This window comes from Sturnira hondurensis, unplaced genomic scaffold, assembly GCF_014824575.4.
Source record: "Sturnira hondurensis isolate 20B ecotype Veracruz unplaced genomic scaffold, ASM1482457v3 Scaffold0007865, whole genome shotgun sequence".
Lineage (NCBI taxonomy): Eukaryota > Metazoa > Chordata > Mammalia > Chiroptera > Phyllostomidae > Sturnira > Sturnira hondurensis.
In genome coordinates this window covers 12183223-12253328 of record NW_028080496.1, presented here as the reverse complement: position 1 = coordinate 12253328, position 70106 = coordinate 12183223, and the positions used below count along the sequence as shown (strand labels likewise).

The 70106-nt window shown below is 54.8% G+C and overlaps 1 protein-coding gene across 1 annotated transcript; it reads left to right on the top strand.

Moving 5' to 3' along the window:
* Positions 1-17409: 17409 nt before the first annotated feature.
* On the top strand, positions 17410-46636 carry OTUD7A (OTU deubiquitinase 7A). Its single transcript, XM_037053793.1, has 12 exons — positions 17410-17496; positions 19026-19180; positions 24860-25042; positions 28009-28227; positions 33438-33539; positions 35676-35803; positions 36431-36543; positions 38359-38486; positions 39118-39267; positions 43631-43745; positions 43844-43928; positions 44882-46636. The coding sequence occupies exons 2-12, from the start codon at positions 19030-19032 to the stop codon at positions 46322-46324; spliced, it is 2817 nt and encodes a 938-aa protein (XP_036909688.1). The 5' UTR covers positions 17410-17496; positions 19026-19029; the 3' UTR covers positions 46325-46636.
* Positions 46637-70106: the final 23470 nt, after the last annotated feature.

The window sequence follows — 70106 nt, the reverse complement described above, 5'->3', positions numbered from 1 at the left end:
GTAGGGAATTGAACCGCGATCATCTGGTTTGCAGGCCCGCACTCAATCCACTGAGCTACGCCAGCCAGGGCTCTTTTCTTTTCTTTTCTTTTTTTTTTTTTTTAAAGGTTCCCTGCAGGAGTGACATGTCACTCATTCTTCGAGGGAACCAAGTGCCGTATTTTCCGTGTTAGGCTGGGAGGTAGAGTGCAACTGAGAGACAGGACTTGGAACTGTCTCCTTTTAGATGTCAGCCCACCCGCGGGCCTGCTAATCCCCTTGTGTTTATGTCATTTCACCCTCCCTCCACCGGTGCCCGCAGGTGGGCCAGCCAGATAGCGCATAAGGGAAGCGGAGCTCAGGCCAGTCACCCAAGGGCCACAGGTTTGCAGCCCACAGGGTGGGGAGTCAGGATGTGGCTGCGGTGGGCAGAGCCGTGACAGATGGGCCAGTGGTTGCGGGGGGGCCACCGGGCTCCAGTTTGCATAGATTTATAGTAACAGTAGCACAACACATACGTACACAGATACCCAAAGGAAAACACAGCAAGGGTGGGACCAAAAGCAAGTATCCTAGGAGAAAGAGTGCCCGGAAAAACACTGACAGGTGAGGAATGCAAAGAGAGACCAGAGGCAGGCATGGGGTGAACCTACCAGTACCAACACCACACTGCCCCACGATACAGCACAGAGAAGTGTGGCACAGTTGGTGGGGAGCCCTTACAGCACCCCCTTGTCTGCAGCGCGTCTGTGGGATGCGCTGTGGGTGTTCACAACTGGGACTCTTTTAGGTAACTAGACACAGGTGCTGACAGCGGCCTCAATGGAGAGGGGATGAGTGAGCGAGACCGAGAGCTCAGGGCAAGGCCTTCGGGAAATGATGGTGCCACTTCCAGATGGCACAGTTGGGGGAGAGCTGGCAGGGCTGAGAGGGCGCTGTGGACCCACCGCACCCAGGCGTAGCACCAGCCTGGGAGGACCATGGCGCCAGGCCAGTCTGGCCAGGCGGGCACAGCTGGTGGCGCGGGCTGATGACGGCCGAGAAGGAAGTTCGGGTTTTATTTCAGTGCAGTGAGAAAACCATGGGTGGGTTTCCAGCAGGGAATGCCATGCGATAATTCGCCTTCTTTAAAGATCTTTCTGGCTCTGTGCAGGGATCGATTTGCCGATGTGAGTAAAAGCGTTCACACCACGTGAAGGGACAAGTAGCATCCCAGCAAATGCCCAGCCGCATGCCAGTAAGTCTGTCTTCAAAACGTGTGTGGACGGGAGCTGGATCGGGAAAGTCCTTCGTGAGCCTGTTTGTTAGCTTGACCTAAAGCGCGTTCACAGTTGGTAGACTGATACTGCTCGTCCTTCTCACTGGAGTAGGTCACACACCTGCAGAAAAACTCCCGTCGACGTCCACACCGCCTTCTAAGTTTTAAAAATGCAAACGTTGCTATGAAATACTTCCCATGCACCCGTGGAGACACAATGTGGTGGGCATCAGGCATACGTATGACGGGTGCCAAGATCCTGCCAAGCAATTTTCTCAAGTCGTGGAGCCGGTTATATGCTTGCCAGCCTCGCAGGAGGGCCGCGCTCGCCGCCCATCCCCGCCGACGCCCGGCGCTTTCTGTTTCAGTGAGCGCAGGCGTTCCGAGTGGTACAAGTAGGTCGGGCTTTGCTGCGGTTTCTCTGGTAACTAATGGGGTTCAGAAACTTTTTTTTTATCCTTGGCCTTTCGGGTGTTCTCCTGTGAAGTATATGTTCAGATAGCTTTCCGTTTTTCTATTGGATTACCTATTTTCCTTTTCATCCCCACCCAAGGACATGCATATTGATTTTAGAGAGAGAGGAAAGGGAGGGAGAGAAATGTCGATGTGAGAGAGAAGCATCGATCAGTTGCCTCTCATATGTGCCCTGACCGGGGACTGAGCCCACAACCCAGGCATGTACCCCGACCAGGAATCAAACCCGAACCCTTCGGTTTATGGGACGATGCTCTGACCCACTCGGCCACATGGGCCAGGCCTGGATCAGCCAATTCTTATTCATGGCTTCTGCATATATTCTGGTATGGGGCACAAAGAACGACTTCCTCCCACTCTTCGAAGCGCTTCTGGTTGGGATAATAATCAAATTAATGTGACAGGGGTCCATGAAGCACTCAAATCTAATGTGTACGCATGTGCAGGATGTCATCAGACTGTGAGACCCAGGCACAGAGCAGTCAGTTAGAGCTTTCGTGCCACTTCGAGCAAAGGAGAAGGGCCTTCAAAAGGCAGAAGGACAATTCACGAGGACGGAGAGAAGCAAATGTCTGGTAGATGAGTGCTTGCTGGGCTGCCCTTGACCATGGGACACAGAGAGGGCTTTGCGCAAGCAGGCTCGTTAGTTCCCCCCGCCCTGTCCACCATTCCAAGTTCATGTTCAACCATCCTTTTCTGTGATGGCCCGTCCCTTCCCAGAGCAGGTCCTTCATCTAAATGGCCTTTAGGCGGTGGCAGGGAAAGGTCTGCATTTTCTCCTGAGTCTTTCATTTCTTCCAAATAATTAATATCTCAACGAGGATTGTTTGGGGGCGCTGCAGACTCTGGTCTGCCTGCCTCACTGGGTGGTAGTCCTGTTCTAATTGGATGGATTTCGACAGTCTTTTCTCTCTCTGTCCTTTGCCTTTTCACTGCCTGAGAGATGCTCTCCCAGTGAAAAGACGTCCTTGATGTTTACTTCCCCCTTGTTTCCGGTTGGCAGTTGGGGCGTCCTGTTTTACAAGTCTCTGCCCTGCAGGCGTTCGGGGTGGTGTCCCTCTGCGTGGCTTCCCTGAGGCTTTCTTATTTTGCCTTTCACACTCGGAAATGCCATGGGCCGGGAGTCGGGGCTCACGTATACGCAGTGAGGGAGGGACGAGACGCATTGGTCCGGTGGCCACCCTTGGAGCTGGTGCGCCTGCTGTGCAAACACATCTTCTCTCAAAGGCTCTGCCGTGGCGCTTAGTCTAACACCGCACCACAGGGTGTCCACATCAAAATTCAGGCGCAGGTGCTGCCACCCAAAGCGGGCGCCAGGCCACCGCACACAGTGATGAAGGCAATGAGCCGGGGGTCACTCCGCTGGTGTTTGGACGCCTCTGGTCCTGGTGGAAGGGGAGAGAGCAGGAGTGGGAGGCGCAGGATTCTGTGACTTCGTTTTTGAAAAGGCCACTCCATTGCCGCTGTCAGCGCCTCTTTCTAATGGGCGAGGGCGGGCTCCGCCTGTCACCTGGAGACACTGAGGAGCGAGGTGCCCTGTCTGGTCTGGGAGTTCATTTGGGCATCTAGGGGGTGGGGAAATGGGCCAGGCCCCACCCTTTGGGGCTGTCAGAATGGGACGCCTGAGTCATGTTGGGCCCTGTCATTGGGCCACCGGAGGGGCAGAAGGACCCCAGCAGCAGGAAGCCAGAGTCATGCACGAGGCTCCTAATGAGGCTGAAATTGCCAAAAATGACCACGCGGACAGGCGTTCAGCCCTGAGGGTCCCGGAAACTACGAGTGATTGGGATCTCCCAGGAATCAGAGGACTGCCCTCCATGGCTTGTGGCCCTCAGCATCAGCCAGGCCTGGGCACAAGGCCGCGTGTGGAGCGCCCTCGGGCCCAGCGGCCCTCCTCCTGCCTCCACTCCTCGACAGAGGCCCGGCCTCGCCCCTTCGCGGTGGATGGTGAGTCGCCCACCCACTGGGCTCTGCGGGGTGAGGGCAGCGCATGCGGATGATGGCCGGAGCGCTGGGCTGTGGGTCCACACCAGGGACAGAGTGTGCTCCTTTGATGGTACGTACGGTCGCTCTTGTAAGTCAGGCTCTCATCTGGCGGGAGCCACTCCGCTTCTGAGTCTGCCCAGCTGAAGACATCTTAAAGAAGTCGGAGGGAGACAAATGTAGTCGCCCTTTTAATTGCTGGAGTCCGCACCTGGGCAGAGAGCACAGGCCCCAGCCCTGCTCTGGGCAGAGATGCTTGATTAGGGGGACCCCGTCACACCCGCGTGGGGGGCTGTCTCCCACAGACCCTGAAACGCCTCCTAGACAGGGCCCTTCCTTGAGCCCTGGAGGTATACCTGTGCCTCTTTGCTGCCTCCTGGTGGGAACTCCAGCAACCTTTGCCGAGGAAATGGAAAAACGCAATGACCTTGGGCTGAAGGAGGGAAGAGAGGTCCCCTTCCCGGCCACCCCCACCTTACCCAGCAGAGGGCCTCGAATGCAGAGAATGCAGACGATGTGTCTCAACCTGAGACGACCAGCGAAGCACATTCCTTATCCCTCATTTCCTCTGTCTCCAAGGCGGGTTGTTCTGTGTTCTTGGAACCTCAGTGAAAACCCTGGACAGGGCTCTCCAGCATAACTGCAGGGGGGCTGGGCAGCCTCGGCAGGAAGAGCGTCCTGCTGTAAGAGGCATGAGGACTCTTGCACATTCCCGAGTTTGTACTTTTCCACCTTTCGAGGCTTCTTAGGCATCTTAGATAGCATCATGCAATGGAGGATTTATTCCTGCGAGTTGGGTGCTTCAAGGTGACTTATACAGGTGAGGTCTGCAGGGTGATGGCGAGCGGTGATAAGAAGTAAGAAGTAAGGAAGGAGAGAGAGAGGGAGGAGAGGGAAGGAAACCCATTCGGAGCCGGGGATACGGTTTAAAGTGCAGGGAAGAAAGTCAGCTGCCGGATCACAGTGGCGCGTCCCAGCAGGAGGTTCTGCGTGGCCTTCAGGAGCTGCTCCTGGGAGACAGGCTGAGGGCTGAGGTGGGATGGGTAGACAGAGTCAGAACAACACCCTGGTAAGCCCCCAAAGTGCTTACTGAGAGCCTGTAGCCCAGTACATGTCCCCTCTTGGCCCAGGGCCTGTGGGACAGTCAGCCTTCGTTATCCCTCACACCTTCTCAGGATAGATGGTCCCCATTACTGTCAGGGGGGCCCTGGCCAGGCAGCTCGGTTGAGTAGAACGTCATCCCAATATATCAAGGTTGCAGGTTCAATCCCCAGTCAGAGTACATACAAGAATCAACCAATGAATGCATGAATAAGTGGAACAAATCTATTTCCCTCTCTCTCGCTGTCCCCCCAAATTAGTCAGTTAATTACTAAGAAAGTGTAGAGACTCAGAAAACTCAGCTGCCCGTGACTGGCTGGGAAAATCAAGCTTTTGGAGGCGTCGATCTCATCACCTCTCATTCTCACTCTCCATCAGCTCTGCTCAGACGCTGCCGGCCTGTGTGCGATCCTGTCTGAGCCACCCGCAGGTTGGAATGGACGGGTGCCCGATGTCCCCGGACCCCAACCTGGACTCAGCACAGCCCCACTTGGGGATACAAATAGTATCCCTTTGTTGCAAAGGTTGCCCTTCCCCTATTGAGCTACTTCATCAGCTTGGTCACCGTAAGTTGGCCAGCACTCCCTTTGGCAGCCCAGGTGCTAAAATAGGAGTGACGCAGAGGAAATGCCCATGCAAGGGCAGTGTGCGGACCTGTGAGGTGCGCGCGCTTCCTGACGCTGTGGAATTGTACACTGGAAACGGTTAATGCGGCAAACTTCGTTGTGTGTATTTTACCACAGCTTCTCAAGCTTGCTAATGCAATTTTACAACCACCACTGAACTGCGCCCTTTAAACAGATTAATTGTATGGCATATGAATTATATTCCAATAAAGCTGCTAAAAAATGCAGCCAAAAGCAAAAGCAAAGTCACTTGGCAATATTGTGAAGGTCTAGCTCTGGATTCTCTTTTCTGTGACTTTGATGTATCCGCCATGTAATAAGCTATAGTTATATAGAGTCTTAAATTCAGGATGATTAATCCACTTTACTTTTTTAAAAAATATTTTATTATTTATTTTTAGAGAGGGGAAGGGAGGGAGAAAGGGAGAGAGAGAAACATCAGTGTGTGGTTGCCTCTCCCGTGCCCCTGCCTGGGGACCTGGACGGCAGCCTAGGCATGTGCCCTGACTGGGAATCGAACCGGCGACCCTTTGGTTCGCAGGCTGGCTCTCAATCTACTGAGCCACATCAACCAGGGTAATAACTTTTAATATACTTTTAACTATTACTTATATGCTGGTATTAAGGTAATACTGGCCTCATAAACTTAATTGGGAAGTTACCTCCTTCAGTTTTCTGGAAGAGCTTTTGTAGAATTGATATTCATTCTTCCTTAAACACGTGGCTGCATTCTTCACAGTTCTTCATAGACAAGGTGAGCCTGGAGATGTCTCTTTGGGGAGAGCAGAGATTACAGATTAAGTGTCTTTAATAGTCGTGGGGATATATCAGTGATCGGCTTCACACCGTGTGAGTTCCGGCAGCGCGCGCTCCTCCAGGATGTGGTCCCTTTCATCCCAGTGACCCAGTTTGCAAGTAAGAGCCGTTTGTCATATTTCCTTGTCGTGTTCCTGGTGTCCGAGGAGCTGTAACCGCCTCCTCTTTCGATCTTGTTCTAGGGAATTTGCATCCTCTCTTTTCTTCTCTCTCAGTCCTGCCAGAGGTTTGTCCGTTTCATTGATGTTTTCACAAAACCAGCTTTTTGTTCTATTGATTTTCTCTAGTGCTTCGCTGTGCCCAGTTTCATTGGTTTCTGCTCTTGTCTTCATTGTTTCCTTCCTTTCGCTGCCTGTGGGCTGATTTAGTGCGATTCATACAGTGAGAGCTTGGGTTATTGATTGGAGACTTTACTCCTTTCTAGCGGAAGCGTTCGGTGCCCTAACATCCCTCCTGGCTAGGCGTTACCCACGTCCTGCAGACTTTGATGTGTTGTAGTTTCATTTCCTTCCCTTCAATCTCTGGACGTTTACTTTCCCCTGAGATTTCCGTTTTGACCCGAGGTTTACTGAGAAGGGCGTTGTTCAGTTTGCGGTGATCGCAGATTTTACTGCGGTCTCCCCTCCCCCTCCGCTCTCTCTGTCTCCCCCCTCCCTCTCCTGAGGGTCGGCACCCCAACACTGCTGCCTTCTGCCTCGGTTCTGATGGGCCTCCTCCCACAGTCCCAGAGGACCAGAGGGTAATTCTTTCCTCTAGAGGCCTTTAAGAATTTTTTATTATTGCCCTGGCTGGTGTGGCTCAGTGGATTGAGCGCGGGCCTGCAAACCAGAGGATCACGGTTCAATTCCCAGTCAGGGCACATGCCTGGGTTGCAGGCCAGTTCCCAGCAGGGGACACATGAGAGGCAACCATACATTGATATTTCTCTTCTTCTCTCCTTCCCTTCCCCTCTAAAAATAAATAAATAAAATCTTTAAAAAATATATTTTTAAAAGAATTTTTTATTATTATTATCATTTTTATCTTCACCCAAGGACATGCTTAAAGAGAGGGGTAGGGGAGGAGAAAGAGAGGGAGAGAAACATCAATCAGTTGCCTCTCACATGCGCCCCGACCGGGGACCGAATCTGCAAGCCAGGTATGTACCCTGACCAGGAATCGAACCCCAAACCTTGCGGTTTACAGGGTGACGCTCCAGCCAACTAAACCACACTGGCCAGGGCTTCTCTACATTTTCACTTCCTCGTTCATCCTCCCTGACCTTCCTCCCCACCTGGCCTTCTGGCCCATAAAAAACACAGGACACCAGTGCCTCCCGTCACCTCCCTCCCTAACTTTCTCTCTCCAAGGGTCACTGGAAGCGACGGCTCTCCATTGGTTAGTGGTGAAGTCTTAAGGTCGCTCTGTCCTTGCCAGGTGGTGTAATTCCTGACCTCATTGCTTATCCAGGTCTCTCTCAAAGAGCCTTCACAAGCTCCACCACTGGAACTCAGAACATTGCCTGACTGCTCTTTCTATGCCCCCCGAGCCCGGATTTCAGGGCTACAGTCCTCCCGAAGAGGGTGGTGTGGTCGCCCCCATCCCAGTGCCCTCTGCTCCCCTGTGGCTGGCGCTCGGAACTTCCGACCACTCACAGGGCTGGGCGGGCTGGGTGGGGCCTGTTATTAATAGCTTTCTTCTGTGCAGTTCTATAAGATATGATTTTACCAGTGTGATTCACAGGGGGTGTGCATTTTACTGCTTTGGACATGCCGACACGCCCATCGCCCATTCACACTCCCACTTGCAATGTGTGAGGGGTACGCCTTCTACATCCCTGGAGGTTGAGATTTAAGTTTTACCAATCCTCTCAGATTAAAAAGTGAAAGAGTTTCAGTTTGCTTTGTATTGTTTGATTGATTTTGGGGGGTGGGGAAGTGCCTTTTTCATATTGTCAGCAGCTGTCCCCAATGCCTGTTCCACAAGCATGGGTTTTTCCCACGATCCTCTCTCTGGTTCCTTTCTCTCTAAAGTTATGGAGCGCTCATCGGCACACAGCACTGTATTCCTTTAAGAGCCACATCACAATGATTTGGCTTATGTATGTATATTATGAAATGATCGCCACAGTACGTTTAATTAATAACCCACCATTTCTTATAGGTATAAAAAAAGAAAAGGAGAAAAGTGCTTTTATTTTCTTGTGGTGAGAACGCTTAGGATTCGCCCTCCTCACAGCTGTCACACACGTCCCTCGGCAGTGTGCACTGAGGGCATCGGGCCGGGGTCACGTCCCAGTCCCACTCAGCTCGTAGCCGGGAGGCTGTGCCTGCGGCCGCCCTGCTCCCGGCTGCACCTCTGCTAACCACAAATCTCATCTCTTGTTTCTGTGAATTTGTGTGTCTTGTTCCGTTTGGTTTGATTGGTTCAGATTCCACCCAGAAGAGCGAGTGTTCACAGAGCATTTGTCTTTCTCTGTCTGATTTATCTTATTTGGCATAACGCGCCCAATCCAGCCCCATTGCCCCACGTGGTGGGTTGCCTTACTTTTCACGGCTGCATAATATCCCATTGTGTGTGTGTGTGCACAAACACCCACCCACCACTACATCTTTATCCCTGGGTTTGAGGGTGGGCACTTAGGTTGTTTCCGAGTCCTGCCTGTTGGAGAGAACACTGCTCTGAATTTGGGGGTGCAGATATCGTTCAACAAAGTGTTTGTACTTCCTTCGGATATATTCACGGAAGTGGGGTTGCTGGATCGTAGGGTGGCTCCTGTTCTGATTTTCTGAGGAGCCTCCACACTGTTTTCCACTGTGGCTGTGCCCACTTACGATTATGACTGTTGTTCTTTATCAGCCATGTAAGCTGTTCGTCCATCGGGAAGTTTACTTTGCAGCTGCAGTGTTGGAAATGACCTTTCCTGGTCTCTTTTTTATCTTATGCATGTAGATGGGTATTTTGCCATGGGCATGTGTACTGAAAGTGAGAAGTGTGAAAGGTATGCAATTTTAATATGCGACGATCTAAATAACGGGGAACTATACTAATCTCACTGGTGGGGAAACTAAACTGAAGGACATCCCTCCTCTCGGAGTTAAGTACGTGCGGGCGGGGTTCATTGCATTGCCCTGGGCCTCACCGCGCTTTGCAGAGACCGTCCCATCAGCATCAAGGCAGGACCCTCCACCAGCAAAAAGGCCTCGACTCGCTGACAGCCCAGGTGATGGCTAGCGTGGCTGAGCAATCAGGTGTATTTAATTAAGGTATGCACATTTATAATTCTACTGCCCACTTAGGAGACTACAGTGTAGTGTAAACAGAACTCTTACATACACTGTAAAACAAAAAACAAATGGTATGACTCGCTGTATTGTGCTACTTGCCTTATTTCCATGGTCTGGCACCGAACCCACGATATCACCAAGTGTGCCTGCGAGTATAGTACAAACAGTTTCCTAGGTTTCTGTTTGAGCTGAGCCCAGATTCGCAAACATCAGCAAGAAATGCTTGGAAAAGACCAGTACGACCAAAGGTATAGACAGGAGAGTCCGTAGCCTTGGCACCACAATGAAAAATCAGATGGAAATAGCTGAGACGGAGTGGAGAGTTCACAAACAGGCTGAAGGGTGGATGTATCTTAACTCAATGGGAAAGTGTGGGGTCTTTAATAAGCATCTTGTCCTAATCAACACCATTGAAATAAACATAGAATTGGATGCTGGCAATATGGCTTATAAACAAGTCCATTCCAGGCGGGTTTTAAATCTAAATGGGGGGGGATCAGATTATACAAATGTTAAAGTTTCGAAGACCACCGAAGGAGGCCTTCTTAACCAGGCGGCAACCCCAGAATGATAAGGAACTGGATTAGTAGATTTGGTTACATGGCAATCCCTGAGCGTATTTTCCTTGGGTCTTTTATATAAGCAGATGCATTCTTTGTGTGGCAGTTTTGTAGCTTTATTCAACAATTGGCAGTTGGTTCTGATCCACATCAACTGTTTGCAGATTTTTGAAAACAGTGGCAGGTATGCAGGTGACCAATGCCCAGAACTCATTTGGTGAATCTTCCCCTCATTACATTTTCTGGACAACCTCACCTAGAGAGGGTGTGGGTCATTCCTTATTTTATATAGGAATAAACAAGAATAAACATTCCTTATTTTATAGGAGGCATTAAACAAGACACAGCTGAAATAAAACGACCCAAAAACGTGAAAANATTAGTAGATTGGGTTACCTGGCAATCCCTGAGCGTATTTTCCTTGGGTCTTTTATATAAGCAGATGCATTCTTTGTGTGGCAGTTTTGTAGCTTTATTCAATAATTGGCAGTTGGTTCTGATCCACATCAACTGTTTGCAGATTTTTGAAAACAGTGGCAGGTATGCAGGTGACCAATGCCCAGAACTCATTTGGTGAATCTTCCCCTCATTACATTTTCTGGACAACCTCACCTAGAGAGGGTGTGGGTCATTCCTTATTTTATATAGGAATAAACAAGAATAAACATTCCTTATTTTATAGGAGGCATTAAACAAGACACAGCTGAAATAAAACGACCCAAAAACGTGAAAATATAAAGGCATAGCCCTGGCTGGTGTAGCTCAGTGGACTGAGCACAGGCCTGTGAAGCAAAGGGTCACAGGTTCAATTCCCAATCAGGGCACATGTCTGGGTTGCAGGCCAGTTCCCAGTAGGAGGCGTGCAAGGTGCAACCACACATTGATGTTTCTTGCCCTGTCTCTTTCCCTTCCCCTCTCTCTAAAAATAAAATAAATAAAATATTTAAAAAATAAAACATAAAATAAAAGTGTAGCAAGTCCGTGACAAGCAGTAGGAAAAAGAAAGGGGAGCAACAACACACATGGCCAAGTCAAAGTCAAGGTGGGGAGGTGTGCGGAAGAGCAAGATACCATGCACTGGTGCAAGAGCCTGACCAGCAACGGGAGAGCGGGATCACGCTCATTTTGCAACGCTGCAGGGAGGCCCGTTGTGCTGAGGAAGGCTGCGGTTCATGTTAGGGCAGGAGGTGCCGGCTGGAGGTCTGCAGCCCTCGGCGGCTCTGGACGGTGGGACAGGCTCCACCCCCACAGCTGCAGGGCACCCGGCCGACAGGTGTGTGCCAGAGGTGCAGGCTGGACCTTCAGGTGTGGCCATGCAGGGGAGCACCCTCGTGCCCCCACGGGGTGTGTGCCATCTGCGCAGGGCACATGCGTGTGACTGGACTTCCTCCAGTTAGCTGGGTGGACGGGGCCCTGCCAGCTCTCAAACACCCCGGGGCCCCAGCACCTGCAAGGAAGCCCTGCACAGCCAGCAGGGGAGGGACCTCAGGAGTCAGGATGCTGTTCCTGACACTCCAGGATGCTCCCCCCGCAGGACTGCGGTGCACTGTCCTGGACAGCGGGGTGGCCCCCGGAACCCCCTGGGCTCCCCACAGTGGAGCACTGCCCCACGGGGACAGAGACGTGCCATCGCCTTGGACTCTGCGTTCCCTGCGACCACAGCAGGTCCAGGCCACGTGCTCTGTGTGCCCCGGCAGCGATGAGGAGCGGCCGCCGGACTCTGAGATCCCAAGTGGGCAGCCCTGGTGGGGTGTGTCATGGGTGGTCACAGCCAGGGTTTGGGCCGAGCGCCTCACTGGAGCATCAGGCTTGCGCCCTCCGGCTCTCACGGTCTCTCCCCCAGTCACCTCCCTCAGTGACACTGATGAGACTTTGCCTGCTGATCCCCACACCTGTGTCTGCTCAAAAATTAAAGGAGAGGGTGGAGTCGTGTGTTAGGGAAGGAGATTCGGGGATTTGGGATACACTCTCAAGACCGTCACGAGTCGCTATTGAATAGCTCAAATCATTTTGGAATTTCAAAGGTTAATGTTTAGATGTTAAAATATAAGAAAATGAATTCTTCGAATGAAGATGTTAAGTTGTCACTTGCGAGAAAATGTGAACCGTCTCTTTCATGCTGGTGGCCTTTGGCAGAGTTCTCACACCAGCATCTCACACCTTCCACCGGGTGACCATGGGCCACGTCCCGCAGGGGCACAGCGGCGCGCGCCCAGAAGCCTGACAGCCCCGCGCCTCCGAGAAGTCGCCGCGTCTGAACATAAGCGGATGACAGGACAGGTGATATTGGCGTGTGCTGCAGCCTGCTCGCTGCCGGGTGTCGAGGTCCCCAGTCCGAGGCAGAGGCCACAGCTGCCTGGGGCGGCGTCCCTGGCCCGAAACACAGGAGCAGCTGGGAATTCTGGAAATGGAGGAAGGAAGGAAGGAAGGAAGGAAGGAAGGAAGGAAGGAAGGAAGGAAGGAAGGAAGGAAGGGGGAACGTGATCGGAAGGAGAGAGATAAACCATCATTTACTGAGGCTCTGTTCTTTGTCAATCAATATGACAGAGTTGAGGCAGAGAGACGGATTGGCTGGTGGATAAAAATTAGATTGGCAGAAAGATAGACTGCAGTGTGGGAGAGATAAGGACCTAGAGGCAGAGGGAGTGAGGGAGGAGGAAAACAGATATGGATGGATGGGTGGAGAGATGGATGGACAGACGGACAGGCAAAGGCAGATAAGCAGGTAACCATACTGAGAAGCAAATAGGTTGAGAGACCGATCTACAGACAGATAAGAGTAAGGCAGACAGAAAGACAGACATAGACACAAAACGGAAGAAAGGGAGGCAGAATGGCAGTGAGAAAAGCAGATATTAATATAAATAGTGAGATGGACAAACCTGTCATCAGGTAGATGGGTAGCCAAACAGGGAAAAAAGAAAGGCAGGCAGGTAAATAGGTAAGTAGGTAGGCGAACAGGCAGAGATGCAGAAAGATAGAACTAGAAAGGGGGAAATAAAAAAAAAACTAGACAGCCCTGGCTGGTGTGGCGCAGTGGATTGAACATGGGCCTGCGAACCAAAGGATCGAGGTTCGATTCCCAGTCAGGGCACATGCCTGGGTTGCAGGCCATTTCCCAGCAGGGGATGTACCAGAGGCAACCATATATTGACACTTCTCTCCCTCTCTCCTTCCCTTCCCCCTCTAAAGGTAAATAAATAAAGTCTTTTTAAAAAACAAACTAGATGATAGAGAGTAGGTATGTATTTTTATTCGGCTTTAGTTAAGTTTAACAGAATTCTAAGAAAGACATGGTGCGTTCCCCACGTGTAGGTGAGGAAGCACAGTGAGAGGGGTTAAGTGACTTCCCAAAGCCACACTGGGTCTTGGAGATTGCGAAACGGATTTTTGAGGTTTTTCCGGGGGATTCTTGGATATTATCAAATGCTTAAGTGGCTCACGTTGGTCTGCAGGGGTAGCATTGGTTTGCGTGTGTAGACCTTGTTCCAGTCATTTAATCGTCCCTGTTTGTTCCATCAGTCGTGGGCTTGTCCTGGGCTTCAACGGAAGTGCTCCCGATGTTTTCTGTAGGAGGCGGGTGGTTCCTGTAAGTTGGGGCCATACCTTTAATAAGCAGAGGAGGCATCTTCTGCTCCCGGTGTGTTTCGCGCTGGTCTGATGAGTGAACAGGGGCTTCGAGGCCTCTTTTGAGGCCGTGCGGTTTTTCTCCTGTGACTCATCGACATAGTCTATCAGCACCCGAATCCCATGTGGCTGTTAGAAGAAGACCAGGGGTTCGGTAAGAGGGGTATTCATTTCTCTCCCAGGTGAGGCATTTCGGGAATGGCTATGGTCACTGCAGAAAATCCCAGGGGCTTGTCTACGTCGCGAGGACGGGCACGCGGGTCCTCACCTCCATCGTTCTGAGGGGCCGCAGCCCCAGGCCCCTCCTTTGTCTTTGTGTCCTCCTCTGGGGCTTGGGTCCACTCGCTGACCATTTAAGTTTTATGTTTAGGAATAGAGCTCACCTCTGGTTTTAATTTTTCAGTGACTTCTGGTCTCGTTGTGACATCTGAATTATTCTACCTTCATGTGTCAGTTAGGGACAAGTTCAGCTACAAGTAACCAAATATTTGACTTACTGGGCTTGAACAAAGATGTGTGTATGTGAGACACGTGGTCAGAAATCCAGAGGTGGGTGGCCTAGGGCTGGTGCAAATACCCCGTGATTGTTTCAGGGTCAGACTTCCTGTGCCACCAACTTTGCACTTGGAGTCCTGTCCACTGGCTTCCTACCTCCTAGTCCCAGGTGGCCAGGGTACTTATAGGGATTTATTTCCTTAAGGCAGAAAGAAGGACTCTGGCTGGTGGGGCTCCGTGGTTAAGCACTGGCCTGTGAACCAAAAGGTCCCCGGTTCAATTCCAGTCAGGGCACATGCCTGGGTTGTGGGCCAGGTGCCCAGTACGGGGTGTACGGGGCACGTGAGAGGCAAGCACACATTGATGTTTTTCTCCCTCTCTTTCTCCCTCCCTTCTCCTCTCTCTAAAAGCAAGTAAATAAAATCTTTTTAAAAAAGACAGAAAGAAGGAAGGAAGGCAAAGTGGGAAGGGGCTCTTCCAGTCAAGCCTGTCCCTTCCTATCAGATAAGTAAAAGCGTCCCCATGGACGCGCCCCCCCTGACCTCTGTCTCCAGCACATAGACCAAACTCCAGGTCACGGGGCTGAGACTGCCTGAGACTGGTTTTGACCCACTGTGACTCAGCCCCGGTTCGAGGAACATTGTTGGTCTTCTCTGATATCAAGGCCTGTCCATCGCCAAGGGCCCGTCAGCAGCAGGTGGTCAGCACCAGAGAAAATGAGCACCTGCCCATTTCTTCCTATGCTATTGATCCACATTCACTCTGTTACCAAATGTCCGTGTCTTTGTTTTTCTAAAGTACACGTCAGTTCCACACTCAGAAACCCCTGGGGCTTCCCACCAGCCTGGTGTTACAGTCCACTACTCAGCTGACAGCCCACAGGCCTGCCCTTCACCCTCACCGACGTTCCCAGGCCACGGGGTCCTCCTGCAGCTGCTTCACCGGCCCTGTACGTGCGAGGGTGTTCGCCCAGCGTGGATGTCCCCTCAGCTTCCTAATTCCTCCCCAAAACACATCTTGCCCAGCCTGTGTGGCTCAGTGGGTTGGGGCACATCCCATAGACCAAAATGTCACCAGTTCAATTCCTGGTCAGGGCACATGCCTGGGTTTGGGTTTAGTCGCCAGTTGGGACACATGTGAGAAGCAACTGATTCTGTTTCTGTCCCTGGAATCAAAAATATATACATTTTTTAAAGATTTTTTTTATTTATCTTTAGAGGTGAAGGGAAGGAGAGAAGGAGAGATATCAGTGTATGTTTGCCTCTTGTGCATCCCCTGCCGGGACCTGGCCTGCAACCCAGGCATGTGCCCTGACTGGGAATCGAACCATGATTTTCTGGTTCACAGGCCCGTGCTCAATCCACTGAGCTACGCCAGCCAGGGCCTACATATTTTAACCTAAATCTCATCTTACATTTGGTTGTCTTCATTCTGCCAGGAAGAAGGAACTATTCCTCTCTAGCATTCTAATGATTTTGCGTATAACCAATATGATAGCATACATTCCAAACTGGGTTGAACTCTAGCTATCTATTCCCATGTCCACCCACCAGCATGGAGTCAGAACTTGGATTTAAGGCTTTCATTTTCACTTTGCTTATTCACTCAGCAGATGTAGGTCACATCTGAGATAGTCCAGGTCACGGTGATGTGACGATGGGTAAAACACAAGCCCCTGGCCTCCGGCGCAGGCCTCCCTGGGGGGAGGGGACAGGTGGGTCAGAGGTGGCCGCCCTGGATGACCTACACACAGCACTTGAGGTGTTTCTGTCCTTCATGGTGGACACAGGCGCCAGTGGGAAGAGTCTGACCCATCGGGTTCTTTTGCCTCAGAGAAAAGGCATCTTTGGCCATGGAGGAGCTGAACTAAAGAATAGAAATTCCTAGAACGGGTTTGAACCTGCTCAGTAAGTCCCTCAGGCCTTGTAGGTCCGCCCACTGTGGACAGTGCATTGGTTTGGTTCAGAAGCGTGTGTGCCAGTGTGACAGCCAGATTCAGCCTGGCCAGCGCAAACGTGGATCTTCGAGGCAAGGGCAGTGGGCGAGGCCCCCGGGAGTTCCGTCCAAGGCCCGGGGGACACAGCAGTGAGCAGCGGTGCTGAGCTGGGACGCGGCCACCCTGAGCCGCACGCCACCAGAACTGGGCTGTGGGGGTGCCGGGGCCCAGGGAAGGTGGGGGTAGTGGGCCACGGTGCATGCTGCAGGGGCTGCACAGGCCAGCAGGGGGGGGCTGCAAGGTGGCCAGGGGACAGTGTCCCTGAGGCTGTCACCTCACTCGAACCCGGGCCACCAGGAGGTGATCAGGGTGAGATGACGCCATGAGGGTGCCCCCGCCATCCGACTCATGTCCTCAGGAGGAGAACCGGAGATGAGATCCTGGAGCTCCGTCACCTGAGGACACAGCAGGGAATCGGCCATAACAAGCCAGGAGCAGGCCCTCCCCGGACCCCAGTCCTCTGCCCCTCGCCCGCAGACCTTCAGCCCCCACCACTGTGGGCCAGAAGCTGCCAGTCTGAGGAGCCAGATAAGCCTTGAAAGGAAAAGAAACCCTGGCAGCTTCTGCACCACCCAGAGGAGGCGTGAAGACTCTGTGCGGAGCTGGAAAAGGCAGTCACAAAGGCACAAAGTCGATATGTGATATGCTCCCCTCCTAAGATACTGCCAGAGTTGTCCTCCCAGACCCAGACCCAGAGGGCAGGAGGGTGGGTGCCAGGGGCCAGGGTGGGGGAGGATGGGAGTCCGTGCTGAGTGGGCGCGCAGCTCGCTTTGGGAGAGCGAGGAAGTGCTGGGGACAGATGGTGGGGGCGGCTGCTCAGCGGTCTGCATGCACTCAGCACCACTGCGCTGCACGCTGGAAACGGTTCAAATGGCGCACTGCATGTCGGTTCTGTGTTATCACATGTCGACACGTGTTGACGTGGTGCTTGGTGGTGAGACTCAGCGGTAAGAGGCACAGTTCTATGCTCTGACAGGGACACTCGCTGAACTGTGTTTAACTGTGTCCTAAATCAAGGACAGTTGAGACCGCCCCCGACCTCGCACAGCCCCCTGGGGGAAGGAGCTGGTGGCTGGCTCAGGGGCAGGTGTCTGTAGGCGGCTGTGTGCCGGGGGAGGTGGGCTTCAACCCTGTGTAGTCTCCCACCACGAGAAGCCAAGCCTTCAGCCTCTGTCCCAGGGTGCGGAGAATAATGCGTTTTCATTCTCTGTTGTGCCCCCAGGTGGACAGGACAGAAGAAGAGACTCCCGGCCGACACCCTGGTGCGTGGAGAGAGGGAAGAAGAAAGTCTCCTAGTTGGTACCGTTAACATCAGGTCCAGTAACATTCTTTTTTAAAAGATTTTATTTATTTATTTTTAGAGGGGAAGGGAGGGAGGAAGAGAGGGAGAGAAACATCAATGTGTGGTTACCTCTCATGTGTCCCCCACTGGGGACCTGGCCTACAACCCAGGCATGTGCCCTGACTGGGAATTGAACCAGTGACCCTTTGGTCAGTGCTCAATCCACTGAGCCATACCAGCCTGGGCCAGTAACCTTCTTATTTTCTAGCCACCCGAGCAGCCATGACCCCCAGGTAGAAGCCTGGGGCAGGACAGTGCATGAACGATGAAAAACATGCAGGTCACCGACCTCCCCGCCTGGTCCCCTATCCCCAAAGCCAGCACCCTCCGTGGCACAGATGGGCTACGAGAGGTTAACCAGCATGTCTCAGCTCATCAGGGTGGCAGCTCTGGGTTGGGATGAGACCAGCTTCCTGGCTCTGAAGCAGGAGCGACAGCCCAAGGGTTATCTTGAAAGAAAGGACAGGACCCTCCTGAATAGCATGGATTTAAATTCCCTCCACAGCACGTAAATTAACTACATAGTTATTTCATACCAGTGTAAAACTATCTGTCGTCCGGACTGGGCTCGGCATGCTCTGTAAAGGTCCAGATGGGGAACATCTGGGGATCCCTGGGCCTCATGGCATCTGTTCTAACTGCTCCACTCAGCCACATGCAAAGGCAAGAGGCAATATGTGAGTGAGGGGCCGTGGCTGTGTCTAGTACAACTTCAGTTACTAAAGCTGGTGCCACCTATCTGGGCCCTTACCTCTGCAAACACAGGGACACGTTTGCACTTTCTCAGCCACGACTGGTATCCACCAGTGACCATCCCAGTGCTGGGTCACTGGTGACTCACCCTCCCTGCCCTGTGCTGGCTGCTCCTCCCTGGCCATCGGCTGGACAGCCCGTGACCCGGCAGCAGGGTGCTCGTCGCATCTTTCCAGCTGGGATTGTCCAGCCCGGGAGATTGGGCGTCCTCGTGAATCTCGTCTTGGAGAGATGGCGGACAGTGTGTCCTCGTTGTGGGCAGTGTGGCGTTCCAGACAGCTCCGGGCGGACAGACAGACGGGAGTCTTCCCAGGGAGCTGTGGGCGGGCTCTCGGATGAAGGCAAACTGGGGTGGAGCGGGCGACGTGCTTAATCTGTGGGCCTGTCCCACACCTGTGCAGCTGGGAGAGGGTTAGGAACCCCGTGACCCCGGACAAACTGCTCCAAATGTGCTTGGATGTTGATTTTTTTTTTAAAAACCCGGTCCACCCTTTCAATGGGCCATCATTGGAACCGACAGAATGTCGGTCAGTGCTGGGCTTGGACTTGGTGCTGCAGACAAATGATGCTGACTTTGACTTCTGTCACTTGGTGTCTCACAGGGAGACTCAGGCACTGGTCCCAAACCAGCTCAAAGTGTGTCTCAGCAGGCGGAAGGGGCCCCTCCCACCCCTGCGTCTCCGCTTGCCCCCCCACACCCCACACAAGGCCCCCCCACCGTGACCTTGGCCTCTCTCGCCCTCCCGCAGATGGATGGTTTCTAGCCTGCTCCCCAACCCCACCTCGGCAGAGGGTTGGGCGGCCCTTCTTCATGGTCATATGACTCTTGATATGGACGCGGTCCTGTCCGACTTTGTTCGGTCCACGGGGGCAGAACCTGGTCTGGCCAGAGACCTGCTGGAAGGTAAGTGTCCCCCTCGTCCCCGCACCACCTTCCTTGGGGCCACCCCAGTGACAAAAGATACGATTCCTGTCCCCTGACAACAGGGGCACTTGGGCTCTCTAAAAAGTAAGGGAAGTCATTGGGGATGAAATTATTTCTGTTATTCTTGACTTTATGTTGGGATCACTCAAGCGCTCTACAGGAAAAGGGCAGAAGGCACTAACTCAGCTTTGCTTTGTGTTAACGTGGAGCGATAATGAGTCAAAACTGAGCAGTGATGTCTTTTTGTTAGAGAAAATATATTCAGTAGAGCAGAAGTTAGAACATTCCAGAAACACTTTTTTGAAGACTTTTGTTGCTCATCTCCATCTTAGCTGAGAGGAAAATACTTTAGGCCAAAGTTTTTGGTGGGAGGAAAAAACCCAGCAACCAGTGAGAAAGAAGGTAGTAATTGACAAGTAATTGACAAATTATTCATCCTCAAGCTTTTAGAGATGATGTCATTTGCTACATGAAAATGTGCACATTCATATGTGGATTACTCAGCGATAATCACAATGGACTAAAGATTAAAGTTTAATTTCTGTCCCCGTCTCTTAAATGAGTTTATTTTATGCAGTTTTGAAATATTTTTAATGGTAAAAAGAGGAGCCAAGAAGAGGCAGTTATAACTTCTCAGGACACTCAAATGCATAAAAAGAAAAAAATGTTTAATGATCGCTCTTCACTTCAGAACTATAAACTGTCGTTTGTGGAATGAGTTACTCCTCAGCCAAGCATTCGAAGTCACAACGGTTCCTTAATTCTCTGAGGGAAAATGTGAATCATCGTGCTTGAGTGTGGATCGTGGAGGTGGCTGTTCAACCCCACTGAAAATCAGGAGCCGCCCGGGATTCTGAGAAAACGGCAGCGAGAATAGCACAGTCATTGAATTTCCCTGAACCTCCCAGAATTTCAAACAAACTCAGGGCTTAGAATGTGCTTGGAGAATGCTGGTGAGGCACATGCATCAAAGTCGGGTCCTCACGTCCCGAGTGTCCCACTGTGTGATGCTTCCCCGACAGTGTCCCCAGACCTTCTTAGTCTCAGTGCAGATTTAGCATGAGTGGTGGTTAAGGGTGGGGTCCAGTCTAGACTCTGCTACGCATCTGCTCTGAGATGCAGACCAAATTATTTTACTTCTCCTAATCTCAGTTTTTTTTTCCTGTATCTCAAGCCTTGCCCACCTTCCGGGGTGTTAAAAAACTAAAATTCATCCCCGTAAACTGGAAGATCGAATTGACTTTATCGAGATCCATGAATCAGGCAACATCCCCTCTAGGATCGTGCTTCGGAGGTCAAGGCTAAGAACCTTTGTACAACCCAGGTCACGAAGATTTCATCCCACGTGGTCTCTTGAAAAGCTTTATACTTGAATATTTTACACTTAGATCTCTGGCCGACTTTGAGGTGATTTTGGTGTAACGGGTAAGATTCAGGTCAACGTTTGTGTTTACACATACAGGACAGAGTAAGTTTGCAGTTGTGAGTTCACAAAACACGGAGTTTATTCGTGTGTTATTGATTCATTATTGTATTGTTTTCCATGCGGACAACTGTAAACCTACTTTGCCCTCCCCCCTGGATATATGTCTGTCACCACCATTTGTTGAATGTATTATTGCTCCCTCATTGAAGGGCCTTTGTTCATTGGCCAGAAACCAACCCAGCATATGTCTCTGAGGATCCAGTTCTTGATGCGGGTTCTGTTCCACTGATTAGGATGCCCAGTCCTTTGCCAGTACCACACCATCTTCGTTACTGTAGCTTTGTAGTGAGTCTTAAAATCAGTTCATGTGATTCTTCCAATGCTCTTCTTTTTCAACTGTGTTTCAACGGCTCTGTTTCCTATGCCTTTCCATATAAATTTGAGGATCAGCTTACATGCATCTGTAAAATTTTGTGTTGTTATTTGGATTGAAAGTATGTTAAATTTACAAATAAATCATAGCTGTGATTTGTCTTCTACTCCGTGAAGTCAGCACAGCCATACTTTCCATTTCTTAAGGGATTTTGTGAGTTCTTTCCTAAGCACTTTGAAGTCTTCCGCATATAGATCCTATACACGGAGTGTTCGATTCATAGATCTGGGATTTTTTTGAGCTAATATAAATGCCATCATTTTTTAAATTTCGGTTTCTAATTGTTCATTGCCAGCACAGAGAAATGCAATTGGTGATTTTTCTGTGTTGCCCACATACCCCAACATCTCGCTAAACTCAATAATTTGTTGTGTGAGGGGGTGTGCATGTATTTCTTGGGATTTTCCACACAGACAATCATGTTTTCTGTGGATATGGGAAATTTTTAGTTCTCCTTTTTTAATATGTATAGCTTTTCTTTTTCTTGGCTTATTGCATTGGCTAGGACTTCACTAAAAGGTTGACTAGGACAGTGAAAGTGAACATCTCTGCCTTGCTCCTGACCTGGGGGATGTAGTCAGTCATTCAATGCTGTGTAGGATGTGAGCTGTAGGCTTTTGTAGGTGCCCTTTCTAAGGAAGAGGAAATTTCCTTCTGTTCCTGATTTATTGAGAGATTCACCATAAATACATATGAAGTTTGTCAAATGCGCTTTCTACCTCAATTGACATAATCAAATATTTTTTCTTCTTTAAACTGCTGATATAAAAATTACATTGATTGCTTTCTAATAACAAACCTGCCTTCAGCCATTATTTATTTCATTTTTTTCTCCTTGTTCTGGGATTCAAATGGCATGCCTTCCAGAAGTTGGTATTGTCCTGTAGGTTCCTACATGGTATTCATTTTCTTCTCCATTCTTCCCTCTGTCTGTTGTTCAGATTGGGTAACCTCTGTTGATCTGTTTATAGACGCACTGACTCCTTCCTTGTCCTCTCTGTTCTGTCACTGACCCTGCCCAGTGAGGTAGGGCCAATTCAAGAACCTTTTATTCTGGTTCTTGAATTTTTTCATTTCTAACATTTCCATGTGCTTCTTCTCCGTATCTTCTGTTTATTTGCTGAGAATTTCTCTATTTGTCAAGCATGTTGGGAGAGATTTACAGTAACTGCTTTAAATTGAGTCCTCACCAGATAATGCCGCTGTCATATTCATCCCGGCACTGCTATGAAGATTCCTCCGGTTTTTGTATGCCGAGGGAATTTGTATTGTATCCAAAACACTTTGAATATGATGTTTTGAGACTGGTGGTTGTTTAAATCTTCGGGCAAAGATTGTTATTTTTGTTTTAGACGGCAACTTGCCCCTGCTGGGTTCGGACCCCAAGCTCCACGTTCCCTGAAACCTCTGTGGTCTGTGGTTCCCAGGTCCGGTCTTGGAGAAATGCTTTCCGAGCCTGCCTCCCGTGAGCGCCACCCAGTGGCCAGGCTGGGGCCTGCCTGGTGGTCAGTCCCAGAGATGGCTCCTCCAAGTCTCTGCCAACTGTTCAGGGTCTGAGTCCATCAACAACGTTAAGGGTTGGGTTCCCGAACCCCTGCCTCTACGAAACCCCCTCAGTCGCTCCGAGTCCCTGGGACGCAGCCCTCAGCCCACTGTGGCCGCGTTGACCCCGAGCGCTGCTGCGCATCCGACCTGGCCACGCCCAGTTGGAGCTGAGCTGCCCGGAGCCAAGAGAGAAGAAGCAGCGTGGCTCACCCCCGGGGACCACAGCCCCGCTGCTGGGGGAGCAAAGTTCCCCTGCCTCTCGGTTTTAATTTCCTGCCTCCACAGAACTGCTTGAGGTCTGGGACCCTAGAGGGCTGGAAAAAATGCTTAACAGATGAAAGATAGATGCGGCCACTCGACACTCTCTCTGGACACTGAGCCCGGCAGCTTCTCCTGGAGCGGAGGCCCACCTCTGCACATGCTAGAGAGACGGGAAGGAAAGAGCCATTCTGGCCACCAGTTCTTGTTCCCCACGTGCCTGCTCTTGGTCCCGGGAGCTGCTCCCTGCATCCAGGCCCCGTGGGGCTGCTTTCAGTTGCTTTCAGTGGGAGCTGGGGCAGAGTGTCCTTGCCCCGTGCCGCTGGCTCAGAACCCACCCCCTGCTGTCACCCTGCTTGGCTGTGTCCGGTGGACCCTGTGGGTTGCCACAGTTACTTGGGTCGGGATTTTTCTTTTCTTTTCTTTTTTATTTATTTCTCTTTAGAGGGGAAGGGAAGGAGAGAGGAAGAGAAACATCAATGTATGGTTGCTTCTCGTGCATGCCCTGCTGGGAACTGGGCCCTGCCGGGACCTGGCCTGCAACCCAGGCATGTGCCCTGACTGGGAATCGAACCGAGATCGTCTGGTTCGCAGGGTTTTTTTCTAAAAGCCAGCATTTCAAAGAATGAAATCTTGTTCTCGTGGTCTTTCTAAGGGTAACCAAAACTCCCAATGGTGACAGAAGTGAGGTGAGGGGCACGAAAACCCTCTCTGTGCTGGTTTCTAGACTTTGGGGGAGTGTTTTCAGTGATTTACTGATTTCAAAAGGAAAAGTGGCACACTTTAAATTAAGCGTTTATCTACAATGTGTATGTGTTTACGTACAGTGATGGGAAGGACAGCACAGCAGAGAAGGGCCAAAGGGGAGCCTTGGCTGATGAAGGCTCTGGCGAAAGAGGCAGGACAGGGACAGCAGGGACAGAGTAAGTGGACACAGGTCTGCCCCTGGTGAGCAGGTGTGGAAGCAGAAAGCCCTCCAGCCCTGCAGCCTTGGAGCTGGATGACCTGATGTCTTAACGAGCTTTTCTTATTCCCCGAGATGGTACGGAAATGCCTCTGTGGTGTCTTTGTTCCTGACTATGGAGGAAAAAAATACAGTTAAATTGCAAATGATGCATGGTGTAACGTAACTATCACCATCGCCAGTATCAAGCCTGCCCTAGAAGAAAAGGGACTGACCAAAGGAAGCTGTTCGGGTACTACCTCACACCTTCCAAGCGGAGCTCTGTCATCTGCAGCAAGCCGTTCCGCCTGCCATTAGTCAGCACGGCTATCCCCTGCCATTGGAAGCTCACCGGGACCGGCTACAATTTCTTTTGCTCTTTCAAATTAAACGAGGGGTTGAATTCTTTGTCTTCCAAATGGGCGCAATGCCTGATTGAATCAGGGGCAGGTGGGGTGCCCGGTTGCTCCCATGAGGCGTCAGGAGATCCAGCCTCAGCAGCTTCCGTGGTGCTGCGACCCTCTGTGGCAATGCTGGGCCCGCACCCAGTGCAGGGCCGGAGCCCTGACGTCCGCCTCCAACCAAGGCCACAGCACAGAGTCCCTCCCAAGTGTCTGGTTTTCCTGTATGGAACTCAAAAAAAAAAAAAAAAAAAAAGGAAGACTCTGAGCAAAATTGGGGAATTCTTTTTATTCACTTTGTGACTTCCTGTTTTGCTCGTCCCTGGAGGAAGCTCTACACCTTGATTTCTGGAAGGGGTATGATAATTAGGAATGTCACGTGTCAGAGATGGTATGTGTGTGTGTGTTAACCTGAAGGCTATGGGTTGGATATAATCACACCTTTGGGGTGCACAACTGCTGTGGTTGTGAAATTCTACCCTTAGAGGTTATGCATGGAGTCACTGTAGTATCTCTCTGAAAACAGAGACCTGGTGGTGGAAAGCCCATCGGTTAAATGCTGATGAGAAGCCCTCCTTTGCATGCTTATTTCCTATAGCGAGACCCTGTCTGTGCCTTAACACTGTCCCCTCTTGTCATTCCTTGTCCACAGGCAAAAACTGGGACCTGACAGCCGCTCTGAGTGACTATGAGCAGCTGCGACAGGTGCACACAGCCAACCTGCCACATGTGTTCAACGAGGGCAGGTGCCCCAAGCAGCCAGAGCGAGAGCCAGCCCAGCCCGGGCACAAGGTGGAGCGGCCCTGCCTGCAGAGACAGGACGACATCGCCCAAGGTACCCGAAGAGGGGCCAAGCCCTGGCAGGGGGCCCCTGGGCCAGGACACTGCAGGGGGCTGGGGGTGTGACCGGTGGCCCCCCTGGTGGCCAGCAAGTCCAACTCGTCACTTCTCACGCTAAGCTGACGTGTCCTCAGTAAAGCAGGAGAGTCGGGCCTGGGGGGTGGCAGGCCAGCCTTCCTCCCCGAGCCCTGGGTTCCCCAGGCCCAACGTCTCGAGTTCCTTCCATTCTCCCCCAAGCCATTTGGTCTCCCCATCTGTTCAGCATTGGCATTCACTGTCCCCTGTGCTCAGGGGCTCTGTTCTTCTCTGCATTCCACAAGTGAGATCTGCCCATTGTGACAAAGGACACAACGCAAAGGCATAGAAAGCGAATTATTTCCTTCTCCATACCCCGCCCACCCCGGTCTCACGGGAGCCCCAGCCAGCGATCGCGCCCCGGCCGGCCTCCCTCTGTGTGTCCTGCTCCCTGGGGTCTGAACTCCGACACCCCGGAGGCACACAGCGCCTTGCAAACGGCTCCCTTCACTTACCAAGGAATCATGCGCCTATTCTCCAAATAGTTTATTCCACAGTGTGCCACAATCTTTATTTCTTTTTATTTATTTTTATGGTATTTTTTTCATTCCCATCTGTGTATACAGTGATTTTTAAACCACCCCTGTAGGACTGGTTATTCTGTCTTTTTCTTGGCTTCTGTAGTGGCTGTGTGTTTTTGACCCTGCAAGCATGGCTAGACTAAACTTTCCCGCCATAGTCTGACCTACCAGGCTTTTACCCCCACAGGCCAGCATTCCCAATGAGGGTTTGCTCTGCCCACACAGGGACTTTGCATCTAGTGACTGAAGGAGCACAGCACCTTCCCAAACACAGTTCTGCTCACCGCTTGTGAAGCCGGGTGTTGCCCTTTCTTCTTGCCCTCGCGATGCTTTTATGCTGGTTGTTTTAACGTCCATCTCGTCATCTGCTCACTAGCCACTTGGATTTCTCTTTCTGTTGCATGTGTGGTCACACATGTGGCTCACTTTTCTGCAGATGTGTTTGCATTTTTCTTATCAATTTGTAGCATTCAAGCTTCATTCTATTTTTTAAAGATATAATTTATTTATTCTTAGAAAGGAAAGGAGGGAAAAACAAGGAAAATGAAACATCAATGTGTGGTTGCCTCTCCTGTGCCCCCTACTGGGGACCTGGCCCACCACCCAGGCATGTGCCCTGACTGGGAATCGAACCTGTGACCCTTTGGTTCAAAGGCTGGCACACAATCCACCGAGTTACACCATCCAGAGCTTTTTTTAATTACAGTTGTAATTAAAGGCTATTACAGTTGTCCCAATTTTTCTCTCTTTGCCCCCCTCCCTAGCAACCCTGGACTCCCTCAAGCCATCCCCACACCATGTCCATGTCCATGGGTCATGCACATATGTTCTTAAGCTACTCCCTCCCCTTTCTGTCACCCAGCGCCCCCTCCCCACTCCCCTCTGACAGCTGTCAGTCTGCTCCATGTGTCCATGCCTCTGTTTCTGTTTTGCTGGTTAGTTTCTTTTGTTCATTAGATTCCACATATAAGTGAGATCATATGGGATTTGTCTTTCTCTGGCTGCAAGCTTCATTCTACTGTATACATAACACAATTCAGCCTGTAGTTCATGAGTTCATGGATGTGTGTGTGTGTGTGTGTGTGTGTGTGTCCCACTGTGTCATCAGCCTTAGGACTCTGTTCGCAGACTACTCTTGCTACACAAAATGTTTCCATCCCTATGCATCGGGGCTGGCGGGCGTCTGCTCATGCCTTAGCAGGTCTCCTGGGCTACAGAATCGCTGACATATTTTCCTATATTTGTTTTTCAGTTTTGTCCTTAGGTCTTTTAACTGATCTGAATTTTTTACAAACAGTGGCTCAGGGTTTAGTTTTGCCTCTTCTGGATTGAGAGTGAGTTACTCTAGCACGTTTGTTGAATAAAGATTGCTTTTCCCATCGTGTGAAAATGCCAACTTGGCTATACGTTAAATTCCCAAATAGAGCCCTGGCTGGGTAGCTCAGTTGATCAGAGCACCGCCCCATACACCGAGGCTGCAGGTTCGATCCCCAGTCAGGACACACACGAGAATCCACCAATGAACGTGTGAATAACCGGAGCAGCAAATTCCCAAATGCATCTGGGTCGGCTCCCGGACTCTGTCCACCTGTGCAGCTGCCCGTCTTGTTCCACTGAACTGAAGTAGTTTTACACGATGTTTCTCTCAGCTTAAGCCAACGCCCTTGGGAAATATTCTGTTCCAAAAGTCCTTCACTTTTTTAGATACTTATTTCACTGTCTAAGCCTTAGAATTAGAATTCCGATGGCCGTGGACCAGGTTTTTATTTTACTTTAGGAATTATTGGCATGTTGTAATACTGGGTCCCTACCCCGGAACTCCACGTGCGCCTCTCCATGTGCGCAGATTCTGTTTCAACTTTCAGCCTCAAGAAAAGTGACTCGTGTTGTGCATCTTTATCATTTGTCTAGGCGTTACCCAGATGCTCTTATTAATACTCGTATCATTCATTCTCTTAGTAAGACTATTCAAATCGCTGGGGCCCTGTAAATATATCATCATAGCATCTGGAGGGATTTAAGATTTTATTTACTTATCTTTAGAGAGAAAGGGAAGGAGAGAGGGAGAGAAATATCAATGTATGGTTGCTTCTTGTGTGTCCCCTGCTGGGAACTGGCCTGCAACCCAGGCATGTGCCCTGACTGGGAATTGAACCACGATCCTCTGGTTTGCAGGCCTCAATCCACTGAGCTACACCAGCCAGGCTGATTTAAGATTCTTAATATTTACACAGTCAAGTCCATCTGCCTCCTACCACCCCAGGTGAATGCCCGCAGTGTTGTGAGTGACCGCAGCCCCTCTGTCTGTCCACTTAGCCGCCTTAGCCCAGCTGTGCTGGAATCTCTCCCCTTCCTGCCCCCGCAGAGAAGCGCCTGTCCCGGGGCATCTCGCACGCCAGCTCCGCCATTGTCTCCCTGGCCCGGTCCCACGTGGCGGGCGAGTGCAGCAGTGAGCAGTTTCCCCTGGAGATGCCCATCTACACCTTCCAGCTGCCCGACCTGAGCGTGTACAGCGAGGACTTTAGGAGCTTCATCGAGCGGGACCTGATCGAGCAGGCCACCATGGTGGCTTTGGAGCAGGCCGGTGAGTGGCGGCTCCCCCAGGCCCCGGGATGAGGCTCGGGGACCCAGCGAGGCTTCCCGGTGGGACCCTGGGTGCTGGGACCAGCCACCTGCTCTGAAGGCAGGCTCTGCACCAGCCCGGTGCTGGCTGCTCTGGACACAGGGGTGCTGAGGTCTCCTGAATTTTCGCTGTTCCTAAGTCCAGCCTGGCGAGGCCAGTGCCCTGCCCCCCCCCCCATAGAAAACTGTGTGTTGCTCTGCCCAGCTCTTCCAGCCCCCAGGGGTGCTCAACAGACACAGGCCACGGGCTTAGAGAAGAACAGGGGACCTACCCTGTCCTGTGCACGGGTGCAGGTCATGTGACTTCCCGAAGCTTGGAAGATGGGGGCTGGCCTGGCGGAGCTGAGTATTCAACGGCCCACCCGTGTATCGAACAGTCGCTCGCCCTCCCCAGCCTCTGTGGCGACGAAACAAACCTGGCCCTGGTCCCCTCCTCCTCCCCCAGGTTTCTCCCGACATCCTGATGAGGGAGGGGTACAGGGAGCAAGCCCAGCTGGTCTCCTTTGGGTGAAATACTTTGTGCAAAACCAACGTCTAAAACAGAGGGCAGTTCGTCCTGAGATACGCAGCACGCCTATCTCTCTCTGAGTCGTTCGCACTATAAACCCTGACATCATCACGTGGCCGGGGTGTCTCAGACACACACGAGAAAGACTGTGCCCTTGTTCTGAGGCCACCGCGCATCCCTGGGGTCCCCCCACCCATCCTCGGGGGCCGTCAGTATCCATGGGGAGCAGATGGGGAGCCTCTGGCTGAGCCCAGGGAGAGAGGGGCATGAGATCCACAGCCAGCGAGTGCTGCCCTGTCAGGGGTCGGGCGCTGGCACAGCTGGAATTGCCCTGCACTCTCGCTGCTGCTGCTGGAGACCAGAGAGGAGGACCTCAGGGTGCTGTGCTCTTGACCTTGGTGGGCAGACTAGCCCTTCTCTACCAACCCTGATAGGGAAGAAAACTAGGGAGATGAGGAGATCCCGTGAGGGTCGGTCGGCCAAAGAACAGGCAAGTTGGAAGGGCACCAGCAAAGGACAGTCACGCCTGGAACTGGTCCCAAGGGGACCTTGCCATCTGGGGCCTGGCAAAGGGGCAGAGGGCCAGGGCTATGGGGAGCAGTGGACGTGACCGGAAGGAGCTAGATAACTGAGGTAGACCGAAGTGCGGCTGGGAGGGGCCACAGTGGGAACCCCAAGAATGTCCTCAGGCACGCAGAGCCCTGGGAGGTGGAGAGGCCAGAAGGGCAGGCAGAGTCCGGGGTGCTACAGACCGTTGTAGGGTCGCCGACCTATGGTACGTGTCAGTCCGGGGTTCCGGAGCAGCCTGGGCAGTGTGCGGTGACTCCCAGGGAGCCACGAGCTCCTCGTGGGGCCTCCCATCAGCGCCCCCCCAACACAGCTCTGTGTGACGTTGAGAACCGGCGGGGGGGGGGGGAGCAGTCTAGAGCCAAGCATCGCAATCCCATGGTGGGGGCGGGGACACACAGAGACACACACAAGGCCCCGGAGTGCCCGGAGGAGGGAAACCCGTGGCCCCGGGTGGGTGGGGTCTCTCCAAAAGGGTCACCTTTAGGGCAAGAAGTCACTTGTCTTCCTCATAGAGAATGGCCATGTTTTATTTTCTCTTCCCTCTAAGTGTCTGAGTGGGTGATGGGCAGAATGGCATCTTATTTTAAACCGTGTGGCAACCATATGTTACAAAGCTCAAGCTAACCGGCCCCATTACCATGTATGAGTCAGAAGAAAAGGCGGAGTGACTAAGAGCTCCTCCCCAGGAGCCCACCAGCCTCCCTTCAGGGGTCCGACTCCTTTCTCATTTTCTCCTGAGCAAGAGCTCAGGTTTCTGCTTATGCTTTAAATATTCACAGCACCAGTCCCCATGTCTTCTCCCGGTTTCTCAGGGGCATCGTTGGGCCGGGAGCTGGAATGACCACTCTCCCAAAGACAGGCCCTGGGGCTCTGAACTGTGTCCCCTGCCACGCTGCTCCCTCCGAGGAATGCCTTCACCTCGGGCATTCCGATCTGGGCTCGGCTGCAGAGGTCAGAATCGCCTGGGTCACTGGTGCTCTCGGGAGGCTGCGGGTGCTGGGCTGTTCCCCCAGGGTGGGCGCCGGATCGCAGCCCCGGGGTGCTCTGGCAGCCACCTCGGGCCACTGAGCCTTGTCACTGCCCCCGCCCCGCCCCCGGAATCCTGTGTTGTGATCATGATCCAATTACCTGCCAGCTGTGGCTGCGTGTGTAGGCTGGACTGAGACTTCGGAAATTTCCCCATGAGAAATCTGAATGAAAGAAAGAAATGCTTAGGGAAGATGCGCTGGTTAACATGGTATGAACTCACAGTCTAGAGAGACTTACCAGGTGGACGCAGTACCAGGGGGACACGGTCACCTGCAGAGAAAAGGTGGCATCCGGCGCACTGCCGAGTTGTCACCCCGAGGCTCCTTGCCCGGGCTGCAGTCACCTGTTTTTTACGTTTTCGTGACAGTTTATTTGAGCCCAGCTGATGACATATGCTGGGGAGCAAGATCGTCAAGTGCTCCTTCTTTTTCTTTTTTCTCAACTTTTGTCTTTCAACAAATGCATTTCTTTTCTCAATGTAACCACTGTGGGGCTTCGATGGGGGGCGGGGCGTTTCTCCCCTTACAAACTGGCTGTTAAGGCAAGTGGATATTTTTTAATCACTTCTTTACTGTTTGAAAGTCATACACTCTTTCCATTTCTGAGAGGTCCCCCCCACAGAATGGAAAATGCATATGAAACACATTTCAAATTAATCAATACCTCAGCCTACACCCAGACAACACAGGGACCTATTTGATTTCATTCGCCTTTCCCCCCTGATTTATGTCATCATTCATTTTAGTCCTGTACTTTCAATTAAACCAGACATTATTACTGTTTAATAGACTATGTTCATAGAGATGTACCCACATATTTACCAGTATTGTTTCTCCTCATTTCTCCTTGTACATCAGACCCTCCTTCTGTTTGAAGTTCACCTTTTACAGTTTCCTTGGATGAGTCCTGCTGATTTTACTCTATTTTTTAAAAGAGTTTATTTTATTTTTAGAGAGAGGGAAAGGGAAGGAGAAAGGGAGGAAGAGAAATATCAATGTGTGGTTGCCTCTCCTGCGCCCCCTACTGGGGACCTGGCCTGCAACCCAGGCATGTGCCCTGACTGGGAATCGAACCAGTGACCCTGTGGTTTACAGGCTGGCGTGCAATCCACTGAACGACACTGGTCAGGGCTCTGGTAGAATTTGTTTCTGGTTTTTATTTCTCTGCTAAGCCCAGTCTAGAAGAATCCAGTTTCCCTTCCAATTTCTTTGCCAATACAAAAATGATTTCAACTCCTCGCTCTTAGGGAGTAGCTTTTGAGAGTCTAAACTATATGCAGAGGGGAGAGGGATCCCTGGTTCCAGTGCCCCACATCGCTCATTCTCGGGGCCTTTTTTTCTGGTTTTCTGGGAGGAACAGGGAAGAGCAGGGAATCACACGGGGTCAGTGTAGAGACAGAGGCATAGGAACAAGCCCTTTGCACAACCCTTGGTCTTCAGCACTTAATGGTATAAACAATTCCTCCGTCTCCACGTTGCATGATGGGAAAGCTACCAAATTCCTGAGGGCGCCTCTCTGGGGAGGGGGCACTGAAAGGGAATTTCAACTTGATCTCTAGTTTTTTTGGAGGGGGGAGGGGTTACATGGAAAGGAACAAGCCGAAGCGACTATGACAGAGGGGTGACATTTGCTTGGTGTTAAGTTATAAGACTCTGGATCTGACTTAAATCTTACGTTGTGGCAGGCCTTCTCTGACAGCTGGCTGTCAGGTGCAGGGGGCGGGGGCACTGGCCGGTACCTGCCAGAGGGGAGCAGTGATGGGTTTCCCACTCCACCTGCAGACACAGGTTGGGGATGATGGGCTTCTTGGCACTTCTGGGTGGGGGGGCGTGGCCTCATCACCATCAGACCGGCCTGATGCACTCTCCTTCGAACAGGCCTGGCTCTGCCCTCAGCCCCACTGATACCACGTAGCAGAGGGGGCCCAGGCGGGGAGTGACTCCTTGCAGCCTGGCAAGGACAGAAGTCTCCAGTCCCCACTGGGCCTTTGCAGGAGTGGCGACAGGGTTCCATCTTTTTCTGTGCTGTTTGGCCGGAATGAAGCAGGTTCCGTGTAAGCCATCACTGTCTGGCTAGGCTGCCCCTTTCCTGGCGTTCTGTTTGTCTGCCCTCGTTGGCATTTAGGGGTTTCTAGCTTCTGCAGTATCTGGCCTGAGATTTGTGCAGCAAAAAGAAACTCCAGCCCTGACCAGTGTGGCTCGGTGGGTTGGCGCATCGTTCCACCAAGCAAAAAGTCACTGGTTCAATTCCCAGTCAGGGCACACGCCTGGGTTGCAGGCCAGGGCCGGGTTGGGTGCCAAGAGGCAACTGATTGGTGTTTCTCTCTCACATCGATGTCTCTCTCCCTCTCTTTCTCCCTCCCTTCCCCTCTCTCTAAAAAATAAATAAATAAAAATATTTTAAAAGAAGCAGCAAGAAAAGAACCTCCAGGGAGCATGCCATCAACAAATTGCTCAGGCCCCAAGGTCCCAACCCCGGCTGACTTCTCTCCACTGTTCAGTCTCCTACACCCTTTTGTACACACTGCCTGAGGTTTTTCGTTGTGCATGGTTGAGAGAATAGGGGAAAATATGTCTGTCTTCCCAGAAATGGCAGTCCCAAGACATGTGAATGAAATTTATCCCAACTCTACCTAAGTAGCTGTAACGGTTGGATGTATGAAATTTAACGCAAATCATATTTTCAAAGGTATATGGGCATCAACAAAGAAGCGTGATTCAAGGAAAAACTAACTTTCAGGAGGAGGAACTGTGTGGAAGGAGCTTACACAAGAGAAATTTTACATTTTGTGTAAAGTATATCCCCAGCTCCAAGGAGAGAAGGCTCCAGGGTTGAGTTGTTTAATCCTCTTGCTAATTGACGAGAGGATTTGACCATCTGGTTTCTTGGAAAGAAAAGAAAGCCTCCACGGTGTTTAAGAAGAAGTAGCCATAATGCTCTACCTTCCCACTGAGGTCCCCAAACGGCCCCCAGAGAGTCGCCCGCGGATGCTCCTGCTGACTTCACAAACCCACGGCAGCCTCGCCTGCTGGGGGACTCTGCTCTGAAGTGACCTTCCGTTCCAGGTCGCCTGAACTGGTGGTCTGCCGTGTGCACAAGCTGCAAGCGGCTTCTCCCTCTGGCCACAACAGGGGACGGGAACTGCCTTCTCCACGCTGCCTCACTGGGTAAGCTCCGCAGCGCAGACGGAGGGTGGCCATGCTCCAGGCCTGCTCTGGGCATCGGGAAAGGACAGACGCATGCCGAGTAGAGCCACGCACTTCACTGTCATACAGAAGAGTTCCCAGCAATCCCAGCTCTCCTTGTCAAGTAACTGGCAGGCTTGGGGGAGGGGGTGGGCATAGAAAACACATGAGAAAAGACCTGTTATGACAGAAGGAGGCCTGGGTGGGGCTGCAGGGATGGGGAATAGCAATGGTGATCTAGAGAAATCCAAGGGGACTTCCTGGAGGAGGTGCTTTTCTTGTTTTTGTTTTTGTTTTTTTTACTGAGACTTGAAGAGCTTGGAAGAGTATAAACAAGGGCATTACAAGCAGGGAGGCCACATAGGCAGGAATTCACGGGCACATGGAGGCAGGCCTGAGCTCCATCTGGCTCATGCAGGAAATTTGGGGAGCAGCACATGAAATTGGATAGGTTTGGGCTATTATACCAACTGCAGTCGATGCACTTGGACTCAGAGACAGACAGACAAAGGCGCTGCAGGATAATCTGCACTGTCAGAGTAGACGGTGGGGAGGTTGGCAGACTCTTCTAGCAGAAGTGTGACCTTCTGGGTCACCAGGAACCACACCAACGGGTGCACGCACTGGTGGGAAGCTCAGGGGTCCCTTGCAGGCCCAGCCGTACATGCATAAGGGCCAGTCAGTATTGACAAGCAGGGTTGGTTGTGCCAGGGATGCTGGCGTCAGGGCCCGTTGCACCCATCAGTCCTGAAGTGCCGGGTCTCGCTGTCCGGGGACAGGGGCCCTCAGACAGGAAGAGGGTCCCTGTTGGTCAGAGTCACCTGCCCAGGTAACCATGGTCACTGCTGTGGCTCTGAGCAAGGGCAGGCCCCAGACCTCCCATCACCTGTAGAGAGGCCTCTTCAGCAGCAGGAGGACTGAGATGACACCTGAGGAGACTGAGGGTGACATGTGGGGTCTGGAAGGGCTGTGGGAGGCTCAGAGGAGCAGGGACCCCAGGACCAGGACCGGGGAGCAGCCCACATTCCCTGGGCTTCCAGGGGGCAGCACTCTGGGGAGACTAAGGCACTGCCTACCTGCTCAGTTTCCATTCAGAACTGACCCATCTCTATCTACCTGCTGCTACTGTAAAAGGATTCCACATGCACCGTGGGAAAAAACAAATAAAACACAAAAATCAGCACCCCCACCACTCGGCAGTGGCCAATTACCATGTTGGTCTATTGCCTTCTAATCTCCTTTCCATCTTTCCAGTGGAATTACGATCATTCTGTGTTCCCAGCTTGGAACCACATTTTCCCCTTAAAATTCCATTGTGAATTTTCCATGCTCTTATTGTTCAAAAACACGTGGTATTTCATCATAACGTATTAATATTCCCCTGCTAGGGGACCCGTTTCCCTTTGTCCCGCAGAAAACCTGGGGAAAGAACATAAACGAGTAATGTCCCCTCTGTGTCCACCCACAGCCTTGCTGCAGAGTCCCAGGTGGGCACATGCCTTTGTTCTTCAGGAGCTGTGGCATGTGGAGGCTCTGTCCCCACCAGCAGCGCGGAGGCCACGGGCCGCTGTGGTCTGGTCTGGTGTGTCCCCATCACCTGCCCCTCCAGGGATGCAGGGTGCCTCCCAGGCCCACATTGTGTGGGGGCATATGCTCTGCTCCTTTGGAGACTGAGACCCAGCGGGGCTGCAGGCTGACCCCAGATGGAGCCGAGGTCTGACTATGAACCCAGCTCGGGGTCCTGCACAAGCCGTGTCACCCACCTGTCCTCACAGGCTATCTGTGTCTCTAACCCAGACTTGCACAGTGAACGTTAAGCCCCTCAAAGCAAACCTGAGGGACGGAGAGTGTCTGGCCAAGGGTCCAGGAGGGGCATCGCCCGATGTCACTCGCCTTTGTTTCGCTAAGAAGGGGACATGCTCCTTCATTACCCTGCTTGTGTGGACAGGGAACATCAGACAAGGGCGGAGGGGAGCTGCTGGCTGGGCCTGGAAACTGTGGTGGCCGAGGAGTGAGCCTTGTGCAGACAGGCGTGGAAGGTCCGCTGGAAAGGCCAGGCGGCTTGAGTCGCCTCCCGCCCGCCCCTCCCCCTCAGTCCCATCTCTGCTCCCACCGCAGGGATGTGGGGCTTCCACGACCGGGACCTGGTGTTGCGGAAGGCTCTCTACACCATGATGCGGACGGGGGCCGAGAGGGAGGCCCTGAAGCGGAGGTGGAGGTGGCAGCAAGCGCAGCAGAACAAGGAGGTGGGTGCCTGCCTGCACGCCCAGGCTGGGGCCCCTGGGGAAGTCCGGACAGAGCCCCGCCCCAAGGCCAAGTTCGTCAGGGAGGTCAGGTGGAAGAGCTCAAGCCCCAGCACACATTGACCCTGTGTCCGCTCACCACGCCTGCTTGCAAAAACCCATCACGTTCACCCCCAAAGGTCACCCATGTCAGGTCCCCACTGGAGGCGGCATGGAGGTCAGGTGCAGCCACAGGGGGGTGTGGCCCCAGCCCCACGTGCGCTCAGTCAGAGAAGCCCAGTCGTCCTGACCACATGAACATGGGCACGCTGCTGTCCCTGGAAGGAGGATCTGCTGGCTGTCTGACGGGAGTCCTGTAGCCTTCTTAAAGGTTGGCCCGGCCTGCTGCTGTATGGGTTGCCCCTGGGAATGACCCTCAGTGCCGGGTGGACGCCCAACAGCATTGAAGTCAGAAATTGAGGCCTCAGCAAAATATCGTCCATAGCAAACAGGGGACAGTTGGTGGCCACTGATGGGCATGCCCAGCCTGGGTCCCAGGGGAGCTCGCACTGGGTCCCACTAGGTCACCAGGAGGCCGACTCAGCCAGGGAGGGTGCAGGGCCCCGCCTGACCCCGTGTCCCCTGTGCCAGTCAGGGCTGGTGTACACGGAGGAGGAGTGGGAGAGGGAGTGGACGGAGCTGCTGAAGCTGGCCTCCAGCGAGCCGCGCACCCACTTCAGCAAGAACAGTGGCACGAGCGGGGGGTGAGTGCCGCCCCGCCCCCTCGGGAGTGATGTTGGGGAGAATGTGGGTCCCCGAAATCAGGGACACAGAAACCCTGGCTTCCTGGTGGTAAACTCGACTCAGGGATGTAGGGGAGGGTTGTGGGCCCTGGCCAGACGCCCTCTAGACACTTGGGGAGTGCGCGCCGCCCCACATGCCACCTGTCACCCCAAGCTCCACTTGCTGCCCGCCCTGTTCCTCAGACCTCGTCACACCACATCGAGGGCGGTGGAGGAGAGGGCACCCAGGACGCAGCCAGGCCCTGCCCACTCACCCGGCTCTGACACCTCAGGCTGCCCCAGTTTCAGGGTTTTCCTGACTAAATATCTCATGTCTGGCTCCGAGAAGGCGCCGTGAGAGCAAAAGCTGGTGCGGCGAGCCCAGCGTCTCCCGCATGGGCTCCGGCACGCCAGGGGCATTCCTGGCAGAGGGGGGTTGCCGTGGTGCCGGTGTGGCCAACAGCTCACGTGGGCAGTGGCTCGTCTCTGCCGACTCGGCTGCAATGCCCCGGTGCCGGAATGGGTGCGGCCAGAGGGCGGCCACGGGGCATTTGGGTCGGACTTTTTATTTTTATTTTATTGATTTTTAGAGAGCAAGTGGGGGGAAGAGACAGAAATTGAGAAAGGGAGCAGCATCGCTTTGCTGTTCCACTCACTGAGGCATTCATTGGTGGATTCTTCTAAGTGCCCTGACCAGGGATCGAACCTACAACCTTGGCATATCAGGACGATGCTCTAACCAGCTGAGCTGCCCAGCCAGGGCTAGTTTATACTTTTTGAAGCTGAGGCCCAAGTTGTCGCCCCTGGATAAAGCCTCAGCCGACCGCAGGAGAGCAGGGGTTCTGACACCGAGGAGCCCCCAGAAACAATGGGTACCCGAGGACAGCTGCAGCCTGGCCGGCTCTCGGGCCTATGTTCCAAGGAATTCAAGTCCTTGGCCTCAGGCTGTGTGTGCAGGGCTGTGGCCCCACATCACCCCACCATGTACTCTCCAGCAGGGCCACATCTGCTGCCTCAGGGACCTCTGTCAGTTCATTCTGGGTAACCTTGCCACACAGCAGAGCGCCCAGGAGAAAGCCCGGTGCCACCCAGGCTGGCACTTTGGGTGCACAGAGAACCCGAGCTAGCTGTGAGCATGGGCTTCCTCTCGCCTCTCGATGTCTCCTTCCCTTTGGGGTGCCTGGTCGTCGGGGGACACCAAGGCTGCAGCCCTCTGCCCACTTGTCACAGCGTCACGATGACAGCAGCCCCTGGAGCCTGCTCTTTCCTGGAGCCGGGGACTCCTACAAAGGCACAGGCTGGGGACTGTCTGTCCGAGCAGCCTGGGGTGGACAGTCAGCTGCGACCCTGCCCTCCGGCTCTGGGGACTGAAATCCAGGCGGCCTCCCAGCCGCCCTCCCCCACAGGCGAGGTTAGCCCCTCAGACTCTGGTGGCCAGGGTCCCCACCGGCCTGTCGGGTACGCCCCGGCTTACCAGTGCCTGCACAGGTGAGGCTTCGGAAGAAGTGCTAGGACCAAAGGGAAACCTCCCTGCCTCCAGCCCCTGCTGCATCCTATCATCACCCCAGGGAGCCGCCCCCCCCGCAGTCTGCTCGCTCCAAGCGAGCTGCCTCCACCTCCAGCAGGAGCCTATCTGCTGAGCCCACCCCCCAGCAGGGGTGTCGGGGGGCAGACGGCCTCAGGGGCGGGGCCATGCTGGCCAGGGCCCATGGAGGAAGGTGTCCTGTCCTCAACCCCTGACCCCTTTCAAGCAGCCCAGTGACAGCGCCCCGTTGCTCTGCTCTGCCCTGCCCGCAGCGCGGACAACCCTGAGGACCCCGTGTACGAGAGCCTGGAAGAGTTCCACGTCTTTGTGCTGGCCCACATCCTGAGAAGGCCCATCGTGGTGGTGGCGGATACGATGCTGAGGGACTCGGGCGGGGAAGGTGAGTTTGCACAGGGTGAAACAGACGAAAGCGCAGCGTCCCCGCCAAGGGAGATGGGCAGGCAGGGTGGAGCGCCCAGCAGGCCAGTGGCCTTGCTCTGCGTGGACCAGGATCTGGTCATTGCTCCCCATTTCTCTACCATGTCACATGCTCCCGTCCCCTCCCAGAGAACAGGCTCTGGGCCGTTGGTTCACCCAGCATGTGGCCAGCAGGTCACACCTGGCCCAGTGAGGGCAGTGACTAAACCTGGGGTGCTCCTGCTCCCCACCTGCATCACTACCGGTCCAGCTACTGCAGGCCTGGTCCCAGGGCCCTCATCCTCTCCCTGCCCCTCCCACCCCACTGGCTGTCCTGCGTTAATGAGAAAAGAGAGAGACATAAAGCAAGCAGTCAGCGGGCAGCACTGGAAAGGGCAGGAAAGGCTGCCCCCAGCACCCACTTCCACAGCCCCTTCACCTGGGCCTCTCCCTCAGCCCTTGCCACAGCCTGCACCCCCTCCCCCAACCCTGGGGTGGCCACTGCCCTCCCGCCAGACAGACAGGAAGCTGAAGCTCCCCGCCATCGGGCCTGAGAGGAAGGGCCCGCCTCGCCCCTCCAGCTCCACACGCCTTGCCCTTGTTTGTGTCCTCAGCCTTCGCACCCATCCCATTCGGTGGAATTTACCTGCCGTTGGAGGTGCCCCCCAACAGGTGCCACTGCTCGCCTCTGGTTCTTGCCTATGACCAAGCGCACTTCTCCGCCCTCGTGTCCATGGAGCAGAGAGACCAGCAAAGAGAACAAGGTAGGACGGCCGCCTCCGCAGCTGGAATTGGACGGTGCTCGGGGGCAAGGTGGGCACAGCAGGCGCGGCGGGTGGATTCCGAGCCTCCCCGGGAAGCGCGCCGTGCGCACGCGCACTCAGCAGTGACCAGTCGTGCAGGAAACTACCATAGACGTGCGTACAGGTCGTCGCTGAAAATAACAATGTTCGTGGGGGGGGGGGGCAAGGATCGGCTAGGCGATTGTGTGTTCGACACCTTTGCGTCCAGGTTTGAGGAACCCAAAGATGTCAGCATCCCTGCCTTGGGGGGGGGGGGGGTTACCCCCGTGAGAGGGACGCAGGGCACCCCTGCACCAGGTAGGATGCGCCACCCCAGGTAGGCATGAGCTCCATTCGCGAGGGGAGCGATTATGCCAGTTCGGAAGAACAGACAGGCAACAGAGAAGCAGTTTAGACGTCATTGTGGAGGCGTCCGTGATGTCCAGACACTGGGACCAGGGGCAGAGCGGGGCTGAGCCTGCACAGGGCTGCTGAGGGTGTGTGGCCCTGTGGCTGAGCAAGCGGGCGCCCTGTGACCTCCCAGCCTGTCTGTCTGTCATCAGGCGCAGCAGTACCTACTACCTGGGTGCAGAGCCCTCCCTCCTCATTCCCCTCACCCCTCCCTGCCCCCCCATCTGTCCCTTTCCTTCCTGCCTGCCCAGTGAGGGTCACTGCCCAGTGACCCCGTGGGGTCACTTCTCATTTGACATGCTCCAGGACCTCATCGCTTAATTATAAAGTAATAGTCCTCGGGATGGTCCCTCCAGGCAACCAGCTACCTGGGCGTCCCTTAGGCCGGGCAAATTGGCACTTAAAATTAACCCTGAGTTTCTCCTGGTAGCAGTCTGTCTGGTTCTGTGTCCTCTCACTGGGCGACTCTCATTTTTTGCCAATTTGGTAACAATTTGAGCCGAGTTCTTCTCACTGGCGCCCCACTGAGCCTGCCCCAATTGAGGTCATGTCCATCTCTCCTCGGAGCTGCCTCGTTCCTTAGAATGCAGGCCGGCTGGTTGCCCTGTGATGTCAGCGCTCCGAGGATCACTGGGGACTCGTACATGTGCAGGTCATGTGGCTTCTGCTGGTTGTTGTAACGATAGTTCAGGGCTCTCCCAGCCTGTCACATCCCAAGCAGAAACCAGAAATCTCCACTCTTGTCTGGAAAATGAGCATTTGAAATATGTCCAGAGTAGTTTCAGATGGGCCTGTATTTTTCCTGGTTAAAAGACAGGAGTCTTTCAAAAAAAAAGAGCTCTGGCTGGTGTGGCTGAACTGGTTGGAGTGTTGTCCCGTAAACTGAAAGGTTGCCTGTTTGATTCCTGCTCAGGGCACATGCCTAGGTTGCAAGTTCAATCCGAAACAATGGAGCAATGTTTCTCTCTCCTCCCTTCCCCCCCCTAAAAAAATGAAACTAATATTACCAATATAAGATTGTCCAGCTTTACTTAAACTAAAATGTTTGCGATCATATTTAGAAAGGCATTTGCTGTGCCCAAGTTTTGCCAGCAGAGGGCGAGCCATGGCCTCACCTCTCACGGGGAGGCGGGGTTTCCTGTTGGGAAGAGCGGGTGTGTGATGGGAGAGGCAGAGGCACGCAATGGCTGCTCTTGCTTGCCAGAAGGACTGTTCTGGAAGCCTCCCTAATGTATCCTGTGGCCCCAGCCCTCAGCACCAGTGGCAGCAGCCCCCTCTGCAGAGAGAACGCCTACCTTTAGCCCCAGGGCATCTCTCTTGCTTGCCTCCCTCTGCACCTGGCCTTCCCCTCCCTGAGAACCAGGCTGAGAGGCTGGGGCGGCCCCACTAGGTTGTCAGGGTCTGGACCTTTAGGTGAATCCGATCTTCTGCTTGGGGAAGGGCAGCCCAGGAGGCCATGGTAGGGAGGCAAGACTGAGGGGTTCATCTCCAAGGGAAGGGTCAGGAGCCCACCTCTGCCATCCTCAGCAGGCACATGAAGCCGGGAGGGGGAGGCCACCCACCCCTAACCACATGGCACAGCGTGCCCAGGAGGCATCTAGGCTCCTCTTCTGCCCTCCATGCTGGGGCTGCCAACCTCTCCCCGGGCAAGGGGCTGGACAGCGAGGCCCAAACTGCCCAGGTTGCCCCCACAGAAACCGCTTTGAACAGATTATTGTTCTAGAACAACCCTTTCCAGATTTCCCTGCTTTTAAGAACCAGGAGGGATGTTTGCTTACAATATATGTGGTCCTTGGGTCCTTTTCCTAGACACTGGTCTGGCCGTCTAGGGGGTGGGGGCATCAGGGCCTTTGCCAAGGCTTCTGGGAGCTGAGCTGCCCTAGTGAGTGCCCGGGGAGGGGACCTCAATGGTCCTCAGCCCCGCCTGAGGGTGGGGAGCAATGCACCCACACACCCACACACCCGATATGGTGTTGCGTGGAGCCACAGACTATTTCCTGGGAGGTCAGTTGAAGCCAGCCTGCAGGCTCCGCCCACGAAGGGCGGCCGTGTGTCGGCCGCCAGATCAAGGCAGCCCGAGCCGCCCCTGGCCTCCCAGCCAGAGCTCCGTTCTGCCCGGTCCAGCTGGACTGAACCGGGAAGACCCAAGCAAAGCTGTTTCCTTTTCATGGGTGGGGGCGTGGCGGGTACGGGCGACCCACGCTCGCATTTCCTCCTCAGCAACACCAGAGGGCAGCATTGAATCAATCTGATGGGAACTGAAGGGGCGTTCCGACTTCCATTCTGTTTGTTTGCCTTTGTTCTTGCCCCCACTCAAGGGAGGAGGAGCGGCCCCTGGCTCAGGGCCAGCCCCTTCCGGGAGGGGAGTGAGGAGGAGGAGGAGGCAGGCTGGGGGCAGGAGTGGAGCATGGGGACTCCCGGGCCCCACAGGCTCCTGGTGCCAAAGGAAAGCAGCCTGCAGGAAGCGAGCACCACGTGCCTGGCCCAGGGGAGGGGCCGACTGGTACGGTGCTTTGCCCCAAAGCAGGGCGAGGGAGGAACAGCCTGCTCCCCTTCTGGGGTGGGGGGGGGTGGGGGGGGCGGCTGCATCTGCCTCCCAGGCAGGTGGGGCAGCAGAGCTAGAGCTGGGCGGAGGCCCCTGCAGGACCGGCTGCACCCCGCGAGGGCGCCCTGGCTTTGTGCCTGCACTGGGCGGGCCCCCTGCGGCCTGGGCCCCACCAGGCAGACAGACATGAACTAGGAGCCAGGAAGCCCTCTCCAGCCGGAGCCGCAGCTGGCCGGGCCCCAGCTGCTGGCCAGGCCGCTCCGAGGGGGGCCGGCAGCAGGGTGGGGGGATCTGTCTGCCCCACTTCCTGCTCTGGTGGCGGTCCCTGCTCCCTGAGACAGGAGTGCATGTGTCACCAGGGACCCTCACTGGGTCCCGCAGCTGCTTCGAAGCTCCTCGCAGACCCCAGGCAAAGCTGCAGGCACCCCACTCCACCCCAACCTTTCTTGGGGGGTCAACACTGGCCCCAGCTTCGGTGCCACTCTGGAGGGTTTGTGAAGAATACGTGCCTCCCCCTCCCTGCCCCCACCTGGTCTCTCTCACTGAGGTCTCCACATGCCTATCACCTCCACTCAAGCCCCCACCTCCCCCAGCCTGCTGCTCTTCACCCTTCGGGGCACTAGCTCCTTGCTCCCTGACACTCAGTGACGTGTCCCCCTGGCTCATCCTGGGCCTGCACAGCACTTGAGCCCCCTGCAGGCGGGGGACCCTGGGCCCACCCCCAGGGGGAGCTCGCTGTGGGCAGCCCCCCATGGCACTGACGCAGCTGGGAGTGAAACCACACTCCAGGCGCATGGGCAGCCTGGGGCCTTCTCTGGGAGGAAGGGGCAGGGCTGGGTAGCCTCACACAGTGTGCTGAGCCCACTGGGGTCTCTCCTCAGAAGGAGCAGAAGCAGGAACCGCGTTTTCCTATCTGCTGACAGACCCAAGTCCTCTGGTAGAGTCCCAAGGATGGCCACGACTCTCCCCTCCAAATCCACCATAAGTCACAAAATCTCCCTCAGTAGTGGCCCCTGCAGGTCTGCGTGGGGGGTTTGACACTCCTGTGAGGGGTTCTTTTTGCTCCCGACTGCCCCCAGGAGAGGAGTAAACACGCCCACTGGGAAACAAACGGGCGGCAAGTCGCAACATGAACAATCCCCGTGGAGGTCGGGACACTGTGTGCCCAGGGGGAGCTGAATTAATTATGAGCCACGTGCTGCCCCGCAAAGCCAGGGAGCCGGCACAGGGGTTCTGTGGTCTCCACGCTCCGCCTGGTGCAGGTGTTGCCTGGTCCCCGTAGCTTTCCTTAACCATGGGACACCCGGTCTCGGAATTCCTGCCCCGGGGCTGCTGGGGGCACGGGGGGATTGCCGTGGGCCACCTGGCACGGGGACTCCTCTGTTCCAGCCGTGATCCCCCTGACGGACTCGGAGCACAAGCTGCTGCCCCTGCACTTCGCGGTGGACCCCGGCAAGGACTGGGGATGGGGGAAGGATGACAAGGACAACGCCCGGCTGGCCCAGTAAGCCCCTCCCCACCTTCCCTCCCCACCCCACGGCCGCCCCGGACAGCTGGTGAGCCCGAGGGCGGGCGGGTTTCACCGACTTCTTCTCTCGCCAGCCTCATCCTGTCACTGGAAGCCAAGCTGAACCTCCTGCACAGCTACATGAACGTGACGTGGATCCGGATCCCCTCAGAGACCCGGGTGAGTGCGGCGCCCGGGAGGCGCCCGCGGGCCTCGAGGAACAGCTAGTTAGGAGCCACATGCGGCCCTCGGCGCCCCTCCACCTCGCCCCTGCTTCCAGATGCGAAGCCGATTGGTCCGCTCAGCGATGAATTCGCAGGGAAAAGCATTTTTTGTTTAATGTGGAAGCTTAGAAATCACCGGTCCTCCCCAGACATGGGTGTACTTGCCCGTGAAGTGGGACCGGTGTTGAAGGCGGAGTCAGACCCAGCGCTTCCATACTGCAGCCTTTACCTGTTGAGGCGGTACCCATGCCCCACAGCACTGGTGGCGCAAGGGACAGCCAGTGCCTGCCCTGCAGGTGCCCACAGTCTCCACACACCCCGCTCCCAGCTGTGGACGTTCCTCCCCAGCACCCAGGAGGAGGGGGTGAAGGCGGCAGCTCTAGACTCAGAATCAAGCAGCCCTTGGGCTATGACCCAGGTCCCTTCTGCAGAGACATCAGGTGTCAGAGGTGGGGCTCTTCCAGCCCTCGGGCACTTGGGCCAGGGCGCCTTGCTCCCTGCACCCCTAGTGGGCACCACCAGCACTAAGTGCCCCCTTCCACCCTCCAGTGAGACCTCCAGGCCCCGGACAGGATGGGAGGGGAGGGGTGAGCACCGGCTCCACCACCCTCGCTCTCTGCGACCTGGCTGCCCTCTCTCAGACCTGCTTTGTGAGGGACAGCAAAAGTGAAGTGGGGAGCGATGGCCCTTCTCCCGGGCCCCGCCCCCAGGAGCCAGAAAAGCCAGGAGCACAGCCTGCTGAGGCTACCAGCAGCCTGAGTTCACCCCAGAGGCCACTGGGACTGGGAGAGACAGCAGAGAGCTGAGGCAGAGGAGCACGGGGCAGGGTGTGTCTTCGCAGTGGGCCCTGGGTGGGGACGGCTCCTCTCTGACGACCCTCCTGCCCCGCCCTCCCTGTCCCCCCCGCAGGCCCCTCTGGCGCAGCCAGAGTCCCCCACAGCCTCCGCGGGGGAGGATGTGCAGTCGCTGGCAGACTCCCTGGACTCGGACCGCGACTCGGTGTGCAGCAACTCCAACAGCAATAACGGCAAGAGCGGCAAGGACAAGGACAAGGAGAAGCAGCGCAAGGAGAAGGACAAGACACGCGCGGACTCCGTGGCCAACAAGCTGGGCAGCTTCAGCAAGACGCTGGGCATCAAGCTGAAGAAAAACATGGGCGGCCTGGGAGGCCTGGTACACGGCAAGATGGGCCGCGCCAACTCCACCAACGGCAAGAACGGCGACGCGCCCGAGCGCCCCAAGGACAAGAAGGCCAAGTCGCGCAAGGGCAGCAAGGAGGAGTCGGGCGCGTCTGCGAGCACGTCGCCGTCGGAGAAGACCACGCCATCGCCCACGGACAAGGCAGTGGGCGCGTCGCCGGCGGACAAGGGCGGCGGGCCACGGGGCGACTCCTGGAAGTACAGCACGGACGTGAAGCTGAGCCTCAACATCCTACGTGCCGCCATGCAAGGCGAGCGCAAGTTCATCTTCGCTGGCCTGCTGCTCACCAGCCACCGGCATCAGTTCCACGAGGAGATGATCGGCTACTATTTGACCAGCGCGCAGGAACGCTTCAGCGCCGAGCAGGAGCAGCGGCGCCGCGATGCCGCCAGTGCGGCCGCGGCCGCGGCCGCGGCAGCCACAGCCAAGCGGCCGCCGCGCAGGCCGGAAGCCGAGGGCGCGCCCGGCTCCGAGCGCGCTTCGCCGGGCCCCCCAGCCGGGCCGCCCACACAGCTGGTGCTCAAGTTTAAGGAGCGCCCGAGCCCGGGTCCGGCGGCGGGCACGCGGGCGGCACGGGCGGCAGCCGGCGGCTCAGCCTCCCCAGGCCCCGGCGGCGGGGGCGCTCGGCGAGCTTGTGCCAGCGGACCGGCCCCCGGGCGCAGCCCCCCGGCACGTCAGAGTATCATCCATGTGCAGACGGCGGGCGCGCGGGACGAGGCTTGCGCTCCGGCCGTGGGCGCGCTGCGGCCGTGTGCCACGTACCCGCAGCAGAATCGCTCGCTGTCGTCTCAGAGCTACAGCCCGGCGCGCACCGCCGCCCTGCGCACGGTCAACACGGTGGAGTCGCTGGCGCGCGCCGTGCCTGGGGCCCTGGCAAGCGTGGCAGGGGCAGCCGGCGCGGCCGAGTCTAAGTCCCAAACCTATACCAACGGCTTTGGGGCCACACGCGATGGCTTGGAGTTTGCCGACGCCGACGCGCCGGCCACGCGCTGGAACGGTGAGTGTGGCCGCGGCGGGCCGGGCCCGGCGCAGCGGCGCTGCCTGCGCGAGAACTGCGCCTTCTACGGGCGCGCCGAGACGGAGCACTTCTGCTCCTACTGCTACCGCGAGGAGCTGCGGCGGCGGCGCGAGGCGCGCGGGGCCCGGCCCTGAGCGCACGCCCGGCAGCTCACCCGGGAAAGGACTGCTTTCCATTCTGTCGGTGTCTTTTTTTACGTGCCCTGGTCACCCGGAAGGCCGGCGACCCCTGTGTCAGTGCCGTGTGCGTGTTTGGTCAAACGTTCCTGCTGGTGCCTGGGCACTGACGCCACTCAGGTATAGTAGAAGGATAGGAAACAAGTCATACTGTCGGCGGTGGGTGTGCTGGCATCTGCCTCGTTCCGTGGAAACTCATAGCCATTGCAAGAGTATTTTTGTTCCGAAATAAAGAAATTTGCAGCCCTTTGTTTTTAGAAGGGAGTGTTTTACATGCTTTTTCCCCCCCTCCCCCTAACCCAGCGACTGACCTCTTCCATGCAGCGGTCACCCGTGTGCGTTTGGTACCACCCAGGACTCAGAAGCAAAGGCGCTCATCCTTTGCTTCTGCGGCGGCCCCTCTGCTATGGGCGCCACCTGCTTCCCCTCCTGGGTCCCTGGAGGAGAGGAGCATGTGGCAACCCACTGATACTCTGGTGGTCCCTGAAGCCCGTTAGGAATACCGCACGGCTCCATCTCCATAAGCAAAGCCTCCTCCCACAGGTCCCCCCCGCCCCCCCGCCTTGAGCGACTCTCACACTGCCATCCAAGCCGTGGGCTTCGGCGGGCCGGGCACGGGACAACCTACCTCGCAGGGCGCGGTGAGGTGTAGCGACCGCCCCGGTGCCGGGCAGCTCCAGTGACGGGCGCTTTCCAAAGACACCTTGGGCCCAAACAGCAAGGTCCTGAACTCGCTCCTTGGAACTGCCCCTGTATGAGCAAAGATGCCAGCCTGCTCACACTTTTCCTTTGAAGGCACTTCCGACCGTGGACTGTCGCCCATAGGGCCCCCAGGAGGTGGTGATGGGTGCCACCCCTAAGAGGCGAGGGATTGACCCTTTGGTCACTGTGTAAACCCCCACTAGGCTGCTTCAAAATCCAGCTGCGCCTCTTTCCGAAGGGAAGGAAGCCCACCCCGACCCCACCCGCATCTGTCCGGGTTCAGCCAGGTACAGGGGTGCCATGGCGATCGGGGTCCCCTCCGAAAGCCAGGGACCACCATGCCCGTGGCCCCATCACACACCGAGCAGGCAGCCCTACCCCTGAGCGGTCCCTCTTTTTGGTGCCTCCTACATTTCTTGAGGAAAAACAAAATGTGTCCTTAGCCACCCTGTTTTGCGCAGCAATATGCAGCCTCCTCTTTCCAAGATTACCTCCGGAGATCTCGGATCTTGGTCCAGGGCACTGAGGAGTCAACCCCGCCTCGCTGAGGAGTGCGCTTGTTTCCAAATAACACGGAGAAGATGGGGGAGATCCTCGCTAGCAAAAGAGTAACCTAAACCTCGGGAGGAGAGCCTCAGGGGAGCCCGAATAACCCCCAAACAGGAGGGGCACCTGGCTCCGCCGAGCGCACACGAGCACGCCCCCAGGAAGGGCTGCAGGCAGGACGTCTCTCTCTTCCCTGGAGCTTCCGCTCCAGGAAGGACGCTCCCTCCCGGAACATAAAGAGCAGCAAAAAATAATAATAATAGTAATAATTATATATATATATATATACATGGGGAGGGGATTTTTTTACTTGTTTGAAGAATTATAATAAACTAATTTGAGTATCTCCCGTGAGTGATTGCTTTTTGTTTCTTATTCGTTGCACAGCACGTGGCGTTTCTCGGTGATTCATTCCCATTTTGCATACGCGCTCCCTGAAAGCAAGAAAAATTATTTAGGAAATAGAATCTCTTAAGAAACCGTTTGGAAGGTTTACTTTTCATGCCGAACGATGTTTTCTACGTGTGGTGGTTACCAACGTGCATGTCCCTGATGCGGGGGTGGGGGGGAGTCTTTTGTTACACAGAGCAACAAAAAGTCGTTTTTTAAAAAGAAATCTCTCATCGCGAAGGTCTGTGGCACTGCTTTCGGGGCCGACTGGTCGCGTCGCGCTTTGCCACCCGAAGCTGTGGGACCACAAGCAGTGTTGCCTCGCGTGCGGACGCTGCTGACACCCCTCGGCCTTGGAAGGTCTGAGCCGCCGACCTCGCAGCGCGGAACTGCGCATTCCGGGGCCAGGCTGGTCCGCACACAAAGCCAAGGAGGTGTAGCGTAAATGCTTGCTTGTTGTTAATTTTTTTGTTGCTGTTGTTAATTTTTTTAAATGTAAAAGTAAATGATTGGCTGCTTTACATTTTTTTAAATGTAAAGCAGCCAATCAGAAATTTCCAAAACTGGCTGTGCGAATGTTGCATCTTTCTTGTGCTAAAAAAAAAAAAAAACCCAAAACAGGTTTTATAAATAGGTAAACTGAGAATCAAATCTGTCCGATGTAATAAGAGAGAAAAACGTTCAAAATCAGGCTGTGTCATTTGTAGTTATTGGCAAATAATGGCCGCCTGGCCGATGGCCTTGAATGTCTATGTCACTTCCACTCTGACCTTGTCTTACAGGTGTGTGGTAAATAACCTAAGAAGCAGTCACTGGCTACCCATAGGCCCCTCCCACCACAGGCCCCGCCTGCGTTGTGGGCTCCTCCCACTGTGTGGGCTCCTCCCATCCACAATCTGCTTCCACCCGGTTGGAAGGTTCCTGAGTTCTCAGCGTGGTCCCCAATTGACTCCACATACCAGGGCACCTCTGGGCGCTGCTCCTGGCTGACACCACAGGACTCAGTCTACTTGTTTACAAGGCACTGTTTCCTTTTGTGACAGGTCTGGGCCTGTCCTCTCTCCAACCAGTATTCACGCGTGAGAGAGTGAGAGAGCCGGCAGTTTGATAGTCACAAGTCCCCTCCACGAATAGCCCCCTCCGTGTGGCTCAGAAACCCCCTGTAGACTGGTCCCTGGCCAGGGTTTCCTGGACCAAATTAGCTATCAGGCTGGGCAGGAATTAGTAGAAACTGCATTGTTTACATGTAGGCCAAGAGGCCCCCTGATGTCCTTCTGTGACTTGGGGACCCTTTGTGGAGCAGGGAATGGGAAGTGGATTGTGGGCGCTAGAGAACAGAAAGGAAACCAGTCCCAATTCTAGAAAGGTCATGAGCCTCACCTTCTGGCACACTCTGGATTGTGCTGTGTGGCCAGCCCTGCAGGTGGCTGACCTTCCTGAGATCTGATCTGGATAAACGTTCCTGTCCAGGAAGGTTGGGTGTCTTCAAGGGCGACAGCAAGGTCCCGAAGGAGCCCAGGTACTTCTAACCCCAGGTGCAGGTTACCTGCATGACATAGGTCCCATTTCCTGGGTATGTGATTTATTTTAATTCTGTGTTGTTAGTGAAAGGTATTTTTAAGTGTATGCAGTCTGTGAATTTTACACTACATTATGTTGAAATTTTACCAGCCAAGTTGAAACTACTATAGAAATTATTTTTCTATTATTTTCAGAAGATGCCACAGAGCACTATTTTGTGCCCTGACCTTGTCACAGAGCTATCCCCTTGGAAAGGTGACTTTTGGGTGGTTGGGGCTGCTTTGTGAACTTGTGAGGTTTGCATGCTTTTTGCTATTTGTTCAGATCCCCCCCGGAACATGAGAACACGTAAGTGTCTTTTCTTTCTTCGTGGAGAGTGCGATTTTTTTTGTCAGTCATGGATTTCAGTACTACACCTTTTCCTGGTCAATGGATGCTTTATATCCACTGAGGTACTGTGGACTCTCCCTTCCTCGGTAGCACAGGAGAAGCTGTGAAACATTTGAGTCTGTTCCCTTACCAAGTTGGTGTTTTCCAAAGTGATTGAATTTACTAGTTCCAGTAGCCACAATAGGGCTCTCCAGGCCCCAAGGGACACACCTCTGGGTGTGAACATCCTCAGTGCTGTGCCCACTGTGGTTCTGGGGTGGGGCCCTGGGTACCTGGCCCTCACCACACTCCACCCCTCCCTCAACCCCCAAGTATCCATAAGATTATTTTGCAAGCTACTTCACAAAAAGAAACATAACTGACCAAATACCGGGTGTGGCAAAAGTAGGATTACAGTTGGTATAGAAAATAATACAAGAATAAACTGTTTCATGTACTCACTGCTATAAACCTTGTCTCAGCTGCGCTAGTTCACTTGTATTTGGGGACATTTAAATAAACAAAGGCACCCCAAAGACTTTCCTGGATTGCAGACTGACCCCTCGGCCCCCATGCGCAGTAGCTTGTAGCTTCTAGCCAGTGGCTTGAGGAGCCGCAAGTAGAGACGCTTCTTCTTGAGGAACTAAGACCTGCAAACCCGATTGCTTGCTCGGGGTCTCGGTTAGGAGGATAACGGTGACGGAGCGAGAGCTGCTTCCGTCCAGGCCTAACCATGCGTCCCAGGCCGCGCGCTGCGGTCATGGAGAGTCACCACCAGATGGAGCTGGCTGAGCCTGATCAGATACGCCCCCGGGAAGACAGTGTTCCGGGCCTTCCCGCCCCCCCCCCCCAGCGGCCTGCCTGCCGGCCTCCTCCCTTCTCGGGGCTTGTCCCCAGGGAGGCCCCGCCAGCTGCTGCTGGGTCCGGGGACGCAGCAGGGGAGAGCTCGGCACGCACTGTGCACTCTCCGTGAAACCGGGGTTCTTCATCCAAAGCGACGTGGAGGACGGCGACTCCAGGAATGGTGGTTTGGGGCAGAAGCACCGTTGTCAGGAAAAGCAAATCAAGACCCATCCCGGGAAGGAAGATGGCTTCCCAACTCATGAAAGAGGCCCTGTGGGACAGCCAGCCACCCGGATCCCCAGGATGAGCTACCCGCCAGGCTCCGAGAGTGTCTCTGCTGCCTGGGGTCATTCGGGCTCAGCTGTGGCGGTGTCTTCGGGGCTGGCCTCCGGGGCCGGCCTCCGGGACAGGAAATCCTCGGGGGCATGCTCGCCCACCAACCCCAGCCCTGCAACCGGGGTCTCTTTGTCCTGGGGCAAGTGAGGCAAACACCGGCTGACATCCCAGTCCTATCCTATCAAGAATCATGAGTGTAACCGTGGCCGGGTGGCTCACTTCATTGGAGGGAGCATCGTCCCACAAAGCGAAAGGCCACTGGTAGGATTCCCAGTCAGGGCACGAGCCTAGGATGTGGGCCTGGTCCCCCGTAGGGGGCGCGCGAGAGGCAACCACACATTGATGTCTCTCTTCCTCTCTTTCTCCCCCCCTTCTCCTCTAAAAATAAATAAATAAACTATTTTTTAAAAAAAGGAAATACAGCCCATAGGTTGCCTTCCAAATCCAGAAAGTCTCTGCGAGTCTCAGGCCTTTTACAGGTGTGACTATGGATCCTTCGCTTGGTTGACGGGCCTGAAATTCTCCATTGCCCACCCCAGCAACTCCACCTATGTGGCCGTGCCCTGGAAATCTCGGTTTTCTGCCACTTTGGCGTCTCACTGAGACCGCCGCGGTCAGCACAATGACATGGGGGGTCCAGGACTCTGTTGATTAATCATTTTTTAATCATTAAGTAGTGACAGCATTAATTCTGCCCTTCACACTCAATCCAGTTCGACACCGCGTGTGTTTTTCCTGTTTGCCTGTTGGTGTGGAGGGAAGAAAAACCACTGCCTCCCGAGGGACAGACCCGGTAGGGCAGTGTGGGGGTCAAGGTCAGCCAAGTGCTGCCGCCTTGTGGTCAGGCCACCGCACTGGGCCTGAGGCTGCGGGACGCGAGTGCGGGACAGATGGTGGTAGGCACTGTCCCCTCTAGGCTCCCCTTTCCTATCTAAGGAGTGTGTCAGGAATGTGTCAGGAAATCCATGACAGCATTTTCAATGTTTTATTCTCATCCGGGAGCGAAGGGGGCACTCAGTAAACTTGACTTTAACAAACCAACAATTTAATTCTTTTGAATCTAGTAAGTTGATTCTGTAGTTCTAGGTTTTCTGCAGTTAGAGATCGTCGCTTGAAACCTGTAACCTACTGCAGTGCCCCCAACAACCACTACCTCGTAAGGTTGGGCTTAACACTGTGTTTATTATAAAATAAAGCCCACCTGGCTGGTGTGATTCAGTGGATTGAGTACCAGCCTGCAAACCAAAGGGTCACCAGTTCAATTCCCAGTCAGGGCACATGCCTGGGTTGCAGGACAGGTCTTCAGTAGGGGGTGCGTGGGAGACAACCACACATCGATATTACTCTCTTTCTCCCTCCCCCTCTCTCTAAAAATAAATAAAATCTGAAAAAATTTTTAATAAAATAAAGCCCAGAAGGTTTGCCACCAACATGCCATATGTGGAAACACCCAATTCATACATTTCCCTGCTGAAAAAATGCAAATGGAGAATGATACCAAACACATTGACTTTGAAAACAACATTTTCTTTAAAAATAATCAACTCTATTAGATTTCTTTCCTGCACCAGCTTTAAAAAAAAAAAATTCTTTTCTGGGTGCCTCAGCACTGCCCCCATCAAGAGAATTTCCACCAAAGAGAAATGAAACAGAAACTCTTCTGGCCCATAAGGCTCCACTGACTGGACATAGTCCCACAAAGCAAAATGGAGTGGGTTCGATTCCCAGTCAAGGCACAGTCCTGCGTTGTGGGTTCCGTCCCTGGGTGGGGCACATATGAGAGGTGATAGATCAATGTTTCTCTCTCACATTGATCTTTCTCCCTGCCTTCCCCTCTGTTTACAAATAAAATAAAATCTTTTAAAAACATTTATTTATTTATTTATTTATTTATTTATTTATAGAGAGAAGGAAAAGGAGAAAGAGAGGGAGAGAAACATCAATGTGTGGTTGCTTCTCGCACGCCCCCTACTGGGGACCTAGCCCACAACCCAGGCATGTGCCTTGACTGGGAATCATAAACCAATTAATGCATCAGTAAGTGGAACAACAAATTAATGTTTCTCTCTCTTTAAAATCTGTCAGTGGATACATAAATGTAAATGAAATAGAGGAGAAAAACATCAAGTCTCGATACATAAAATTAAGGCCTGTTCTATAGGACAGACTCTTCACCCTGCAAGACCCCGCAGGGCTCAGATTTGGGGGGGGGGGGTTGGGGGGGTTGGAGGGGCTGAATTCCCCTCCCAGATGTGGACCTCTGAGCCTCTCCAAGCCTGGGCTCTTCCTCCTCTTGAGGTTGCGTGTAAATTAGACCCTGGTCACAGGGCCTTGGAGTCCTTGGTGCCAACTAGTCCCCTAAATGGGCCCTCCATCTAATTTAACCATTGAGTCATTTGGAGTGATTTGGACTGTGTCATTTTCTCATTGTGTGCCTGGGTGTCCTGACCTCAGATCCCTCCAGGGCACAGAATGACCCAACACACGCTGGCTCTTTGGGCCAGGGGAGCCAGCGCCACCCTGAAGAGCGGGCGCCCAGCTGGCCCTACACAAAGAAAGGTCTCTGGGCAGCAAGTGTCTGTCAAACAGCGCCCCCTGCTCCGCACCTGCAGAAATGCAGATTCATGAGCAAAAAAAAAAAAAATGTCAGTGTTAAACCACCGTGTTTGCTGCACAGTCCTTGTGCTGGGAAGGTGACTTAAGGACGGAACTGAAGACTGGTGAGTCTAAATCTCCCACTGGGATATATGTTACACTTGACTACAAAGGAGGCTGTTAGGATAATAATTTATACCTCTGGGGTTGTTGTCAGGATGGTTGGAAAGGACCCTGCAAACAGTAGGCATTTTAGCACCAAAATAGTCTCGGCCAGGGCTCTCCAGGACAGGTGAGTGATTGGCAGGTGGTGTCACCTTGGCACAGGCTGCTCTGGAGCCGTTAGGAAGGCACCCACAGCTTTCTGTGGCCAAGACCGACCTGAGTGCTACTGTGCTGAGGTCCCTTGCTTTTTCTTTCCCTCATGCTTCTCTTTAAAAAATAAATTTAAAGGTCCTTCTTTGCAATCTGGTCTCCGGCCAACTTCCAAGTTTGAAGACAGATTCTGTGCAAAGGTGAGACAAAGTGCTTCCGGGCCCGCTCTGCCGTGAAGGGGTTCGAGGCCAGAGGTGGGTGCTGGGCGGGCGGGGGCTGCGGGATGAGGCTCTGCACCCTGGGAGCGGGGGTGGGGGGTGTCCTTCCCCCAGCACTCTTCTGGCCAGGCTGTTTTCCCCCCACACACAGAACACTGCAGATCCGGGTGAGGCAGGGAAGCTATTGATACAGTGGCCCTGCCTACCCCAGCTGTTTCCACGGACACATTTTCCCTGGCCATCGTTGGGAAAGAGAGGGCCTGCAGAATCAAACTGGCCAGAAAACGCCCCCCACCCTGCTGAATGTGACAGGTGACCCTTCTGGTCACAGTTCCCTGCCAGAATGAGGTCTGTGACCCCACTGTGAGAACCCAGAGGTGGCCTCTCCCACCAGCCTGGAAGGGGGGAACCCTTGCCCTGGGGCAGAAAAGAATTTAGCATGGGAGGGGACTGTGGGGACTTGCAGCTGTCTGCCTGATTGCCCTTCCCTCCACTGTCACAGGACGGTGCGTGTGACCAGGGCTGGCCAGAGCTTTGTGTCCCAGCCACCAGGACCCGTGCAGGATGACCCAAGGCAGGGGCCAGAGTGGCCTCGGGGACTTAAGGACTTTGTCCTGAGCTCTCTGCTCCCGAAGCTGTCTAAACTTGGAGCTGTTTTCCTGGCTGGGTGGCTCAGTTGGTTGAAGTATCATCTGGTAGACGAAAGGGTCGTGGGTTCGATTCCCAGTCAGGGCACATACCTAGACTGTGGATCCAGTCTCTTGTCAGGGCATGTACAGGAGGTAACTGATCAATGTTTCTCTCTCACATCAATATTTCTCTCTCCCTGCCTGCCCCTCTCTAAAATCAGTGAGCATGTTCTTGGGTGAGGATAAAATAATAATAATAACAATATAATAATAATAAAACTTGGGAGCTGTTGATGGTCAGCTTGCCACCAAGTGGGGGAGCTGGCCTAGAAAGAAGTCAAAAGAGGTGGGGGAAGCAAAATAGAACTACGGACAGAGAGAGAGAGAAGTTAACTATGGACATAATTTGAGTACCTAGATCAAACTATGCCTGAAGCTAGACCCCAGTCTCACAGCCAATATTTTTCCACTTTCTCTTTAAGCCTGACCTTCAGGTTCAAGCAATTACAAATGAAACACTGCAGAGCAATACAATTACTTAAAGGGCTTCTGGGTGCAAACCCCAGCACAGAATTCTTTGAAGCTCAGCCATACCACTGGGGTCTCTCCTTCTGCCAGACCTAGGACTTGGGGAGGTCCTCTCCCCTCAGGCCAACCTGTTAATGACAAAAACAAGTTACCTGCCCTCAGTGTGGGAGCAAGAGAGGCACAGAGCTTCCTCTGGGGGCCGCGTCTCCCACACACTTCCCTCTCCAGTCCGACCTTCCTCTTTCCCTTGAATCTCATGCCTTGTGGCTCCAGAGGTCAGGACGTGACAAACACGAGGTGGCCCTAGCACTGCGAGAGATGCAGGGTGCACACGGGGCAGCGGCGTGGGCCTCCCCGTTTCCTGTAGAGACCACCTGGTGACCCCAGCAGGGCCAGCATGCCAGAGTGGGGTGGGGAGCCAGCGTGTGGGGGACAGAGACCTTCCGCAATGAGTTTGGGTGGAAGGGGGTTTCCTAGAGGTTCACGTGAGCTCACTGCCTGCCCACACGTGGGTTTGTGGTGCCCATGCTGCACGCACAGCTTCTCTGTCCAGGATGTGGCTCCCCTGGCCCGTTCTCTGCCGGTGGACCGTGGTGGACCGTCCTCGTGGCCCGCTCCCTGACACCATCCATAGCCTCCAACCCGCCCCCAGCCCTGCTAGCCCCTGCAGACTTAAAGTTGAAATGCCCAAGGTCAAAGAGAGAGGGCCGCCAGATAAAATTCAGGATGCATGCTTATACGAAAAATTCTCTCATGGCTTATTTGAAGTTCAGATATAATGGGGCGTCTTTATTTTCATTTCCTAACCCTGATCCCGCTTGGGGGTGGAAGTCCAGCAGGGGGAAGGGCCGAGGTGGAAAGGTGGATCCCAGGTCCTGTCTCGTGCCAGGTCTTTCTAGGGGTGCACCCCTGCCTGCCCCCCACTCCACAGATACTGGGGCTCTGAGCAGCTCTGAGGCCAGCAGCACCCCTCCCCTCACTGGGGGAACTGTAGGTGGCTGCAGGGGACCCTCTGACCAGCACCCCAAGATCCTGCCTCATGCCAGGCAGCCACACCGGGAATGGACCCCGCAAAACCTCACAGTGGCCCTGATGTGGGGGTGGGGCTGGGCACTAAACTGCAGGAAGTATCTCTAACCCGGGCCAGCGACTCTCCCCATGGAAAGATGACCAAATCTCTCCCTCTCTGGCTCTTGCCACACCCTGTGAGAGGGTCCAGGGAAGACCCGTTCCCCTGGGAAGCAGGGCTGGTGACCCTCAAGCCTGGCTAAGCTGGGCTGCCGCTTGCACCCCCACCTTCAGCCCCACCCCCCACAAGAGACCAGCCTGCAGGGGACTTGGAGCTGAAGCCCCTGCAGCCTGGGCGGTGGCCCGGAATATTTTTTCCTCACTGCTCCAAGTGACCTGTGGCATAGTGACAGTCAGAAAGGGCTCTTTGGATTTTCCCAGAGGGGCGACATTGTCACCTGGTGTGAAATGCAGCGGGCTCCTCTAGAGAGGAGGCGGCCCAGGGCCTTTCCTCTCTGAGCCCCCAGCCCCTGCCCAGGGCACAGCCCCACCTTCAGTTTCTCTCGTCAGCTGTGCTGGCCCGAGGGCACCTTCAGGTGCACTGGGCCTGAAGTCCCTGCGTGAATTAAACACAGGCACCTTTGCCTTCCCAGCCAAGTAGGCGTCAAGATAAACTCCATCCTGGAGTTCTGAACGGAGCCAGCCACCCACCCATCACGATCACTTGTGTGGCCTCAAGTTCCTCCCCCCGGGTCCCCCAAACCATTTCACCCCTTGAGGAACCCCGGAGTCCAGGGCTGGGCTGGGTGGAGAGCAGACACGGACACGCAACAGCTGCCGGAACCCCCAGGGCTGCACGTGTGGCTGCTTCCTTTCCAGTGTCGGCCAGACCTCGGACTGGGACCCAGGAAGGCGTGGACACAGGCTCAGCCGGAGGAGATCCGTGGCGTGTGGCACTTGTCTCTTGTCCAGCATGTCACAGGTAGACACATATGTAGTATTCATCTCTAGGTGCACACACATAAACACACAGAAAATCTGAACACACAGAAAATCCTCCACACAGAGGATGCGCATTTTTTTATGAAAATTGTTGTGTATATATACATGTGTATATACTGTTCTAGATCCATGTATGTTTGTGTGTACACACACGAACCTATACGTGTGTGTGGAGTTGGTATGTGAATCGTGTCTTCTGTGAGTCACAGCCAAACAGACCGAGAAACCCTCTCGCACGCTGTTTACCTAAAGAGGAAGAAAAACTAACGGGGCCAAAGGTCCCTCGGCCTCTCAGGAAACAGGCTCTGGTGGCTGGGGGGTGGAGACGCGTCCCTGGCCCGCCACCAGCACCGGAGGGCGTGTGGCCATTACTGCCTGTGTGTATCCAGGAAAGAGCTGGGACGTGGGGGCGCAGGGGACCTTGGCACATCCCCAGTGTCCCCAACCCTCCGCGCCCTCCACCTGCCTTCCGTGCCTCTGTTGGGAGATTAACCCTGATATCACCACAAGGGAAGAAGGGCCCGCATTGTGACGCCAAGGAGACTTTCCTTCCCGTTCCTACAGCCGGAGATTTTGCAGTCGCAGAGAAAACCCAACACACCACCGTATCTTTTGTGATCACAGAGGCCCCTTAGAACAGCCCCGCCCTCAAGCCTCCAACCCCCAAAGAAACAAAACCCAGACAGAAACTTAAAAGAAGCAACAACACACACACCGACCCGCCCACTCCCCGAGCGTGCATAAGATACCCACAGGAAGGAAGTGGCCTGGTGATTCAAAGAGGCACAGCCCAGAGGTCTCCAGGAAAAGGGATATTTTCCAGCAAGTCCGCCCCGACTGTGGTTTTGAGCAAGACTGCAGACGGAGCCCTGGCCAGCCTCCCCCGGCCCGACCCACTTCCAGCACTTGCTCTGTCTGCTGTCCAGCCTGGCAAACATTCCCCCTACCCCACCCCCACCCCTGTCCCCCAGGCCCAGCTGTGGTCCCCACGGGGACGCGTGGGTGGGCGACTGCCCAGTCTGCAGGGAAGACAGGGACCTCCAGAGGTCGACGCGCCGTGTGTTCCAGCAACTGACTCACCCACAAACCTGTTTGTGATCTCTGCTCAGTACCGGCCTGGGCCCCCCCCACCCAGGTCCGGCTCCACGGAACCAGGGCAGCTCTGAGCACATGCCTCCCTAACTCAGAAGTCCCTCCCAGGCTCTCTCACCCCTGATGGCTCACCCACGGGACCCGGCTCAGAACCCGCCACCCCCCGCCAGCAGCCACCAGCCCCCCAAGTCCAGGCGAGCCCTGCGTTTGCAGCTCTCTGGGTCTATGCCATTGGTGCCCTGCCCTTCCTGCCCATCCTCCGGCCAAGTCCAGCCCGCCCCCACGGCACAGTGCAGCGCTACCCCCTCTGTGCGTCATCCCCACCTCCCCGGCCCTGCCACTGACCCGGCATTTTATCCTCTGCCCTTCCTCCCCAGCCTGTACAATGGGTATAACCCGAGTTCCCAGGTGAGACAGTAATGGATCACAGCACTGAGCTGGGACACGGTTCCACCGGCTCTGTCAGCATCACAGCCACTGCACACCAGTGGCCACAACGTACCAGTGGCCACAACAGCAACAGGCCTTCGTCCCCTGCTCCACGGTTATGTCTCTTGAGTAAGACCAGCTGGTCCCCCGCCCTACCTCCCCTCAGTACCAATAGAATCTTCCCTGTATACAGCAGGTGCTCAAAAAAGGAATGTGATAGCTGTGTCTCCTGGTGGTCTGAGCATGGCCAGCAGCCCACCACCCAAGGGCCAGGAGCAGCAGGGGGCAGACAGCTGGCCGAGGCTGCCAGGGACTTGCCTGGGACCGATGTACCCCCAGCACGGAGCCTGAGACCACAGCACTGTTTGGCCACTGACCAGGCCAGGGCAGGGCTGTGTCCTGACCCAGAGCTCAGCGAGACCTTGCCGGTGGAGCACCCAGTCTGATGTGCCTTCGAGGTGACCTTCCCTGGGCCCTTGAGGCTCTATTGTTCAAGCCACAGGCGGGACGGGTGTCCCAGGTCCAGACTTTCGTCAGAAAGAAGCCAAGGCCAGGGGCCGCTTGGAGCGGGCGGGGCGTGGCCAACCACAGGCCGATGAGGCAGAAGCCTCTCTCTTCCCCCAAAGAGGCAGTGAGGGAAGGAGATGGAGCCTCAGCCCATGGCCCTTCCTTGTGCTCAGACGGAGGGACACCCCCGGGAGGACGGTGGTGTCGGCCTGGCAAGGGGTGAGGGGGCCTCCTTTGTACTATAAGGAGCCTGGTGGCCCAGACACATCGATTGAAGGAGAGAAGGGGCAGGATCCGGGACACAATCCAGGCCCTGTCCTGGGTCAGAGTCGCAAGAAGCCAGGCCACCTCCAGCAGAGAGGCCCGGCGGTCAGTTTCCTGGGGTCTACACAGACAGTCCCCATTGGAGCCCAGAGAGGAAGGGGCGGTCCCAGTGGCTTGTTTGCATAGTCTGCTCATTTGCATATTCCGCTGAAGTCGCTTAGATTTTAGGCGCACGGGAAGAGGCTCCTGTTCTTTGGTCAGGCTTTCTGGCTTTTCCCAAACAAAGGGCAGATCCAATTCACGGGCCAGTGAGAGACAGACGCCTGCAGGAGCCAGGCTGGCCTGGTCCCTCTGACAGGAGTGTTAGGAAGGTCAATGTGGGTGGGGTGAGCCCAGGGCATCAACGTCCATGGTGATGACCACAGCCCCACTCCCTGCCATCCCGCCCCCTGCTCCACCCCCATCTGGGACTTCCCACCCCCACATCCTCGATGTTTCTTTCATTCCTACCCCATGTGGATCCTGCTGGCATGGCCCCCACTTGAACACCGACCGTAGCAGCCTCCTCAAAGCTGCAACAGACGTTGCAGATGTTGTCAGATGAGCACAGTAAACAGCAGGACTTCAAGTGAGGGTGCGGAAGGACCGCGGGTCTCAGGACACGGCCGGGGTGAGCCCTGCAGCGACCCCTCGCGGCCGGAGAGCAGACGCGGAACCTGGGGGAGTAGAGAGGGCTTCCCAAGCTCAGGAGATGGAGCTGGGGGGCCAGGGAGACCTCAGCAGCTAGAGTTTTCAGGGCAGAAGACGGAAAAGGAGACAGTAAGAGACGCGGTGGAGGCCTGCAGAGGGTCCTGTGAGGATCAGCCCACGGGTACAGTGCAAACGGGGGTCCCACCAGCCGGACCAGAACTTCCACATCCCTGGGGGTGCCAGGTAGAGGAGGCAGCCGTTACCCCAGACTCCTAGATCTCAACTGACCACAGCTTCAAAGCTCCCTGACCAATCAGAAAAGCAAGACCCGCCCTCACCGTGCAGTTCAATGGTTGGAGCATCGTCCCATACACCAAAAGGTTCAGGTTTGATTCCCAGTCAGGGCAAAAACCTGGGTTGCAGGTTCAGTTCATGGTTGGGGCACATACAGGAGGCAATGGATCTATGTTTCTCTCATATCAATATTTTTCTCTCCCTAAAAAAAAAATGAGGCCCTGCTTGGTGTAGTTCAGTGGACTGAGCATGGGCCTGTGAACCAAAGGGTCACCAGTTCGATTTCCACTCAAGTGAGGGTGCGGACGGACCGTGGGTCCCAGGACACGGATGGAGTGAGCCCTGCACATGCCTGGGTTGTGGGCCAGGTTCCCAGTAGGGGGCGCTCGAGAGGCAACCACACATTGGTGTTTCTCTTCCTCTCTTTCTCTTTCCCTTCCCCTCTCTCTAAAAATAAATAAGTAAAATCTTTTTTAAACAGTCAGTAAACATATCCTTGGGTGAGGATTTTTTTTAAAAAAGCAAGACCCCCTCCCAAAAGATCAAAGAACTCCTAAGTCCTTTAATGGTGTTTAGAACCAACTCAAGAATACATATTTGTACGAAGAAAAAAAAAACACCAACCATCTGACATGGTCCAATTCCCAATACCTGGCAGCCAGTGAAAATGTCCTTGTACCTTGTACACAAGGCAGCAGGGAGACACGTCCCCAGTGAGGACTGGGCCTGGTCCAGTGTGTCTGTCTGGGAAGCGCTAACGAGCCAGCAGGGGTCAGCAGGGGCCCCACAGGACACAAGGACCAGGCAAGCAGGCAGGAAGAGCTGACAAAATACTCAAAAGAACCAGGGGGGAAAAAAACCTCAACTCCACACCCCCCTCCAGGAACCCTCTTTTTTTTTAGCAAAACTACATGAAAGGGTTTTCATGCCTGCTCTCATCTCTTCCTCCTTCCTATTTTTTCTCTTGATTGGGCAATCTCCTAGATATCCCAAACAATGTTGAAAATAGAAACACTCGGCTCTCGGCAGGTTATTGTAAGGCAAAGCCCTGAGTAGCCACCCCTCAGGTGCATCCTGGTCACACGCCCCACTACCTGTCCCCTCCAAAGATCTCTATCACCTGACAGCCCAGCCAGCATGTCCATGAACCACTTTGTAGTTTGTCCCACAAACCAACATCCTTAAAGGACAAGGGCGAGGCCCTGGCTGGTGTGGCTCAGTGGATTGACCACTGGCCTGAGGACCGTAAGGGTTGGTGGTTCGATTCCCAGTCAGGGCACATGCCTGGGTTGTGGGCCAGGTCCCCCATAGGGGGCGCACGAGAGGCAACCACACATTGATGTTTCTCTCCTTCTCTTTCTCCCTCCCTTCCCCTCTCTCTAAATGTAAACAAGTAAAATATTTTGTTTTAAAAAGGATAAGGGCAAGAGCTGCGTGTGTATCTAATATATGGAATCATATAATGGTGGCTCCTTTGGCTTAGTTTTTTTTTTATTGATTTGAGAAACATTGATTTGTTGCTCCATTTATTCATGCATTGTTGGTTGATTCTTGTACATGCCCTGACCAGGGATGGAACCTGCAACCCTGGTATATCAGGGCAACACTGTAACCACTGAGCAAGCCGGCCAGGCAGGGTCTTCTTCAACTTACTAACATGGACTGTCTGATAGCAGATTCCCTGACACCAAGCCCTCTGCGAGTTCCTGGTCTAGCGTGTCTTCCACTGCGGTGCTGACTTAGTGCCCCGGGTTGGGGACATCCTCATTTTCCTTTGCCTGCGAGTCCATTTTCTTGTGGTCTTAGTACATCCTCAGAATAAGCCCATGGGAGGTTAACTGGCAGAATCCTTTTTCATATTAAAATAATTATTTTTTTTTCTGCATCATAAAGTCAAGGGAATTTTCCCTCGTGCCTGAAAGAAGTCTGTTTCCCCTAATGCAACATGGTCACGGGGCAGGCTCCTCCTCCAGGCAGCCCTCAGGATTTTCTCTTTTTTCCCCCTAAATACTCAGGTCAGAAGGCCCAGGTGTTGATCCTTCTTCAATCCTCTTATTAAGTAACTCAAGAATTTTTTAAAAATCCTCACCTAAGGACATGTCTGTTGATTTTAGAGAGAGAGAGAAACATTGACTGGTTGCCTTCCATACGCACACGGGCCAGGCATCAAACCCACAGCCTAGGCAAGTGCCCTGACCAGGGAGTGAACCAACAACCTTTTGGTGCACAGGACAACATTCCAATCCACTGAGCCACTGGCCAGTGCTAACTCAGAAATTTTTCATTGTAAAACTTGCCCACTCCCATGTTCAGGTCTGGGAAGGTTACCTCTACCATCTCTTTCTCACTGTGGTCCTCAGAATAAGCCCCGCCCCCAGCCCAACAATGCCCACGTCCTGATTCCAGGAACCTGTGAACAGGTTATTCTACTGGAAAAGGGGGCTTTGCCGATGTGATGAAGTGAAGGGTATTAAGATGGGGACTGTCCTGGGTTATCCAATGTTGGCACAAGGGCCCTTCCAAAAGGGAGGCCTCAGGGTCAAAGTCAGAGAAGGGGACGTGACTGCTGAGCAGAGGGAGAGAGCGAGGTGATGGTGGGAACAGGGGTCGTGGTCAGAGAGGGGCTTGAAGATGCTTTGAAGGTGGGGGAAAGGCTGCTGGCCGCGGAGTGCCAGTGGCCTCTGGAATCCAGAGGACATACGGATGGAGTCTCATCCAGAGCCTCGAGGGGAGCCTGCCCTGCTGACCCCTGGATTTCAGGACTTCCGTCCTCCTGATGATTATTCTGCGTCGTGGTAAGTCATCACATCGATTTGCTCTGCAGCCGTGGGGACCGACGCACGTACCTTCCATTTTTTCCCTACTCTCGCCTTCTCCTAATGACACATTTGGTCGCCCTGGCGGATGCTACCAGGGATCTTTCCTCTCCTGTCCTTCGTCTTTGCAGAAGTTTTTGTCACTCTTTTCCAGCACTTTCCTGGTTTCTTTTGACCAGTGCATGTTAATCTCTAGGACGAGTTTTCCTGTCTCTCACTTCCCATTCCTGTTTCATGAACTCGATCCCCCCTAAATATCCCTGAGGCATTAATTACAGATTTTAGGGTCCCCTCATTATCTTCTGGGGACAGCTGTCACTTTGGTTCATGGGGGCTCCTCTCTGTGGTAGCAGTGACTTTGCCTTGACCGCCTGTTGACACGTCCGAATGAAAGGCCAGACCAAGGGCTGCAGAGGCCCGCGCTGTGGTTCCCAGGCCTGTTTACTCAGCAGGCCTTGCCCTTTCCTGGGAAGACTGGCTTGGGTCCTGTGCACTCGGTGAGTCAGAGAGGCTGACAGCCTGCGCTACAGGGTGCCCGGCCTCCTCGCCCCACAAAAACACCCAGCTAATGAGGGCTTTGCGCAGGTGGCTCACTTCCAAGTGCAAACGCAGCACCACCAGCCCCGCGGTGTGGGGCCCCAGCCGCTCACCCACCCGCTGTTCTGTGGCTGATCCATCTGCCGACCCCCACCCCTGCCCCAGGAAGGCCTTGACCTTCTCCTATTCTCCAGCTTCAGAATCAGAGCTCACGGCCTCTCAGGTGCTCAGAGAAGCTCACACTTCCTGTGCACGCATAGGCCTGCAGTCTCCTTGGCCTTGGAGTATAAGCCAATAAGAGCGTGCCTGGCTTTTATATTCCGGAGGCCCATGCAAGGCGCCTGTGCCCACCCGTACCCCCATCCTGCTCTCGGGTCTGCTTAGGGTTGTGCTATGTGGCGGCCTCCATGGGGGATGGAGAGAGAGGGAAGTGAAAGGAGCACTCGCTGCGCCCTCTAGCCACCTGGCCGGGAGCCGGGGCTAGACGTCCCAGACACACGCGGTCGTCACCAGAGTCATGTGCAGAGGCTGCTTCCCTGTCAAGGCCAGGGTCCTCCCACTGGCGAATTGCCTCAGCTCAGCTGCGGTGCCCCAACCAGTGAGATCACTTATAATGATAGGCAAACTTTCCGCGTGAGAAACGCACCTGACAGCACATTTCCCAGGAACAGTACATCAACCAGGACTGTCTTTGGCTGCAGGTAAAAGATACTGGAAAACAAGAGTGACTTAAACAAGACAGCAGTGAGAGGAAGAAGTCTGGGTCTTCTGGGGAGGCCAGAACACGTCGGGATGTGCTCAGGCTTCAGCCATCCCGTGCTCTGCTCTGCGTGGCGTCCATTCCCAAGATCACCTCATGGCCCAAGATGGCAGCTCTGGCTCCAGACATCAAGACCACATTCCAGCCTTAGCTGGGTGGCCAGTTGGTTAGAGCATCGTCCCTATATGCCAAGGTCATAGGTTTAAACCCGGGAGGCACGTAAGAGGTAACCAATCGATATTTCTCTTTCTCTCCCTCACACCCCTTCTCTCTAAAGTCAGTAAACATGTCCTTAGGTGAGGATAAAAAGAGAGAGAGAGACACTCCAGACAACTCATCCCTTCCACCACGAGAGAATACCAGGAGAGGTCCCAGGAAAGGGTCCTCACCAGACCATGTCAGAACCTTCTTCTCAGAACTCCAGCGCCCAGGACTGGGGGAAATAAACTCTGCTGTCCCTACGCCTGTTTCATTATAGCAGCTGGAATGTATAGAAACACCCCTTCTGGCCCATTGAGGCCCATGCACATTTTCTCGGTCAGGAGAGAAGAACTATAGGGCCAGCGTTCAGAGTCCCTTATTTGCTAGACACTCAGATTCATTACAGTCTTTTCTATTTTTTATTTATTGATATTTAAGGAGAGAGAGAGAGAGATGAATTTGTTGTTCTCCTTACTGAGGCGCTCATTGGTTGATTCTTGTATGTGCCCTGACCGGGAATCAAGCCTGCAACCTTGGTCTATGGGGATGTTGCTCTAACCCACTGAGCTCCCTGGCTGGGGCCATTGCAGCCTTCGGTTTTAAATCCACGGCCCAGACCAGCATGACAGCTCTTTGCCACAAACTGGTTAGAACAGAAGAGACTCTGAACCTGAATCAGGGAGGTCAGAGGCTGGATCCACCCCCTCACTTTGGGGGGGCTCCGGGAGACCGTCAGTTTGAATCAGCAACACAGCTGCCCAGCAAAGTGAATGGAAAACAGAGGTCTTGTTTCCCAAAACCTTTGTATAGCCTGTCCTTCCTGTCCCCCGCGCGCCTGCTGTGTCCCTGGGGACCTGCGCCCTGCACATAGGTGCTGCTGGGACCAGTTACACGCACAGGACCAGTCAGAGAGAGGGAATCCGGGAGGACCCCCGCCTGCCCCTCCAGTGCGGACCTGTCTGCCAGTTCAGCATCTCGAGCCTGCATAAGCCCCATGTAAGACTGCTGGCCGAGCCGTCAGTCCGCACGTCCCCGGGGAGGCCCAGCTGGACTCAGAGAATTCCAGACTAAGGAGCTGAGGGACCGGGTGCCTGCTGACCCTGAGACGCTGTGCAAGTGTCACCCTTGGAGCGTGACAGTGTGGGCCCGGCGCCTGCGGACGGGCAGGGTCCTGCTGCGGAAGGGGACTTGGAGGCTCGGCCCCCTTTCCGCCTGCACGAAGCCTGCGCTGCTGCCTCTTGGGGCCCTTGTGTCTGAGGTCACGTGGGGGATGAAGCCTGTAGTCACAGCCCAGCCTGGTCTCCATGGTGAATGAGGAGACAGGGCTGGTTTCAGTTCCACCACCTCCTCTCAGCAGCGCCTCTGCGCGCAGGTCCCCACTCGGCTCCCTGCCACGAACACGTCCACCTCTCAGAGTCCCCAGCAGGGACAAGCATCTGGGGAGACAGGGCCCAGAGGCTGGGGAGCAGGGCCTAGAATTGGAACCCATGTCTCTGGCACAGAGGTCAGAGGCTGGGTCTGGACAGAGCGGGTGTTCCTGCCGCCCAGGGGGTGACATTGGACCTGCTCACCCGCCTTCCCCCTGTCCTCCGGGCAGAGTACCTTTTCCGTAGTCAGTGACCAAAGGATTTCTCCCGACCTGCGGCTGTGACCGCACTCCTACAAAGAGGCAGGGCTTCTCTTCCTGAATGCAGGCAGGGTGCCCCTCAGGGGTCAGTGATGCCATCTGACTTCTGAGGCAGGGTCACAACTAAAGAGACAGCTTCTTCCTGGCTCTCTGGGGACAGTCCCCTTTGAAGCACGGCCACCATGTGGTCAGGAAGCCAAAGATGCACAGAGGCCATTGGGTGGCGTGTGTGGAGGGGACTGTTCAGAGGACTCCAGCCCCAAGCCCGGGGCCCCAGAGAGGTCCTGGCAGCCTGGGCTGATTAGAGTTGGTCACTTATTCCTGTCACTGAGGAAATACCAAGGGGCTGAGGAGCTCTGTACCAGAGAGGAGGAGAAAGGACCAGATAGATTTCTTATTATGCCTCAGAGCCAGTCACCCCAGTTCAAGAAGCCCCCGGAGGGCTGCACACCTGCTCCTCCTCCTGACCCCCCGCCTCCAGGCCTTCTCTCTGCCTGGCAGCTGCAAGTCTCATGGGTTTTATTCATTCAGTCATTCCTCACCCAAAGGCATTTTTTCGTTGCTCTTTAGGGAGAGAGAAAAAATATTGATGCAAGAGAAAAGCATCTACTGGTTGCCACCTTTGTTCACCCCGACAGGGGGTTGTTAGTTCCTGGGCTGGAGACCCTATGCACCTGGATTGGGGACTGAACCTGCAACCCAGGCATGTGTCCTGACCGGGATTCGAACCCGCAGACTTTCAGTTCTGGGATGACGCTCCAACTGACTGAGCCTCACTGTCAGCTACTCAAGAAGAGCTTCCCAATCAACCAGTTTAAACCTGCAGACCACCCTCATGTGGGGTCCCCCTGCCCCTCGCTGCTGTTTTCTGTTTCCCATGATCACTGCCACACACACACGCGTGCGCGCGCAGGTGTTGACTGCCCTCCCCCCAGAACAACAGAGCCCCAGGTGAGGGCTGGGCTCCCTTTTCGTCCGCTCCACTGCCCCGCCCTGCAGGGCATGCCCCCTCCATCAAGGAACGAATGCCGGGCATGAGGATGGCAGGAGATGGTGGGCCCCATGCCTGGAAGGCTCGTGGGAACCGTTGGGGCACAGGGGAAGACTGGGCCCCTGGGCGAGCGCAGTGGAAGCCCCTTGGTGCAGGGTGGAAGCAGAGCGGGAAGGGTCTGGAAGCTTCCAAGAGTCTTCAGATAAGGGGCCTGGGAGAAGGCAAGGCCCTGAGGGGTGGGGCCCAGTGCAGCAGGAGCCGAGGGCCCAGCGCCAGGCTCCGAGATCCTCCCCACCCTATGGCCCAGCAGGACTCACCTGAGGCAGGCCAGGCAAGGGGCCACCTGTGCACAGAGATTCCTGGGCCACATGTCCTGCCTCAGGAGCTGGTGCCCCTCGGCCCTGCAGCGACCCCACCCTGGCACCTCCGCCCCACGTGAGCCAGCTCTGACTCAGGCAGTACAGGGTTCTTGGCACACTTGGCCGGGTCTGGGCATAGAGGCGGCAGGCCTGGGCCTGGACCGAGAGCAGCGGGTGTCCTGGGAGCCCCAGGCCTACCACCTGCGTGAGTGGGAGGGGATTATTTGATTGTTTGGCACAGGCAACCCCAGAAAATGCAGGGTGCATACAACCTGCTAGGTGAGTTTTTCCCCTGTCTCCTTAGGAGCTGAGGGGCCCCTTTGGTTTCCAGAAGGAGCCCAGCACCCCTCAGATGGGCTCTGGGTAAGCTGGTGATCCAAGCGCTCTCTCTGAAAGGCACCGAACCCTTCAGGGCCCCCGTGAGAGCCCCAACCAGGGGTCGAACCTGCAACCCTTCAGTGTCGGGGAGGATGCTCCAACCCACTGAGCCGCCTGGCCCGGGGCACAACTTCTTTACTGAGAGGTTTTAAAACCAACCCTGTTCATTGTTCTTGCACATCTAGTTAGCACACCTTTGACGACAGACTAACCCTCCTTCCCAGACCCCTGAAAGGTGTAACCGCCCTCCAAGGAGCACATAATCTAGTTTGGAAATCTTTACTCCGAACCCCACAGCTCCGGGGAGGGTGCCACACGGAGAACACCAGGGTCCCCGCCCCACCCGGAGCCCCCGTAGGGAGACCTGCCCGGGCAGAGACCGTACCCACAGATCTTGCAAATTACTGGGTAGCCCTCAGCGTGGAGCCTCAGCACCCACTGTGTGCGGTGGGTACCTCATTAGGCTAATCACCGGCTCCTCCGCCCACTGACCGATACCGTGCCCAACGCAAGATAAGCTGGGTTGGCCCAGAGAACGGCTCCCAGGAGCTGTTTGCCTTTGGAAGGGTGTTTGGAGAATGTGATGGAAAAGCTAGGGGGTGGGGGGCCCCTGAAAGAGCAGAGGAGCCTGCAGACCCCACACCAGCCCCCCGACTCCTCCCCTGTGAAGTTCATCCCCCAGCCCACCCTGCTACACGATGCCCTAGGGACTGCGGGCCCTGGGTTTGGGTGACAATGACCATAATGCTACTGATAAAACGGGCTTTGCTCAGCCGCTGATCAGCTCATTTCATCCTTGAAACAAACTCTTTTCACCAGAAGGAAACTGAGGCCTGGGGATACTCGGCAACTTGCTGCAGCTACGAGGGCTGGGAACCAACAAGCGGGCCCAGGGCCCTAAGGGGAAGCCAGGCCCAGGAACTTCCCAGGACAAGCTGGTGGGCCGTGGTGCTCCCGGGACCCCCAGTGCCCCCACCCTGGGGCTGGTCCCCCGTGGGCTCCAAAGCAGCAGGGCTCTCAGCCGGCAGCCCCTGCGACCCGTCCCTGGGGAGGGAAGAACCCTGCCCTGGGCCGTCACAGCACAGGGTCTGCAGGTGGGCGAGGCTGCTTCTTCCTGCTCCCAGGGCCTGGGCCGTCACAGCACAGGGTCTGCAGGTGGGCGAGGCTGCTTCTTCCTGCTCCCAGGGATGCTCTGCCAAGGGCACCCCTGCCCCTCTGCCCTCCCAGGGGTGCCTCGCTCACCCCTATCCATTTGTAGATTTCAAGGTGCAGGGAGATGACCCCTGGGGTCGTCCCCACCACGATGTCAAAAGGAAAATAAGCTGGGAGGTCCGGAGAATGGGCACACAGCTGTGCCTCTGGAGGGGCCCTGCCGGCTGAGACAGAGACAAAGGTGGGATAAGACAATGGGCCCCTCCTTTGGGGGGCCACCAGGAGTCACTCAGAAACTGGAAGTCCTTTCCTCAGGTCCGGGTGTCTCCCACACTTCACCGCCCCACCCTCCACCAGGCCTGGGGTTCTTTAAGATAAAAAGGGGCCCATGAAGTTCTAAGTTGGACCCACTGGCCTCCCGGCCTTTCCCACCTCCTTTCGTCCTTTCCATCTTTGTTGAACGGACAGAGGGAAGGGTGCAGACCTGCTCGGCAGCATCCGTCTTCAGAGTGGAGTCGGGGTGGTGGAGAAAACCCCCAGGGAACAGGTCAGAAGTGCTGGGGGTCCCGGCAGCCCCAGTGTGAGACCTCCACACCTTCCCTCCCCCGCCCCAGGAGGAGACAGCCACCCAGGAGTCCCTC

What these genes read in the sequence shown, in the direction of transcription:
- OTUD7A (XM_037053793.1), top strand. Translation starts at nt 19,030, where the DNA reads ATGGTTTCTAGCCTGCTCCCCAACCCCACCTCGGCAGAGGGTTGGGCG. An exon ending in GAGGGACTCGGGCGGGGAAG is followed by an intron (nt 38,487 to 39,117) that starts GTGAGTTTGCAC and finishes TTGTGTCCTCAG; the next exon opens with CCTTCGCACCCATCCCATTC. An exon ending in GACAACGCCCGGCTGGCCCA is followed by an intron (nt 43,746 to 43,843) that starts GTAAGCCCCTCC and finishes TTCTCTCGCCAG; the next exon opens with CCTCATCCTGTCACTGGAAG.